At 37.6% G+C, this 72089-nt stretch overlaps 2 long non-coding RNA genes across 2 annotated transcripts; one reads left to right on the forward strand and one right to left on the reverse strand.

The window, feature by feature from the left end:
• Positions 1–4448: 4448 nt before the first annotated feature.
• On the forward strand, positions 4449–23786 carry LOC135363675 (uncharacterized). Its single transcript, XR_010409641.1, has 3 exons — positions 4449–5116; positions 9964–10200; positions 22403–23786. It is a non-coding gene; the product is annotated as an uncharacterized LOC135363675 (long non-coding RNA).
• LOC135363676 (uncharacterized) lies at positions 22718–29519 on the reverse strand. The gene is made up of 4 exons (XR_010409642.1): positions 29384–29519; positions 28820–28978; positions 23540–23723; positions 22718–22856 (listed from the first exon to the last, which is right to left on the reverse strand). It is a non-coding gene; the product is annotated as an uncharacterized LOC135363676 (long non-coding RNA).
• Between the last annotated feature and the right edge of the window lie 42570 nt (positions 29520–72089).

A 72089-nucleotide genomic window follows, 5' to 3' on the forward strand; every position in this document is an offset into this window, starting at 1 on the left:
TTCTTATCTGAAAAATGACGGGGTTAGGCTAGAAAAATCTCTAAAAATTCCTTTCGACTTTAAAATGCTTTAATATGTCTTTTGGTTTATTGTAGAAATATCTGGGTGTGTGAAATATTTGAAAACTCCTCAGGCAAGGGATAATATGGAACAATATTACGTACACCTTAAAATGTTATTTTGATGAAAAGCCGCAGTAGGTAATTGTAACCCAATTCTCTTTTCAATGTGGAAAACTTAACAGTTTAAAAAGGAACAGGCAGATGGAATTTTGCTAACACGTCCAAGAAGGAACTATGATTTCACATGCATATTATATGCAAGTTTATGAATGCAGTCATAGCGTCTGGAACCTAAGTAGGAAACTATGATGAAAATCAGTGAAGTAAAATATCAAAATAAAACATTGCATGACAACTCCTAATGGGTAGCAATGCTGGCGCCTTTAATAAAACCACTTGGGAGTATTAACGTGAGACATAAGTGGCTGAAGGGTTCTGAATTTCCCTGGTGATATTCATGTATCAAAATGAATGTTAGTTGGCTATAAGTCAAGCAGTGACATGCTTAGCATGCCACGCTGTTGAGATGCCCAAGTTGTGATCACGGACAGTAAATTGCGACATTTTACTTTGTGTCAAAATTAAGTAGACAGCTTTGCTCCTAATTTCCTAAGAACTTGTTTGGAGCAAAGATTTAGGATTATAATCTGAACTAAGGATGGGAGGTGCGATTTAGGTAACGAAATCCCCTTTGTCTATCTGAGAGGATAGAGACATTATCAGCATGTTTCCAGTGAAACTGTTTTCAGTGTCTTCTGGGCAGCCGACGGGTTACTCACATTGAATACGTTCTGGGCATTTTGGAACAATATTTTTAACTGAAGATTTTTAAAAATCCCTCTCAAATAATATGCTTTTTAAAAATGGCTTCAAACCAATATAAGTTCTTTTTTTTATTTTAAAGAGTTTATTTATTTAGAAAGAGAGAGCACATGCATGGGCAGGAGGAGGGGCAGAGGAAGAGGGAGAGAGAGAATCTCAAGCAGACTCCCTGCTGAGTGGGGACCCTGCCGCTGGCTCGACCCCAGGACCCTGAGATCGTGACCTGAGCCAAAATCAATGGTCAGACGCTTAATCTACTGAGCCACCTAAGTGCCCCAAACCAATGTAAGTTCTAATCATACAATTAATATTCAAATAACTTCAGTTTTTCTGTCAAATTAATTTGGTAGTTGGCAAGTGTCAAGTACCTTTATTTAATGCAATATATTTAAATTCTAGCTGATGCGCTTTCTTCTACTTCTCCACCAAAAAAAAAAAATTTTTTTTAAATGGCATGGTCTTTACTAATTAAATAATATATCTTTGATAAGTGTGACTTTTGAAAAAAGATCATTTTCTTTTTTCAGGGGTTGCTTGGGTATCCTGTATAACTATAGTTTTAATTCTCCACTTGTATCTATCATTCTTTTTAGTAGCATTGTTTTCCAGACAGTATCTGATGGGTTCTTTCTGGACAATTGTTTTTCTGTTTGGTTAAAAAGAGATTTTCCTTACCTGTTGGAACTTCATGTATGTTTCCTCTTTCCAAAGTGTATGTTTTGAAATTATTTCTTTAAAGATTATGGCACGAATGGGATGTTATGATTCTTGATTTTCAAAAAGAGTCTAAGCATAAGAACGATTTCTAATGACGCAATTTATACATATGACAAATTGCTTCCAATAATGTGTTTATTTTATTGACTAACAACTCAGAATAGGGGACAAGAATTAGTAAGGAGCAGAGCTGGATCGTTCAAAAAGTGAAAGACAAATGTCAAGTACTCTGGAGCAGGTGGTTTAATGAAATAAAGAGTAAAGCCCCAGATTTTTTTTCTTTATTGCAAAATTATAAAGTGTAATGAAGTTTCTAAACATATAGCATAAACTAAAGCTATATTATTTGACTTCTAATAAATTATGTTGCTGACTTGTTACAAATGAATAAGAAGTAGTAAAAATGAAAGTATAAGTAAGTCGACATGTATTTAAAAAACTCTAATAATATCCAGGGTGTAATGATTATGGAGATTCCAGGAAAGGGGATGTCTGTCTGAATAGTGAGATTTCATTTGCTGCTTATTTTGAGAACAGTCACTTGGACCTCTTGTGAAATAGTCTCTTGTGATTTCTCTACCTATTAATAGCTTGCTTTGGGCCTGATGGCTTCTAATCAGTGAATAATGATTACTGACCGGGCCACGGTTATCAACAGCAACAACAGCAGCATTTATGGGCTTTTAGTCCTCATAACAACCCAGTGAAGTAAGGCTTATAATTACCTTCATTTTTACCCATACGCAAACCAACACTCAGAGAATTTAGGTATTGCCAGAGACCATCAAACAATGCAAATATAACTGATATGTATTGTGCTCCTGCTATGTTCTAGGTGCTGTGCTGGTCTCAACAGAATGGAAGACAGCCTGTGTTCTCAATTCCTGTTCTGGGGGAAACAGATGAATTTCCAGGCAACGACAATATAGACAGCTAAGAGCTAGTATAGGAAATACTGCACCGGAGCGCTAGGAGATTCACACATTCACATTCACAGGGTGTGAGGGAAGACTTCTGCAGGCAGAAAGTACACTCTTTCTTGTGTGTGCCTTGCTGGTGAACACAGATCGTGTTCATTATTCTTTTAGCTTTCCAAGGCTTTAGTTCTCGGCAAGCATATTCCAGCTCACCACAATACCACACGGGCAATGACTCCTCCTTTGCATATGTAATACCAGAATAGACCTTACATTTATTTTCAGGGCTGCGTTTAGGAGACTACTTATGTATTTTGCCAAAGAAAATACATACTTGAAAAAAACACTGAATAATTCTCGAGACACATGGAATCCACAGCCAATTGTTTCTAAGATCTGGTTACTATTTATAAACTCTCAATTTTAATATAAGATGTTCTAGCTGCTGAAAAGTTTTTTTTTTTTTTCATCTTAGAAGTTCAGCATTGCGTGTACTTTCTAGGTGGAATGATGGTATGAATTTGTAGCATCGGAGAGTCATCTGTAGATCTGACTAGGTTTAAGAATGAACAGGACATACTTGGTCAGTCATGGAAGCTTTGAGCAGTGGGAGCAGTGGGAGCGCCAGGAAATTGCCTGCCAAACGTATCTTTTTTAGGAACCACCGCTCCCCTCTAAATTCACATGTTGCCATAGATGTCACCAGGTTTATAAATGTCACCATTGATTGGTTCAGGGTGGGAAGAAGATCCAAGCTGGGCTAAGCATATTATCCCACTATTCTGACCTCATTAATTAGGCTTTGCTGGTCAGAGCCCATTGTTTCCATCCCAAGTGTGTTGACTACAACTCAATTCTGGCAATAACTACCTGGAATTAGCACCAGACTCCACAGCTGAAGAGCTCAGTCCTCCACAAAACTGCCCTGATCTTAGAAACCAGATTCAAGTGGGGTCCCCAGGTCAGCCACACATCTGACTGACCTGCTTTAAATTTGGGGATTTCTATGGCTCCTTCAGTTTCCATAATTTAATAGAACTCTCAGAACTCAACGAAGTGTTACATTCACGATTACAAGTTTCTTATACAGGACACGACTCAGAAATAGCCAAATGAAAAAACTGCATAGGCCAAGGTCTGGGAGTGTCTCAGACACATAACTTCCATGCTTTCCCGATGGAGTCAGGGCACCTCACTCCCCTGGCACATCTCTGTCCTCACCAACCAGAAAGAGCCTTGGTGTTGAATTTTTATTGGGGTTTCATTAAGAGGTATGATTGATGAAATCTTTGGCCATGTGATTGACTCAGTCTCTAGTACCCATCCCTCTCCTTGGAAGTTCCAACTGTCTAGTCACATGGCAGGTCTTTCTGGTGACCAGCCTTCATTGTCCTGAAGCTATCTTCAATGCCCACCAGGGATCTCTTCATTAACATAACAAAGACACTTATTCAGGAAATTCTTTTTTTTTAAATTTTTATTTATTTATTTATTTTTACTTTTTTTAAAATTTTATTCTTATGTTAATCCCCATACATTACATCATTAGTTTTAGATGAAGTGTTCCATGATTCATTGTTTGTGCACAACACCCAGTGCTCCATGCAGAATGTGCCCTCCTCAATACCCACCACCAGGCTAACCCATCCTCCCACCCCCCTCCCCTCTAGAACCCTCAGTTTGTTTTTCAGAGTCTATTGTCTCTCATGGTTCGTCTACCCCTCCAATTTCCCCCACTTCATTCTTCCCCTCCCGCTACCTTCTTCTTCTTTTTTTTTTTTTTCTTAACATATATTGCATTATTTGTTTCAGAGGTACAGATCTGAGATTCAACAGTCTTGCACAATTCACAGCGCTTACCAGAGCACACACCCTCCCCAGTGTCCATCACCCAGTCACCCCATCCCTCCCACCCCACCCCCCACTCCAGCAACCCTCAGTTTGTTTCCTGCGATTAAGAATTCCTCATATCAGTGAGATCATATGATACATGTCTTTCTCTGTTTGACTTATTTCACTCAACATAATACCCTCCAGTTCCATCCACGTCGTTGCAAATGGCAAGATCTCATTCCTTTTGATGGCTGCATAATATTCCATTCATTCAGGAAATTCTAATGGTTTTTAAAGCTCTGTGCCAGGAACCAGGGACAAAGCCCAGATAATATTCTTTATTATACCACAGAGTTCATGCTTGGAAATTCTGTTATTGGAACTAAGAGAATCCAATCTCTTTAGACTCCTGTACTGTGTTATGTAAACCTTAGGGCTGTTGGCTGCCGTGTTTCCCCCCAGGAAAACAGAGGCCAAGGTGTAGAAAGGAAAAGAGAAATGAAACAGATGCACAGAGAGAAGAGAGGAATGGGGGAGAGAGGGAGCCCACACAGATTTGAATCTCTTTTCCACCATTTTCCTGTCCTTGGTTTCTAGGAGGCTTCACATCACCTCTACTAAATATCCTTTCCCTCTTCTGACTTCATCCAACTCTGGCTGAGTTTCTCAAACCCCTGACTGGGCATCTACTGATAGAGTGAGCCAGTGAACATATGTATGGAAACGGAAGTGTGCGGACTTAAATCACACGAAGCTGCAGGCAGGGTTGGTATCTCCTTACTCCACATGGCACAGAAGGTCATGTGCTGCCTTGTGCAAATGCTGATCTTGTTACTCTGCAGAATGAGTCGACATCAGTATGCGGGGGGTGTTGTCCACGCACTGTCAGGTGTTTCCTTCCACACACAGGTGTCTGGCAGCAAGGACCTCTCTTTATAAGGTGCTACCGTAGCAGCTGCAACAGAATCGGAACGAGTGGCTCAGCTCCAGGGTTTGTCCTGGCTGACCCGGGATCCGGGGCTGCGTGCAGACACATTGTTCGTACCACGGTGCAGCAGCTCTGCTTGCTCCTGTTGGCCTCCTTCGGTGGTCTGGGACCTCTGCGAGTTCCTTGTGGGGCCCCATGGTTGTGACTTGGGGATTTTAAGTGTGGACAAATGATGAAGTTCTGAGGAATACTAGATAACTTATGATTTCACTCAGGGCTTTGCACCTTCTCCTAAGGGGTCCATGAGCGTTATTACGGTGTGTAGAACATTCTTGCCTCACATCATGGCTTTTGCATGTGCTCGTCTCTCTGCCTGGAGGGCCTATCCCCGAGGAGTCTGCATGACTTATTTCCTTAAGTGTCCTGTGGATGGCTCAAGGGCAATCTCCTTAGTGATGTCTCCCTGACTCCCCTGTCCGGATGGCTCCCACTTGTTCTTTGCTCCTCTATCCTGCTTATTTTACTTTTTCCCACTTATTCAACGTCTGACATACTGAACGTTTATTTGTTTACTTGTTTATTGTCTGTCTGCTTCCCTAGAACGTAAAATCTTATGAAAGAGGGCCTTTCTCTATTTTGTTTATTGTTTCATCCTAGCTGGGGCACAGAGCAGATGTACCCCCCAATACTCTGAATCAGAAGACAGCAACCTCTGGAAGTATGTACTAGGAGGAACACGTGTGTGTGTGTGTGTGTGTGTGTGTTGTGTAACGGCACCTGTGGTGGATGTTCTAGTGGCCAAAGCCCAGTGGCCGTGGTGTGAGTGGCAGCTTCTCTGTCTGGTGGAGTTGGCAGTGGATTTTTCTGTGGAACAGTCTGTATGCATTCGGGGGTTGTACCTGGCTGCATAGCCTCCAGGTTTTACTCCCTCCCCTTCCCACAGAGTTTGTAAGCGATGTAAGTTACTTTTGAAAATAAATCTCTTTTTTTTTTCCTCCTTAAACTAGAGTTTAAGTGAGTTCTGTTGTCGGCAACTGGGAATCCTAACTGATTCACAGCTGGTTTGAATCTGAATAATATATCCGAAAATCTACAGTTTTTATAAGCAATTTTGTGGTTTATAAGCAGAACATTCTTTTGATTAGACCTTAGTGTTCATCTGGTCGAGTAATCTTCAATCTTTTTTTTTTTTGCATAGAATTATTTCTTCAAGTGAAATTTTACAAGAAGGTGGGCATCCAATATGAAAAACATAAAACTGAGGCTGCTCGAGGTGAAGGGTGGGAGATGTAAGAATCCTTCACCCCCCTTCCCTCACAGTGTCTGAGGCCTCTTCTTGAGTCCTTAAGGCACTCCAAAACATGAGAATTCACTGACAATGTACCTCATTTTCTGAGGAAGAAATGGGTACATGGAAAATATAAAAGAAGCACATTTAGTGAGAGAACAGTCATTGGGACCCATTATCTCTACACTAGCCCAGAGTTTTTGTATCACACTGCAGTGCCCATACAAAATAAGAAAGAAAAGTAATCGTTCTCTTTTAAAGTTTTCTTTTGGTCATAGTTTGAGTAGCAAAAGCAATAGTCTGTTGAAATTGAGGTTCTCAGATAAAAAAGTTTAACAAATTTAATTTAAAAACTTACTTCCAATAGGGTATTTGAGAGCACTTTACAAGTTAACACTGTGTGGCTTTTAATTTAAAAATGTATATCATCCAATAAATCTTTTCCTTAGGATAAAACCCTGTTTCGAGATTTCTTACCAGTATATGGTAATCTAGCTGCTGTATGTTATACTTTTAAAATTCAAATGCATTGAAAAAAGGAATCAAAACAATATCAAAACATATGTTAAGCCCATCTAAGTATATTTATCCTTTGACAAGTCTAATAAGATCCAATCAGTGAAACAGACAAATGTTCCCTTGTCTAATGTGGGCATGCGCACATGTGTGTTTTTTATGGCCATGCAGATATAGCAAACAAGCTCCTTCAATTAGTCAGTGAAATGAGTCCCTTTATTGAAAAGGCAAATTCAATTAGAATCAATAAAAAGTAGAGGATCCATTTGAATTTCGACCTAAATTTTCTGAACTTAAATAACCAAACCATTATATAGAAAATATGATTAAAGCCCCCGTTCTCTCAGTGCCAATTTGAGACATTTGTAATTTTAGTTGCTGTGATTACCTGTCTCAGTGTAAGCTCTCTTGGATGGAGAAACCAAAAGTCACAACAACTTATTGGCAACATCATTGATTCTCTCTTTTATTTCTCTTTTGCAAAGGATAATAATTTGTGTCTGGTGATTTGGAAGGCTGTTTTTTATGACTCATCTCCCAAAGGGCTATAATTTCCCATTAAATTGCTGTCCATACTTGTACCACAAAAAACTCCTCTCTTCTATCATGATTTTTTTTCTCAACTATTCCCTTTATAATCATTAAAAAAAAATTTAAGCTATATCCTATTTGAGAGTCTTTACCCTTAAATTTTGGAGGGACTATAGGTAAGTCAATAGAGAAATTTCTCCTCAAATAAATTTATATTTTACTTAGATAAAAAAAGAAATGAGGCATTCATCAGGAATTTAAGACAGTTTCATGATTGATACATTGCTTTCTTTTTAAAAAATTCTTTTAAATTTGAGTATAGTTGACACATAACATTACATTAGTTTCAGGTGTACAACATAGTGATTCCACTTTTTTATGTTATGCTAGGCTTAGCATAATTGTAGCCACCATCTGTTACAATACAACATTGTTATAATATCATTGACTATATTCCCTATGCTGTGCCTTTCAGTGCCATGACTTATTCCATAACTGAAAGCCTGTATCTCCCACTCCTCTTCACCCCTTTGACTCAACTCCCACTCCCCTTCCCCTCTGGCAACCATCAGTTTGTTCTCTGTATGTATAGGTCTATTCTGCTTTTTGTTTGTTTATTCGTTTGTTTTTTTTAGAGTCTACATATGACCAAACTCATAAGGTATTTGCCTTTCTCAATCTGACTTATTTCATTTAACGTAAACCCCCCTAGGTCCATCTATGTTGTTGCAAATGGTGCAATCTCATCCTTTTCTAAGGCTGCATAATATTCCATGGTATGCATATACATGACATCTTCCTTATCCATTTGTCTTATCAATGGACACTTAGATTGCTTCCATATCTTGGCTATTATAAATAATGTCGCAATAAACGTAGGGGTGCATATATCTTTTTGAATTAGTGTTTTCATTTTCTTTGTTTAAATACCCAGTAGTAGAATTATTAGATCATATGGAATTTCTATCTTTAATTTTTTGAGCACCTCCATACTGTTTTCCACAGTTGCTATACCAATTTACATTCCCCATCATCAACTTTCTTGATGTTAGTGATAGGAGAATCATATAAGTGACAAAATAGGCTCAATACATGGCATCCAAAAGTGGTTCTGGTGCTCACAGTTCAAGATACCTTCCATGGCACCATCCCTGTCCACACCTGGAGGCTGCCACCACTGGGCGCTAGGACAGTGGAAGGCATCAGATAGTTAGATTCTTAATTACCAAAGCTATGCTGTGTTTCACAACTCTTCAAGTCTATTCAGAATTCTCCCTCTTGTCTGAAGGTCTAATTTTTTTAAAAAAATTAGATCTGATAGGGAATAATTGACAGGATAAAGTCTTTCCCAAGAGGATTTTCAATCCCTCATGTTAAGAGACTGATCTTTCTTGGGTTAATAATTTTGACATCTAAGACAAAACAACAAAGGGTCATTATATAAAAACAGTAGTTATGTGATATTTGTATTTAATTGATAACTATAAAGTCCTCCTCTGGGCCAGAATTGACCTTTCTGGGTTTAGTTTATTCAACTTTTATAAAATGGCTCCTACTCTACAATGTTTTCATATTTATGAGTTTTAAGACTATATAAGCATTCATTCACCCATTTTTTCAACAATGTGATTCAAACCTCTATCTTTGACCAATGTATTTAATATTGATCTGTATAAAGAATTGGTACCCTGCTGTGAGTGATAAATATAGTTTTAAAAATGTGACCTAGCCCTAGTCCTGACTCAGACGGTTTTCAGGGTTAAACAAGTAGCTGATCTCTTTCCATTCATCTATGCAATGCTTGTAGAGATGATTGCCTTAGACAAGGCCAATCAGGAAACTGATCTGGGCCACCCTTTAGAGGGTCCTGTATATCATAAATACCATTCAGTTCCAAGGAAATGCGTCTCTACTTTTCTTGTCCGGTATCCATGAAACAAAGTTTCCAGTGTCCTAATTCCATGAAGACTTGGGGATTGTGTCACTGACAATGTCAGAACAGACTTATTTTGAAATGTGGGATAAAAATACTTAGGTAGAGCAAAAATAAATTAATTTGCCAAATGCTTTCTGTCAAATAACAGTAACACAATATTTTCTTGAACAGTAAAGTAGTGCTGTCTATATTCCTGCTTTTCCTTGTTGCCAAAGACTGAATTGTTTCCCCAAATTCATATGTTGAAGCCTTAACCCCCAGTGTGAGTATTTAGGGATAGGCCCTTTAAGGAGGTAGTTAAGTTTCAATGAGGTCGAATAGGTGGGCCCCTAATCGAATAGGATTAGTGTTCTTTTAAGAAGAGATACCAGATCTATCCCCCTCTTTCTCTTTCTTCCTCTGTGTGGGCTCAGAGGAAAGGCCATGAGGATTGCAGCACGAAAGCAGCTGTCTGCAAGCCAGGAAGAGAGTCCTCAACTGAAACCAAACCTTGCTGGATGTTGATCTGGAACTTCTAGCTTACAGAAATGGGATCAATGCATCTCTATTGTTTAAGCCACCCAGCCTATGTTTCTTTTTATGGCAGCCCAAGCCGACCGATATGCTTGCGTTCTAATTCCTGGATCTGGAGGTCGTCATAAATGAGTGAGGTATGCACAACAATTGTATTCAGTGTCTGAATAGCCTTTTACAATGTTAAATAGTTCACAGTACTTGAAAAAAAAAGTCTAGCTGAAATAGGTGAAGCATAACATTGATTCTTTTTTTGCCAGTTTTATTGAGGTGTAATTGAGACATCAAATTGTATACATTTAAAGTGTACAATGTGATGATTAGATATATGTATACATTATGAAATGATTATCACAACCAAGTTAATTAACACATTCATCACCTCTCATAGTTTTCTTATTTACTTGCTTATTTGTTGGGGATGCTTAAGATTTACCGTCTTAGCAAATTTCACGTATATAACACCGTATTATTAACTGTAATCCCCCCATGTTATATACTAGATCCTCAGAACATAGTCATCTTCTAACTGAAGGTTTGTACCCTTTAACCAGTGTCTGCTCATTTCCCCTACATCCCAGCCCCTGGCAACCACCATTCTACTCTCTGTTTCTATGAATTCAACTTTTTGTTTTTTTATTCCACATGTAAGTGATACCATATTGTCTTTCTCACGACATTGATTCTTTACATTGGCTGCCAGATGGACATTGAACATTCAATTGTGAATAGTTTTCTTTTTATAAAAATATTTAATAAGATATAATTACATTTTTGAAAATTAAATTAAAATTTCAGTTTTTATTTATATCTTCTGGTTTAAATTTTATTGCTGATTGTAAGTTTTATTTTACCTTTAATTTTAATATATTATTTTGATTATTTTAGAGATAAAAAGAAACATGATAAATCATTTTACCTTAATTACCTTTAAAGTTTTTTATACTTTGAAAACAATATTTTATTTTTTAATTCTTTAGATCAGGGGTCAGCAAACTAAGACCTGTGGGTCAAATCTGGTCTGCCATTTGTTTTTATATAAAGTTTTACTGGGCTACATTCATGCCCATATTTTTATATATCGCCTATGGTTATTTTCATGGTACAGCATCAGAGTTGAGTTATTGCACAGACACTGTATGATCTGAAAAGCCAAAAATAATTACTATCTGGCCTTTTACAGATAAAGTTTGCTAACTCTTGCTTTAGATCACTGAGAATGTGTACAATTTGAATCGTGATAAAAGTGGAAATTAAAATAGGATAAAAACTAAAAAGCAATAAGAGAGCGAAAATTTTCAAATTAATGCTCCAAATTTAAATAACCAGAAGCTAGGAAAGTGAGTAGACTTCTGCACAGCATTGCTTACATAAAATTTGTAAGCAAGACATTATGAATTATTTAAAGAAGACTGAATGAAAATGAGCAAGGGATATTATTCACATGAAATCCCCACTGAAACTGGTCAGATAAAGCTTCTATAATGACAAAGTCTCATTAAATGAAGCCGTCGTCACTGATCAAAACAGTGAAAATGAAAGACAAAATTATCCATATCAAATTTGTACTCCAGAGACAGCAAATACAATTCTGGCATGCTTGTTAGAAGCTGAAGAAAAATACATTCATAAAATCTGCAAACTGGATAAAAAAGTTGAAAACTTTGGAACTTTACTCTGTTTATTGGAGGATGATTCTGGAAAATGGCTGTCATATCCTGACACAAATGAGAATGTTTCTAGCAAAGCACAATCTGATTTAAATCAATGATTACAGTTTTCCACTGGATAAATGTGAAATTTATATTTCATTTTTTCATAGACTTTATTTTTTAAAGCAGCTTTAGGTTCATAGCAAAATTGAGAAGAAAGTGCAGAGATTTCCCATTTCCTCCTTGTCCCCACACAGCCTCTCCCATTATCAACATTCCCCACCAGAGTGCTGCATTTGTTATAATTGATGAACCCACACTGACACCCCATTATCATTCAGAGTCCATAGCTTACATCTGGGTTCACTGTTAGTGTTGTACATTCTATAGGTTTGGACAAGGGTATGATGGCATGTATCCATTCTTATTATACCATACATTATAGTTTCACTGACCCAAAATTCCTCTGTGCTTCATATATTTCATTTTAAACCCTAAATCTTTCAAATTGGGAAAGAAGCTGTTATATTCTAAGTTCAAAAACAAAATATCTTGTTATTACCCTTATATATTTCTCAACCAATGTTCATAAATAGTTTTGGGCAATGAAGATATTTGTGATTAGAAACATATGCTAGATTAAAAGAAAATGAAATGATAAAGTGGCAAAAAAATGAAATGTAACCAGGATGAATGCCAACCAAATGGAAAAAGGTTAAACAAATTATGCATGGAATATTATGCAATATGAGCAACTATTATTAAAGAATAACCAAAAAAAAGAACATGAAATGCCACAAGCTCATAAAATTAGCAGATACTAAACAAATGAAAAAAAGGACTAAATGAGTGACAAACAATTGATATTTTTCAACAAAGACGTAAATGTAGAACAGAATACACAACATTGTTATAATGTACTTAAAAGGATATTAAAGACGGTATCATGTGTCCAATTTTTAGCAAAGCACAATGATGCTTATTGCAGCAGTAAGTTTTTGTTCGGGTTTATTGAGGTACAATTGATAAAATTGTAAGATATTTAAAGGGTCCATTGTGATGATTTGATAAATGTCTACCTTATTAAGGAATTCCTCCCATCTAGTTAATGAACACATCTATCAACTCACATATTTACATATATATGCTATACATACATATATATTTTTTGGTGAGAACAAATAAGTTCTACTCTCTTAGCAAATTCCAATGACATAACACAATGTTATCAATTATAGTCACCATGTTATATATCAGATCCTCAGACCTTATTCATCTTATAACTAGAAGTTTGTACCTTTTTATCAACTTCTGCCTAATTTTTATATAAACATGAAAAATTTGGGGGTTTGGTAGAAATGATCTATCTCTAAGTTTGTAAATAGAATGGCTAACGGTGTATTAAAAACGGATAAAAATAATGAAAATAATAAAAAATGCGACTCCCCCTTTGGATGGAGAATCCTAATTAGATTGTTCATTTGTTGGATAAGAAAGTGGGAGAAGAAAACATATAAAAAAATAAATATTACTCAGTTTAACTAGATTTCAAAGGTTATGTTGAGAAGCTCCTCAAATAAAAATCAAATAGTGATTTTTTGTAGAAAATCTAGAATTTGAGTTTGAGTGTCCATATGGCTTGCTATTAATAATGTTAGGAAAAGATAATGACCACCAACAACACAAAAATGATGTGCTTGGCTACTTCATTTTTAAAAGGCTTAAAAACTTAAAAAAAAAGCCCCGAACTCTGGAGAAAACTTTGGAAAAGTTGCAAGAAGCTGCATGCTAAATATGCAATAAATATGACATTTCATTAAAATAGAGAGAAATTACAACTAGAAATAAAAATATTTCCTGCCTATGCAGAAAAAGATTCATGTACAAATATTTCCAAAACTAATTTCTATAAAGAGTATTTTCTAGTCATGAGAAAGCAAGCTATGACTTCAATTGAAGAGAGATTGGAATAAACTGAGAGGCACACTGCTCTTTTCAGATCTCTTTATAATATTCCAGCACTGCCAATTTTAAAAGAAGACGAACCTAAGAAGTGTTGTATGGCTCTAGATACTGCTTTAAAATACTTTGAAAATCTTATAAAAGCAATAGAGATTTATATCTTGGAATTAAATTATTTTGTAATGTTTCTGTATTAATAATTTATCATCAGCCTTCTTATTATAAGGTTCAAACATGATTTGTTAATTTCATATTCCATTTTGAATCTCAGGATTGCCTTAAATTTTTCTTAACAACTGCAGCTGCCACTGCCTCTGCAGAACAAAGTTTCTTCATATTAATATGAATAAAAGACTATCTAAGAACCACCAGGACTCAAGAAAGGTTATCCAATTTGGCTGCTGACAGAAACCGAGTATGTAGAAACTTTGATTACACCAAATAATTAGTGAGTTTGCAGAAATTTTATGAGATAAATATAGAATTTTAAAATGAATTATGTCATTTCTGTGTTTTATTATTCACCCGAACATTGTTGGCCCATGGACAGAACACCTAGATGGGCACAATAAAAATTAAATTCCCTTTTCTTTGATATTTTGCCAACTTTCAGTTGTATGCACATATTTCTCAATTTTATTAGGTAGATCTATTTGTTAAAAAAAGGGGAATAGAACATATTAAGTATTTTATTAACAGCTTGTTAGCTTGCTGTAAAACTTCAATTTTTAGACATGTGGTATGTGGACCTCCATTTGTCCCCTGCTTTCATGGAGAAGGGCCATCCCACTGGCCTCATCTTCTTTATGGGCTAATCCAAGGACCACTGGTTGAGATGAAATATGAAAGCATGTTGACAAGGGACGAGGTGATGTGCTGGTATCTTTCTCTTTCACTTAGCCTTCTCCCTGCTGTTGCTACATTTCAAACGGATCTTTCATCGCTGTTCCTAGGAAGCGAGGATATGGCTGCATGCTCCAAACCGCCCAGTATTTTCTTCCTAATTCGATGCTTTTTGCTTTCTTGACCGAAAAAGAGGTTTTGGTTTTGAACAAACCCACCTAAGCAGGCTGGCTCTGTCCAAAAGCCAAAGAAATTTGCTTTTGGATTTTTCCTACGCGCTTCCAAGGAGGATAAATGTCTTCCCATCTAGGAGAATCAGCAGTCTGTCACAACCCAGACCCATTAAATTTAATGATTTATTGTAACAAAGTCTACGCTATTATATTAAAGCAGTTATTACACATCTTATATGCCAAAGCTGTTAAAAATAACAAAGGAGTATTATCTCGAGTGTGGGAAACAAAATCATTTTTTAAAATGTGATTAATTCTGTGAGCTTGGATCTTTCATGTACATGTGGTAAGCAGTATTCCATGGGAACTTTCTCAGCATGTGTCCAACAATGTAAACAAAAAGTTAAAATACGGCTTACACTCTCCCTGGCATTCATTAGCATATCCAAGAAAGCAGGAACTAACCACATTTTACATAAAAAGACTTTAGAAATCTGTGTCTACTTACATTAGCATTATTCAATCTGTGGGTGCCAACTAGATGCATAGAAACGATTTATTTATAGGCCTATCACCAAAATGTGTTCTTCATTAATTCATATTTTTCCCAGCTCACATTACTTGAACCTATCCAGGTGGTTTTAAATGTGGAGGGTAATTTAAAACTGAGCAAATTCACGCGCACTCTGTTTTTTAGTGCTTAAGAACAATCGAATGGAAATGTCCTTATGGCTCATTTGATACTTGGTCAATTTGTTTGCCTTTAATTAACCTGAAGAATAACATCAATGTGAACTTGGCTGGGCCTTTGGAGTTCAGATCCACATTGGGAAGGAAATAAACCTTGAACGCCTTGCCAAAGGTATTTAGAAATACATTTCTCACAAGATTAAAGCTGAAAATCCAAAGTAACTGCAGTTTATTCCGACAACACAGTTCAGTGAAACTGTGTTGTATTGAACATTTCCTTATATATGACATTCGTTAAAATAGAAAAGGCCTCATCTAAAGGCTTGTAAAGTGACGTTTCCTCCATATAATATTTTCCTGTACGTAACGTTCAAAAAGTGTAGTGCCTTGGAGAACATTACAAAGGACTTTCCTTGTAGATCTGTGCTTGTTGTTAAATTTATTTCGGGCTGTCTTTCTGGTTACCATTTCATAGCTCTTCACAGATTCAGTCAATATGTAACAGAAAAAAAGCCCGCAGAGTTTGCCTTTTACTACTGTGAAACCGCAGGAGAAAAGTATACGTTCCTGGCCGACGGTCCTTGAGCACATACTTCGGTTCTGATAAAGCTTCAGTCACGCTCTTCTTTTTTTTTTTTTTTTTAAAGATTTTATTTATTTATTTGACAGAGAGAGATACAGCAAGAGAGGCAACACAAGCAGGGGGAGCGGGAGAGGGAGAAGCAGGCTCCCCGCGGAGCAGGGAGCCCTATGCAGGGCTCGATCCCAGGACTCTGGGATCATGACCTGAGCCGAAGGCAGTCGCTTCACCGACTGAGCCACCCGGGCGCCCCAGACACGCTCTTCTGTTCTTTCCGGGGAGTTGTGTCACCTGTGCTGTCCTTAGCAACAGATGGGATGCTTGGAAGTGACCTGATCACGAGAACATCTTGTTCGTAAATTAAAGCGACTCCTTTCCATTCTGGGGAGCAACTTTACCTATATGTTGTATTTCTATATTGCATTATATAGCCAAAGACTCCATTGAGAGACACGTAACTGATTCGTGTCCCTAGGGTGTAATTTCTCAATATCCTTGATTCTTCAGCCTAGCAGATGACTCCATTAGATGATGAAAGCATTTTTTGACATCACGCTTTGAATTTTCCAGTAACAGACTCCAAGTGTATGGTACGTAGGTACATATGTACAATGAAATTTATGCAGAGATGATCTGTCCTCTGTTGCTGTATTATTTTGTGGTGTATTTTAAGCAAATATTAATCCAAAAGGCCTTCTTGGGGCGCCTGGGTGGCTCAGTCGGTTAAGCGTCAGCCTTTGGCTCAGGTCATGATCTCATGGTCCTGGGATCAAGCCCTGCATCGGGCTCCTTGCTCATCAGGGAGCCTGCTTCCCCCTCTGACCACCCCCCCCGCCCCCTGCCCGCTGCTTGTGCTGGCTTTCTCTGTCAAATAAATAAATAAAATAGTAAAAAAAAAAAAAAAAGAGCAAAACAAAACAAAAATAAAAAACAGAAGTGCCTTCTTGCACATTCACTCTTTCATTTATTCAAAACCATTTTGGAGTGCCTACTGTGTGCTATGCGAGACACTAGGCCTAGAAGTGGCCCTGTCTTCATCTGCCTGAGTGTTCAGACAATTAATGGGGGCTTGCAATAGAATGTGAAGAAGGTTGACAACCGTGGAGGTACAGACAGCAGGGTGGTCTGAACTACTTTATGGAGCCCAGGGGAGGCCTTACTGGGGGCGGGGCAGAGGGAGAGTGGTGGAGTGTGGGTGGGTGTGGTGGGTGGCGTTTAATCTGACACCTGAAAGATGATCAGGACAAGCTAAGGGAGGGGGTGCATTGAAGGTTGAGAAGATTCTCCACAGAGTGAACGGCATTTGCAAAGTCTCAGAGGCCAGAGACCATGTGCTGTGTTCAGGGAACCAAAAGTTTGAGGCCCAGGCCAAGGATGAGCGGGCAAGGAGCGAGCATGATGCCAGATTGCATGTCTCTTCTTGGCACAATTCAGTCAGAGCAAATGTTAACCAAGGTCGACCATCATAAAAAGCTACATCTGCTAAAAAAATTATGGAACAGATTTTAAATTTAACTGCACTACTTCATATCCAGACTGATTGTATATGCAACCTTGCCGGGCCTGAAATCTAGACGTTCTCAGGGCAGAAGAGATTTAAAAATGACTTTTGATTGATAAGCTGGATGCCAGAAGGATTTTGCCCCTGCTGGAAGTCTGTGTCAGTGAGTCTAAGTGGGGGATGCAGACATGGACACACATTTGGAAACTGAAAAGGTGCCTTCAGGGAAATAACTCCAAGTCTGCTGCAGTGGGCTTGGGTTGTTCTCCATGCTTCTGGGCTGACCTCAGCCCGTCCTGCCTACTGACAGAGCTCCCACTGGGCTCCACTGTGTGGAGGGAAAGGGGGTTACTCAGAGATCCTGGCCTTCCTTGGCTCCCCCAGCTGGGAAGCGATGAAAGAAAGAACAGGATCCAGGTTTACTTTTCTCCCCTTTTATTTATGTATTCATTATTTTCTTCAAAGTTGGTTATTTTGATTAGGAATATTTTTTTTTTCTTTCAAAAATGAGCTATGATCCAACTGCCCAGATGACCCCTGTTGACGTTAAAAAAAAAAGTTAATGGTGATAAAAACAAAAAGCTGTGTTTTTGCCCTAAACATTCCCAGTTTGTCTTTCCATAGGCACCACCATTCACAGCTTTTTTTGTAATATACTTCTAGAACTTGTTCCTTTCTATGCCTAGGTAGCTCTGTGGCAGGCACTGTGATGTGCCAGACGCCTGCTTCAGGACTGAAGGACTTATTCCCTCACCTGCAAGGAGGGCTCCCGGCAGATAGCACATGACGGTCGCCAGAGGTGGGGCTGGGGTGGAGACTGGAGAAAGTGGGGGGAGGTGGTCAAAGGTAGAAACTTCCTGGGGCACCTGGGTGGCTCAGCTGGTGAAGTGTCTGACTCTTGATCTCAGCTCAGATCTCAATCTCAGGGTCATGAGTCAAGCCCTGCTTGGGCTCCACGTTGGGCATGGAGCTTACTAAAAAAAAAAAAAAAAGGCAGAAACTTCCTGTTCTATGATGAATAAGTCATAGAGATGTAATGTGCAGCATGGACTAAAGTTAACGATATTGTAATTGTCTATTTGAAAGTTGCTAAGAGAGTAGATCTTAAAAGTTTTCATCATAAGAAAATAATTGTTACTATGTGAGGTGGTGGATGTTAACTAGACTTATTGTGGTGATCATTTTGCAATATGATAAAAATATCAAATCCTTACAGTGTACCCCTTAAACTAATACAATGTTATATGTCAATTATATCTCAATAAAATGAAAAAAAAAAAAAAGGAACAGTACAATGGGAGGAATCAGCAAGGAAATTTTCTAGGTTATATTTTTCCTTAAGTTAAATGTCTCAAAGTGGATATATAATCAATAATTACATAAACTGCAATTTGGAGGTCCTTGCAGGTTGGATTACCAGGAAAGCTGACTCTAAAACACAGAGTAGCGTGCAGAATACTTGTTCAAGTGTGCCTGTAAGAGCAGCACCTGTAGGAGAGTGGGGAAGGAAGCAGAACTGGGCTGAGGAAGAAGCTAGGCTGCCATGCAGTTTGGACAAAAGGGCTCAGGGGATCCTGTGGGAGTGCTGGAGCTGCCTGGTCTCGGCCAGCATCACCCCATGAGGCAGACCCCCTGGGAAGGAGCATCACCCTGGGCGAGCTGTCTCCCCTTTCTATCAAAAGCAGAAAAGGAAGAGCCCCAGAGATGGGATCCGTGCTGGTGGTGTCCACAGTGGGGGGTGTCGCTGAGGGCAGTGATATTGGAGACAGTTGGCAGAAAAAGCTGGCGAGGCTCCCTGGGGGTGGCTGCTTGGGACTGTGGCAAGGCTCTCCCGGTGGGCTCTCACCCATGGTGACCTCAGGGCCTTTCTCTGAGGCCAGGCCAGGCCAGGCGTGCCAGGAAGTTCTGCTGGCAAGATGGCAGCAGTGGACACAAGAGGCAATTAAAAACAGCAGGGACGCCTGGGGGGCTCAGTGGTTAAGCGCCTGCCTTCGGCTCAGGTCGTGATCCCAGGTCTTGGGATTGCGCTCCATGTCAGGCTCTCTGCTTCTCCCTCTCCCTCTGCCTGCCACTCTCCCTGCTTGTGCGCTCTCTCTCTGACAAATAAATAGTAAATAAATAAATAAAAATCTTAACAACAAACACAGATAGTTTCTGCTGAGGGTTTTCACGAGCTGGGCATTGATGGGCATGAACTCCATCCTTGCACCAAGTCTTGGTGGTTAGTACTATTATTATCACTGTATCACAGATTTGGAAACTGAGGCACAGAACTATTAAGAGACTCATCCAAAGTCATAAAGCAAATAAACAGCCATGTTGGGATTTGAACATTTAAGCCCCCAGTGGGTTTATGCAGAGAGTCACTTTGGGTACCACGTCTTGTGAATAGTTGCCTAAAGAGAAGAGGGTAAGAGAGACACCCAAAGATGACATTTTGATTGGACTGTCTAGCCTGGCCATGGGAAGTACCTTTATGGCATGAGGTTAGGAATTTTACAGTTTAAAGGAAGGAAAGGAATGGGTGGAGGGAGGGCTTTGTGAAAGCCTATGCTTTTCATTTTGCCCAGTCATTTGTGCTGCGTGGGTCTTAGAATGTATTCCAAGTAGTTTTGGACCTAGGGTTGACTTTGTCAATAGGAGTCATGTACATGGTCTGACATGAGGATCCAACTGCTTCCAAAGATCTTTACCACTGCCTGACAGTGCCTGAAATTGCAGGATTAGATATTCATTCCTTTGAATGTCAGAGTTTTTATTTTACAGAATTCTCTCTTAAAATATAAATGTCCCTTTTGAAGGATAAATGTCAAGTTCCTTGAAGTGATGGCAAATATATGTCACTGTATCCTGAGACTGTTTCCAGAGTATGGAAGTTTAAGGGGAACAGCAAGAGGTAAAGAAATGTGGAAAAGAATTTTACTGAGAAGATATTAGTGAAAAATTGCCTCTTGAGTCCCTGAATTTGTGTGGCATCCTGAAGACTCATTCTCATAAAGTTACAATCATTAACATATGTAAATTTTCTTATATGGATTCTTTTTTATACATGTTTTATTTTGTAGAACGTTGACTGGTTATTTAAAAAAGGCTAATTATTTAAAAAATCATTGTTAAGCATTACTAGTATATTTGTACTTTTCTGAAACTGTTCTATGTCCCAGATAATGGTGAAAAGAGAGATTTTTAAAAAATTTATCTGAATAGTGCTATTACATCACAGTGGAGGAAAGAATATAACATCATAAAATAAATTATTTATCTTTAAAACAATGAAACTTTCCTTTAGATGTGGTTGTGATGATTGTATACCCATAGCAAAGGCTGTTAATGTTTGAGACTGATGTTGCATTTTCAACAACATTCAATGGATCACTGAATTTATTATTTTCTTCTCCTGCTGTATCTATTACTTTGTCAAGTTACAGTTAAAACAAAATTAAGTTCCTACAGCACGGGTAAGTATAAACACAAAACACCCAATGTGTTAGGAGCTTCTATTCTAGGGTAACTGCTAAAGATGCACAAATAAAATAATTTATAAAAGAATCATGGCCTAATTAAAAATATTGCATAATAAAAATGTAAGGCCCAGCATATTTTTTATATTAGCCTGTGGGTTTTATAAGAGGTAGTGAGAAATCAGGGGTGTAATAACTGAGACCTTGAGTTTCCCCTTCTGTAAAAAATGTGGGCTAGAGGGGCGCCTGGGAGGCTCAGTCCATTAAGCTTTCAACTCTTGATTTCGGCTCAAGTCATGATCTCAGGGTTGTGAGATGGAGCGCTGGGTGTGGATCCTGCTTAAGGTTCTCTTTCTCCCTCTGCCCCTTCTGATGCTCCCACCCCCACACCCCCACACCCCCACTTGCACGTGCTCACAATCTCTCTCTCTCAAAAAAAAATGTAGGCTAGTGATACCTCTTGTATACCTGTGGGGCTGTTGGGAGAATCAAAACAGATTGTGTTGTGAAGGGCAATCTAAGCTAGCGTGGGTGAGATATTGCAAATTTTGTTCAGAAACATGGGGTAGGGATGACAAAAGTTCAGCATTATTGTCACTTCTGTTCATGTGTTGGGAGACTCGGAGGTTAAGTGGATGGAGTGTGGACTGTCTGGGGAGTCCATGAAGCCTTTGGAATGTGATTTCATTACAGTGTAGATGTGGTTTTCTGAGTGTGTCCGTATCTTTATCCAGATTCTCGGTCCTCTGCAATGGTGAAGTGTTAGGACAGCTGTCAGGGAGGAGGTATTTTCTGTATACTTTCCCAAATGATCTGAGTTGAAGAAACAGCTTCACAGACTGTCCTGCTTTATGGAAATTTAATCAAATCTTAGAGATGATGGAGCACAGCTGAAGGACCAAAGCATGTGCCTCTATTCGGAACACTGGTTCCTCGTCAGAGTCTCGCCTATCAAGGCTGGATTGATACACTTTAGATTTGACTTGCAATTCCAAATAATGTGCCAATTCCATGTCATGGCATGAAATATCACAAACATAATTTGCATGGCATTTGGGGGTATGCTGCATGGAATTTGGGGTTGTCTATAAGGATCTTGGTAAAAAAAATTTCATTTTCTTTGCATAATTATGATAGAGTAAGTAAAATACAATGAATTAAAAGGGTAAATACTGAATATATAAGGCCTTTCCAAATAAAATATCTTCAAATAATCTTAATGAGAAACTCAAGTTTGCTTTTATCAGTTTTAATGCTTGAAATGACTACAGGAAGTGTTTAATCAAAACCTGTAAATGCTGATCTCTTCAATTTTTTAAATATTTTTCATTAATGAGAAACTTAATTCAAAATAATTCTTTAAATGACTTACCAACTAATCAAAAATTCATAAGAGTTGAAATTATATTTTAAAGTAACTAGTAAAAAAATAAGGTACTTACTAGATTTTCCTTTTCTTTCCCTGAAAATTTCTTAGGCTAATGTGCTTGGATCCCAAATCCAATGGAACATTTCCATATCAAGTATTTCAAACTAACAAAGTTCTAACTTTGGGAATATGTATGCATTGCGGTAGTAGTCATCTTGCAACCAGCAAAGACAACGCTAAATGGACCATCAGCCACCAATGGGCAAAGAAACTCAACATGTGTGAAGACTCAGAGTCAGGGCTATCACATGCTGTTGGGCCTGCCAGGGGTCCCTGCCCTGTTGTCCTGGCCTGACTTCTCTAGTCTCCACCCCCTGACTGGCTTCTGAGCTCTGTGCCCTGTGTCCTTCTACTTGGGAGCATGGGGTATGATCTTCTTCAGTAGCTCCATGGCCCTTGGGCGGATGGTTGCCAGTGGGGAAGTAGACAGGCAGACGGAGTTCAGAGGAGGACTAGGAGGGGCTGAATGATGCACATCCCGCTTGCTGCCTCTGGGGACAATCTGGGAACACAGAAGGCATCAAACTCTGATTAGGTGGCTGGAGGCTAGAGACTGTGGCTTGGGGGCTTTGACCACTCCAGTCAGTCCTGCCCCTGAGGGCTGAGGAGATCAATATTTCTACTTAGAGCAAGCTAGCAGGAGAGTTCCCTACCAGGGTTTTTCAAACTTTGGGGTGTGTCAGGATGACCAAAAAGGCTTGTTGAAATACAGATGTTGGACTCCATGCTCACTTTCTGATTCAGTGGATCTGGGGTGCAGCTCCAGAATTTGCATTTCTAAGAAGTGTCCAGGTGATGTGAATGTTGCTGGTGGGGACCGAAAGGTTGAGAACTCCTGCTTTCAAGCATGGGGTTTCTCACAGGATTTAAGGTAATTTTCCACAGTAAGTTTCTAAAAATCAATCTTTTAAAGTATCTCTGTGTCTTTAAGAATTTTTATAGCATGCAAAAGGTTATTGCCATTCACAGATATAAGATACGTGGTTCGAAAATATGACAGCAGTCCAAATAAAATCATTTTTAATTTTGCTGAAACACAAATGTGAATGTCATGTTATACAACCACTGTGTGTCTCGGCTGCAGTCAGCGGCTGGTGAGTGAATCTACCCAAAGCCCAGCGTCAACGATTCGAACAGTCTTGGTTTGCTACTCATGGTTCTAGTGAGTTTTAAGTGAATACTTACATATTCGTATGCCAGGGTCATGAACTCAAACGCCGAACTGGTCCAGGGAAGCAATTTCAAATGAGTGGAAAGAGCTGGGGGGAGAGTGTGGCGAACTGGCAGGCTTGTGTCCATCCAAGGGCAGACACCTTCCAGAGCTCCAGCTGACAGATGCAGGTAGGAATGTGGGGCTGTTTTGCCATGTCTTCCAATTTTCAAGAGAATCAGAAATCCAAAGTTTTTACATGAATCCTTTTTTTTTTTTTTAAATGTCAGTTCTCTGGAGGCCCAACAAAACACATTTGCAAGCCAATTCTAAATTTACTTTCACCATCAGAAAATACCCCACAATTTGAACATCAGTGAAGATTTTGGAACCATAGTTTTTGTGAGTATCAAGTGCTCACTAGTCAATATTTCAAAAGGGTTCAATTTGGTTTAAATATGTGACTGCCCTTTAACAGCAGTTTTATTATAATGAAGGAAAGGAAATAAGTGTACTACTGAGTTTCATTCTCAGGGTCAGGAGATGGAATAGGAGTTTCTTCACAGAATCACTAAGACAAACTTTACGAAGTAGGCCTTCAATGCCACGAGTACATAATCCTGTGCCAAACAGAAATTGTTTTTTCTGTGTTGCACCTTATCATTATTCACATTCTTTTACTAGCCTGAAAATCATTTTGGGAAACAACCCTCCAGTTGTTGAGAGTAGATACAATTTTCCTAATGTGAAACAATTTGCCATGAAAATACTTTTACCCAAGGGCCAAAGTTGCCGTATGACAGCTGAGGTGTTTACGGTCCACTCCTAATTATCTAGAACCAGGCTGTTGGATTTTCATATGAATTCTCTGTTCCCTTCCATACCCTTTGACTATTTTATTGCTCGTACCCCTGCCATCATAAGCCTGGCAGATAGAATGATAGGATGTGGTTTTAAAAGCAATTCTTTTAGGAGTCAAGTTGAGAGATTCTTGGAATCTAAACCTTAATTTGAAGTTAGGGTTTTGGCATTTTCATTTATATGTTTTCGTGCCAATCCTGCTTTCATTTAAGTAGCTGAGGATGACTAGGATTTGTGTTTCTTCTCTTTCCAAAGCTCCCAAGATTTTTGGTGTTTTACCTTGAGAGGAAAAAAACACCAATCTTTTTATAAGGGAAGCAACAGGATAAAGGATGGATATCAATGAGAGTTAAGCAAAGGGTGGGTAGATGGAGGAGCCAGTGATGTCTTTGATAAAACACTTTGCATCTCTAGACCTTAGTTTCTTCCCATAGAGAATGAATAAAATTGACAAAATTAATGGTTTTCCCCACTATGAGCTGTTCCAGACTCTCCCTTGGTGTGCTGTTAGTAGATTCTTCTATGGATTGTAAAGGATAGAGCAGTGACTTTACCAGTCAAATCTTGCCCAAATGAAGTCGAACCTGTTTTAAAAAACTCCTAGAGTTCAGGAGTTTTAGGTAGATATTAGTCATGAAAGGGGGAAAAAGTTAAGAAAAGAGTAAAAAAAAAAACCAGCAAAACCAAACACCAAACTCTGATGAGCTGGAATATTATCCCTTTGAATTAACTATAGCTAATGGAGCAAAAGAATTAGTGTTTTCTCCCTCCATAGTCTGGAAAAACATGGCATGGAATAGCATCTTTCCAATGTCGTGTTATTCTCTTAAAGTAAAAGTGAAAGATATTATACTCTAGGTAAAAACAACCACAAATAGATTTCCCAGCTCTTCTTTTTATCACTGAATAATTGCAACCCGTGAGGTCAAACGCAGTTGAAAGTTAGCCACAGGCTTTTGGGATTGTAGTGATTACTTTGTAAAAGGAGTTAAATAACATGCTTCTCAGCTGAAGCCAGGGGATTGGACCACATGATCATTCGTGACCCCCCCCCCCCTTTTATACTAATGGTCAGCACTTCATTGTCAAATACTGTGATTAAATCTTTTGGAGGAAAGTTAAGAGACACATGGAATGTAATAGAAAATAACACGACCCACTTACTATAGATCAGCATAATTCTAGTATTGGTTGCAAGATTAATGGGGGGGAGGGGAAACAAATTTTTATTGAGTGTATACTATTGTTCCTTGAGCTGGAAATATGGGTGAACAAAATAAAGAAATCTTGCCTTTATGGATTCTACATATTACACACACACACACACACACACACACTCAGTGCTGCAAAGAGGAATAAGTCAGAATAAAAGAGTAGAGAGCGATGGCAAGAGTCCTGTTTCAGGCATCAGGGTGTTCTCTCTGGGGATGTGGCTTTATGGCAGAGACTTAAATGAACTGGAGGGAGAAACCATGCCAAGTTCTAGGAGAAGAATGTTACAGGCCAGAGAGCTGAGAGTATACAAACACCCTGAGTAAGAGGATGAGCCTGATGTTCTCGAGGAGCAGCTAGAAGGTGCATGTGACTGGAGTGACAAGTGTGGGTGGCAGGCGATCAGATCCGAGAGGAAACAAGTGATTTGGGGCCTTGTGGTAAGCAGATCAAGCAGTTGGCATTTCATCCCGAGTGTGTTGGGAAACCTTTGGAAGGTTGAGTAAAGGCTGGTGATGTGATTTAATTTACATCTAAAGAGCTCGCTTAGCTGCTATGTGTGAAGAGTAAAATCTGAGGCGGGCAAGAGCAGAAATAGGGACATCAGCCAGGAGCTGCCCGCAGTAGTAGATGGTGGCTCAGGCCAGGACAGCCGCGCAAATGGGTAAGAAAGAGGTGGTCAGATTTGTGGCATATTTTGAAGTTGGAGCCAAGGGGCCTTTTTGATGAATGGGAAGGGGATGTGAGGGAAAGAGATCTACCAAGATGACCCACCAGTCTTTGGCCTGATCAAATAGTTGGAACCATGTATGCGGAGGGGAAGAACTTGAAGAGGAGGCGAGACCAAGGAATCCCGAGTTCAGTTTGAGTTAAGTTTGCCTGTGAGGTATCCAAGCAAAGACATCGAAGAGGCAGTTGGATATCTGAGTTTGGTATTTTGAGGAAAGGCTGAGGCTGGAGATGAAAATCAGGGCATCATTAATGTGTAGATCATACTTGAAGCCTCTGGCTTAGATGGCTTCTTGAGAGAGAGTGTGGAAGGAAAACAGAAGAGACTCTGCGACTGAGTCCTGTGGAGCGCCAACATTTGGAGGTGGAGAGATCAGTGTGTGGAGAAGAGACACGGCTGAACGCTCTGGTTCCTGCCGCTTTATCCTGTTTTTAGGTAGTATGTCTATATAATCCAGAGGAAATAGCTGCAGTTTAGTAAGATTAAATTCACTGTAGTGAATGAAAAATCTCAGAAGTCCAGGGTGCCTGGGGTGCTCAGTCAGTTGAGCATCGGATTCTTGATTTCCACTCAGGTCATGATCTCAGGGTGGTGAAATGGAGCCCCGCATCAGCTCTTTGTTCAGCAGGGAGTCTGCTTGAGATTCTCTCTCTCCCTCTTCCTCTGGCCCTCCCCCCACTTGTGTGCTCTCTCTCTCTCTCTCAAATAAATAAATCTTAAAAAAATCTCAGAAGTTCTTAACAGAGATCACTTTACAAATATGTCAATCAAATGATAACCTCATTTATATATAAATATATATATGGCCCACTGAACTAGTATGATATGACGTTCAGCTATCTTAGCAATAGAAAGAATGTAGCAGTAGTCTATGGAGTTGCAGGACATCATCAAGATAACTAGCTGGATGATCATTAAACAAATACTATTTATTTGAATATTCCACGATTAAGGTATAAATACAAGTGATAAAGCTGGGATTGACAATTTCCCTTATTACACAGATGAGTTAAGGCCTTGATTGTGCTTGGTCTCAAGGTTTAGGAGACTTTTAAATTAAAGAGCAATTTAAAAGAAATGCAATTTAATGGCAAAAAATCAAACAATCCAATTAAAAAATGGACAGAGGGCCTGAATAGATATTTTCCCAAAGAAGACATACAGATGGCCAATAGACATCAATATCCCTAATATCACTAATCTTCAGGGAAATGCAAGTCAAAACCACAATGAAATATTACCTCATAAATGGCCACTATCAAAAACATAAGAAATGATAAGGTGGTAAGAATGTGGAGAAAATGGAACCCTGGTGCACTGTTGGTGGGAATGCGAACTGGTGCAGCCCCTCTGGAAAACAGTATGGAGAGTCCTCAGAAAGTTAAAAAAAGAACTACCATCTGATCCCGCAGTTTCACTTCTGGTATTCATCTGAAGAAAATGAAAACGTTAACTTGAAAAGATATATGCACCCCCATGATCACTGCAGCATTGTTTATAATAGCCAACATGTGGAAACAACCTAAGTGTTTGTATATTTTGCAAAGTGATCACCACAGTATGTCTGGTTAACATCCAACTTGATACATAGTTACAGAATTTGGGGGCTGAATGGACAAAGAAATGTGCTATTTATGTACACAATGAAATATTATTCAGCCATAAAAAAAGGATGAAATTTTTGTCATTTGCAACAACATGGATGGACCTTGAGAGCATTATACTAAGTGAAATAAGTCAGATGGAGAAAGACAAATACCATAATACTATATGATCTCATATGCGGAATCTAAAACCAAACCAAACCAAACCAAACCAAACAAAGCAAGCTCATAGATACAACGAACAGTTTGGTGCTTGCCAGAGGCGGGGGTAGGTGAAATGGGTGAATGGGATCAAAAGATACAGACTTCCAGTCATAATTTAGATAAGTTATGGAACATACAGCTTGGAGACTGTAGTTAATAATCCTGTACTTCATATTTGAAAGTTGCTAAGAGAGTAGATCTTAAAAGTTCTCATCACAAGAAAAAAAACTCTGTAACTATGTATGGTGATGGATGTTGACTAGATTTGTTATGGTGATCATTTTGCAATCTATACAAATATTGAGTCATTATGTCGTATATCTGAACCTAATATAGTGTTGTATGTCAATTATGCCTCAATTTTTTAAAAAGCAGTTCACATTAAAAAAATAGATTTTTTGCCCCAGTAGAAACATGGCAAATGATTTATACAGGCTAGTTAAAGGGAAGTACATTAGGATATATGCTGACATTTGTAATCGAGTAAACAGTTAAATGAAATATCAATTTTAATATTTTGGAGTGGCAATATTTTAAAAAGATGAGTATATATGTATTCACATACATTATTGGTGGGAATGTAAATTAGAAGAATTTTTCTAGACTAAAATTTCACAATCTGTAAATAACCTTAAAATATTTAGATTCTTTTTGAGAGCAAATCTGCTTCTAGGAATTGATCTTAAGAAAACATTCAGGGTCACCTGGGTGGCTCAGTCGGTTAAGTGTCCAACTCTTGATTTCAGCTCAGGTCTTGATCTCAGGGTCATGAGATTGAGCCCCACTTTGGGCGCCTGCTGGGTCTCTCCCTCCCCCTCTGCGCCATCTCCCTCACGCATGTATGTACACTTCTCTCTTTCTGTCTAAAAAAAGAAAAGAAAACATTCTGAGTTAGGTACTAAAATATTTGTAAATGTGAGAAATAAGAAACATCTTAAGAAAACAGTGGTGGGGATTGGTTAAATACATTATGGTATATGTATATGATGTGATTTCTCCACATGTTTTTGAAGACTTTCATGACCCAGATACACGTTCATTGTGTACCATGAGAAAAAGCAGATTATCACTGCACGCATTGCGATAGTAACTATATATACACACACATGCCTATATACACATAGAGGATGTGGAAAACCATCCGAAAAGACTTCTACCAAAGCATTCACGATCATTTTCTCTGGGTAGTTAGTTGAGGTGATTTTTAAATTCTCCTAATATCTTTTACATTTTCTAACATTTCTATAATATCCACGTCTTACTCTTACATTTAGAATTTTAAAAATGCATGGCGATTTAAAAGGGAGATAACACTCTCTCGGACACTTTTGTTTTCCTGATAACACCGTATTATTATAAAGTTTGTTCTCTTATTTACTATTATTGGACATTTGTGGCTTAGAACCGAAGAACTTTTATGAGTGGAAGAATTTTGTGACTCATATGCAACGGGTTCTTTCTTCTCGCAACTCGATCTTGTGACGGTGATGTCACCTGCTGCTTAAAGACGGCTGTCCTTGTACTATGCTGTATTGCACGCAAGATGCCATAAGGACAGAGGGAAATCTGGAAAGAGCCGGTAGTTAGCAGAGCTGAATTAGGTAATTCTGAATTCTTGGCATTGTATTACATGCTAAATAGTAAAAGGCTGAGTAACTATGTTGAATCAGTTATTTTCCTTTTGTGATGCAGGTTTTAATCCGATAGAGCCAAAAGATTTCTTAGGCCAGACATTTCAATTCTCTGAACTCTCAGGTTTAATCTGGAAATTGTTGAGGTAGGGAGAACTAGGAATTTAGATGGCAAGAAGGTCCTTTTCTTTAATCAATTAATACAATCCATTTGAGGAAGTAATGTGAAAAATACTGTAAAATTCATTATAGATAATGATGAGGGTAAAGATCCATATAGAAAAGCTCAAACTTTATATATATATACACACATATATATGTACACATATATATGTATACATATATGTGTGTATGTATATATATATGTACACACATATATGTATGTATATATATAAAGTTTGAGCTTTTCTATATCTATAATATATGTGTGTATATATATATATATGTATCTGTTTATGTGTGTCTGCTTAAAGTATTTAATTGGCTAAAATTATTTTTTTAAGTTTATACATGGCATGGATGTGAAACGACATGAAGTATGCTTTTCAAGACAGGATATCTCTGGCCTTAGGATAATTGTACAGTGACTCAGAAGAAAATAATATGAGTAAGTGGTAAAGTAATTGAGGCAACCCCATATGTGATTCAAGCAAAAAGAAAACAACTTTTCTCAACTCACCTCTAACACATGGGTTTCCCCTGAATGACCCAGATAATCGCTGTGATACTTAATTTCATTTGGACTATGGAGACCTGATTTTTAGCTTTTGGTTTCTATGTAGAACACAAGGAGGAAAAAAAAAGCATAAGCCCCTTCCTTTATGGAAATTCCCAATGAAATTGAAAAAGGAATAGCCTTGGGGTGCCTGGGTGGCTCAGTTGGTTAAGCCTCTGACTCTTGATTTTGGCTCAGGTCACGATCTCAGGGTTGTGAAATCGAGCCCCAAGGCTGGCTCTATGCTCCACAGGGAATCTGCTTGAAGAGTTGCTCCCTCTGCCCTCCCCACTCTCTCTCTAAAATGAATAAATAAATCTTAAAAAAAAAAAAAAGAAAAGGGAGTAACCAAAAGATTGTAGGGTAAACCAAAGACTTTAACTTGTTTCAGAAATCTTCTGAAAGAGATATTTAAATTCATTGAAGACAGGCTTTACGTTTTCCTTATTTAGTGCCAAACTATTTCCATCAGTTTCGGTGAAAGTAATCTGATGAAAGCATTATTTCTAATTAGAAAAAGGCAAAATGTCTTTACAAGATTATAAATTAGTTTTAACACTTATCTATTTTTAGAAGTTGCACTGCCAGGAAACCTGGGTATTTTCGAATTTACTTCTCAAATGTAAAAACAGAATTTGAACCGTGCCATCGGTATGATTTCAGAATGTTTTAGTGACTGAGGCTAAGAAAGACTTAACAAAACTGACAAACACTTTAAACAGAGCATGAACATTGATAGCCTACGTCTTTTGAGATGGGCTTGGTGGTGTGCACCTAATAATGTTTATTACACATGTGGAGTCTTTTAGGAGACACACAAGACTTTTTTGGCTGTTGTCAGAGTGAAATACTTGAATTACCCCTATCTAGTCTCTGATTGTTTACAATCTCCTCTCGAGGTGTCAGTGCGCTTGAATTGTACTTAAAACACATAAATCTTCCTTCAAAGGTAGCTTGAGAGCCTGAAGTGCAGCCAAGGAATTTTAAATGGAAAGGGTAAGCCAGGCCTACTTGGTCTTCTCAAAAGTAGAGATTTCAGTTTGTTTAAATTATAGCACAATCTAGACCAAAGAATAAAATCTCTATACTTTAGCTAAAGGAAAAAGTATAGCTGCTGTTGAGAAAAAAAAAAAAAAATTGTCATTACCGAAGACTCTTATTTATTTAAGACACCTTGAGGATGTATTTGGGGGTGGGTGTGTCAGTGGTTTGCAATTCTACCACAGTCTCCAGAAACCAACCAACCAACCAACCAAGTCACTCAGATACCTTAGTCGTTAATCACGCTGGCTTACTGGAATTTCTTATGTGGCCCCAACTTGGAGAAAAGTAAAATTTGTGAGGTTCATGAAAGACTACCGGCATTGATTCATCCTTTAAATTCTTGAATTCTAACAAGTATCCTCAAGTATTCATTCATGCTCCCCTTATTTCCCTAATGTATCATTTATATCACAAAAGTGCACATTTGGCATTTTTTAAATCACAAATTATAATTCTGCACTAAAAGCTGCAATATATCAAACTGAGTTGAGTCCCATGTATCTTTTGTTTGGCAGGAACTATTCTGGTGCTTAATGAAGGCTGCTTTGGCTGATCCCTCTGTGCCTTAATTTGTCTGGCCACAGTAGTTGGTTTCTGTATTCTCCAGAAAATGGTTCTGTAGCCAGTGTTTTTTATTTATATTGCTTCATAGCCATTGCATGCTTCATTTTAGTTGGAAGCTTATTTTCTTTTGGCTTTCCTTGCCAGCAAATTATTCTCCACTTTCTGACTTTATCGTTTTTATTATGACAATCTGGGAGGGGAGAAGTACAAATCCGCGTGCCACGATCCAAACACTTCTTTTGACATTTGGGTGAATGCCAAGACTTTGGTATCTGAAAACAAAGCTAATACTTGAAAGAGCCTTTCACACAGTTGATACCTTTCCCACCAACATTACACTGGATGATACAGTTTAATGAACATTTGTATGTTCATGTCAAAAGCTCTCTCCCCCATTGCTAATCTAAACCTTTTGTTAGTCATTATTTTCTGAGAATCAGTGGCACCCTGGCACCCAGGGAATAATTGAAGTAACAATTATTTCTGGCTTATTTTTTTTTTTAAGATTTTATTTACTTATTTGAGAGAGAGAGAGAGAGACGGAGAGAAAAGGAGGAGGGGCAGAGGGAGAAGGAGAGAGAGAATCTAAAGCAGACTGGGTGCTGAGCGTGGAGCTGGGGCTCAATCTCACGACCCCGAGATCATGACCTGAGCCAAAATCAAGAGTCGGGCCCTTAACCGGCTGAGCCACCCAGGTGCCCCAATTCTGTCTTGTTTTTTGCTATGATTGGTAGAATAGAGACTGTGTTGAGGCTTCTATTCTCAGCTTGTTGGCTCATGTATTTGGCCAATGGTAGTTGCTCTTCAAGAGAAATGTGAGAGAATGGCAACTGGCTGTTGAATTTAAGTGAGGATTAGAATATAAAAACAGAAAACTGGTATAGCAATTCTCTTTTTTCCCCTGCTAACTTTATTATTATTATTACTATTTTTGTCTCTTCACCATCTTGATTTATGTTTCCTGGAGAGTCCTAGATGGAAAGAAGCAGAGCCCATGAACAGTTCCCTATCTAGTTACTTTCAATTTGGTCATACTGCTTCATTTTCTTCACAAGCCTTGTTATTATCTGAAATTATCTTCTTAGTGCATTTGTTTGCTTGCTGATTCCCCTGTCCCATGCTCACAAGAATAGAAGCTGCAAAGCGTGGGGTCTCCTCTGTCTTACTCAGTATTGGTATCACCAGCACCTGTAACAGTCTGTAACAGTGCCTGGCCCATAAAGGGGCTTCCACATGATCTGTTCAGTGCATGAGCAGTAGGCTATGTCATTAGAGTGTGACGGATCAAATTGTGAAACTGTAAGTTCTGTGGGTGGTGAAGAGACACTTTCCTCTTAACTTTAAAAAACACCTCATCCGATTTATTTGGAATATAATTTAAGAATGAAAGCTATAAGAATTACTAGAGAAATGCATGCTCAGGTAAGGGGAAACTTGAAGAGGATACGTGTAAGAACAATGTATGCAGGGACAGGAGAGAAAAATTCGACAAAATTTATAAAGAAAATAAACTGCTGTTAGGGATATGGGTTTTCTCATGCTGAGTTCTCTTTTTTTGTGGAGGGCACTCAGATAGCATAACTTTCCTGGCTTCTCTCTGCCCCCTCATTCACTCTGCAATGGGGGAGTTGGAGTTACCTCTGCTTGATGAGGGGGGCAGGAGAAGTTCAGTGCGTTCCCTTCTCTCTTCCTCTTATGAGTGGGCTTCCCAGAGAGAACCTTCTTCTTTGCATTTCCATGTCATAAATATAACAGAAGCAGGTCCCCGGGAAGTGCACATGTCTAGAATGGAGAAGTCTTTCTAATTTTTTGAGGTTTAATATTATGAAGTTCACTTGTCCACTTTCTCTAATAACGCCTTTATAAGGAATAAAGGTAATATTTTGGCAGCTGTAAGATAATAGTTCCATGGTTGAAGGGGAGAAGGGCAATTACATTATTTAAAGTTCTCATACTATACTTGAAGTGATATAATATTATGAAGGTAGACTGTGACTAGTTAAAATGCATATTATAAACCCTAGAGCAATCACTAAAAAAAGAGATATGTCAGTTAATAGAGGAGATAAAATGGAACACAAGAAAATATTATACCAAAACCCAAAAAGGGAAAAAATAACAAAGAAAAATGAAAACAGATGAGAAAAATAGAAAACAAATAGCAAGATGATAGACTCAAGCCCAGCCATATCAATAATAAAATTAAACGTAAAATGTCCATAAACATTCCATTAAAAGGGAGAGGTTGTCAAAATGGATAAAAAAAGATCAAGACCCAAATGTACGTTACCTAGAAGAAAGGCACTGTAAGTATAAGGATAGATAAGTTGGAAGTAAAAGATGTACCCTGCAAATACTAATCAAGAGAGAGATGGACTGCCTATTTTAGTATTATACAAAGAAGCCTACGGGACAAGGAATACCAGCAGAGATAATCATGAAAGAGTCAATTCATCTAGAAGGCAAAATAAACCTAACATGTATGTTCTTAATAACTGAGCTTTAAGATACAGTAAGCAAAAAGTGGCAGAACTGAAAGCAGAAATGGATAAATTCAATATTTATATTTGGAGATTTCAACACTTCTCAGTAACTGATAGAACAAACAGAGAGGAAATCAGTAAGAATGTAGAAGACTTGAACATTTATCATCAACCTACTTGACCTACTTCACATTTATAGAAGACAACATCCAATAATGACAGAATATATATTCCTTTGGAATGCACATAGAAGTTCATGAAGTTAGGCATATACTGGGTCATAAAACAAATATCAATAAACTTTAAAAGAGAAATCATACAGAGTGTATGATCATAACAGAACTAAATTAGAAATCAATTACAGAAAAATATCTATCTAGAAAATATATAAATATATGGAAATTAAACAGTGTAATTCTAAATAATCCATGGGTCAAAGAGGAAGTCTCAAAGGAAATCAGAAAATTTTTTGAATTGAATGACAATGAAAACATTGCATATCAAAATTTGTGAAATGCAGATAAAACAGTAGAAGGAAATTTATAACAATAAATTTTAGGATTAGAAAAAAACTTTAATCAATAAGTTTCATCTTAAGAAACTAGATAAAGAAGAGAAAATTAAATCTATAACATTTTGCATACAATTTCAGGTCATCCTGGAACATTTTGAAACCCATCATAAATTCAGGTTAAGAATCCCTGATCTTTAAAGATTAAACCTAAAATCATATCCCCATAGCAGACCTCTTTCTTGACCCCCCCCAGAATGTCATATTTAAGTGATTTCAGGGCATCTACAATTAAGTATTTCACAGTCACCTAAAAATCAAAACCTGAAAGAAGTAGTGCTTTAACTCTGCCTCCTTCCTCCTTTCTTCCCTCCCCTTTTCCTTTTCTAAATCTAAAGAACAGTGCCACTATTCACTCACCTGCAAAATCCTGGGCATCCTCTCCTTCATTCACTCATTTAATCAATTACTACATCCTGCTTATCCTACCACCTAAAATCCCTCAAATCCACCCATTTTTCTCCATCCCTCTTTCCACTGTCCTGGAGTGGGTCACCAACATATCCTTAAGTAGACCAAATAATAGCTTCCTAACTTATTCATTGTCTCCTGCATAGTCTGTCCTCTGACATTTTCACCTTTATAGGTAGTCAGGGTGAGATTTCAAAAAGAGTAATGTGATCTGATCACACCCCTGTTTATAACTTTTCTCTAGCTTTGCTGTGTTCTTGGGGTTAATTCTTGGCCTTGGCTTATAAGACCTTTCATGATTGGGATCCTGCTTATCTCATGGACCTCGCTCTCTCCTCATGTTGTGCTGTTAACTTTATAATGTTAACTCTATAATGAACTTCTTCCTGTTTCCTTCAGTTTCATGGTTTCTTTTTCTTCCAGGCCTTCCAGATGCTACTCATTTTGTCTGGAATATTTTTCCTAACTCATTTCCCTTTGTTCTTCTCCCTCCACATTTTATTGGATCATTCCTACTCATCCTTTAGACCTAGTTTAGCTGTCATTTCTCTCTCAGGACCTCCCAGATCTTTCTTCTACTGTCTGCTTGTCTTCACCTCCAAAGGATCCAATGTCCCTGCTAAGAATCTCATTGCATTTGATAAATGATCATTTCAAATTGTAATTTTGTGAATCTCCCCTATGAGGCTAAATATAATGTTTGTTCTTGTGGATAAAAGCATGGTGTGTTGTTTTTGACAATCTATGGTAATATACGAAGGATTCTGGAATTCTTAATCACCTGGGAAAATATATGGTAAATATAATGTAAGCATAAAGTAAGAGTAATAGACATTCAGTGAATATTTGTATAATTAATGCACTTTATCTGTGATTACATGTTGTTATATGTCATTATCATAACCTAGCTCTTATAGATTTTTTTCTCTGTTCCATTGACAAGGAAAATATAATTGTTTTGTTAGTAAGTGTTGGTGGTATGTTGGATAGATTATGAAGAGAAATTAAATGTTACAGTTTTCCCTCAATATCCTGTGTATTTAATTATATTTTCTCTTCACTGAGCAGAATTCTGATCATAGGGTTATAGATATTTGGTTAAGAATCTATGATATAAAGACCTCAGCATCCCAGTTGAATGCAAAATTGATGGGCTTTTGACTATGCTAAGTCATTTTGCCTGCCTTTCATTTTTGTATTATTTAGTTGTAATTGCCCATTTTCTCCTGCCCCTTTACTAAGAACATTCAAGTGGTTAGTACTAAAATTACACTATGCCATCACCAAATGTCCAGCACCAGATCCTTATTAGGCTAATAACAGATTCATTAGAGATTAGAAGGGGTCAGTATGCCCTTTTGGCGTGGCTTTCGTACACTGTACTCTACTTTGGTGGAAAAACAAAATCATTAAAATAACGTTATGCACGAATAGTCATTAAACCATGTTATAAACATTTGGCTCATTTAACTATGTCTGGGGTTGGGCGTATTTGTTCCTCAAGTTATCCTGATAAAAGTGGCAAAGAATTTTGGGATATTTTAAAAATAACCTACAATCGGGTGCTCCTAATTTTTGTTTTCTTTATAACATTGTAGGAAGGAAATCAAAGGTAAAGTAAACATGGCTAAGCATAGTCGAGCAATATTATTGTGTCACCTCTAACCATAAATATAACACATTTAGATGTGTTTCGCTTTCCCATCACCCTCAAGTTATAAGAAGGAAAAGAATTATCAGTCATACAGAAGTTGAATTGGATCCAGATTTTATAGGTATTTATTTTCCCATAAATATATTATTCTAATAAAAGACTATTACCAACAGATTAAAGCTTTTATTTTTCCTCAGAGTCCATAGTCTCTCAGAGTCCATAGTCTCATACAAACTGAGGGTTCTAGAGGTGAGGGAGGTAGGGGTATGGTTTAGCCTGGTGATGGGTATTAAAGAGGGCACGTACTGAATGGAGCACTGGATGTTATACGCAAACAATGAATCATGGAACACTACATCAAAAACTAATGATGTAATGTATGGTGATTAACATAATATAATAAAATAAAATAAAATAAATAAAAAATGTATTTCTTCTAAAAAAAAGCTTTTATTTTTAATAGGTCTGAGCATTTTAATCTGATGTTGACTTTTTTTATTGTTAGTTTTTGGTTATTCCAGTCAATGATCAATTTATTGATGTTACTTACTCATTCATTCATTCATCAAACTTTTATTCATTTAGTATATGTCAGGTACTGTGTTGTTGAGGTTCCAGAGATGAATAACATACAATCTATGATGTCAAAGGGTAGAGCTATGGGTAGGGGCTCTGGGTGCCCTATGCATCTTTGTGTATCTACTGGGCTTGCTTCTCTGGAGGAAACTTAGGTCATTTGAGGAGAACCTTTGTCATGGTGCCTCTCTCTGGAACCCTGTGGACTTGGTAGGGGAATGTCTAAGGCAACTCTGGCTGCTCCAGGTTGGATGTTCTCCCTTTAAAATATTCAGAGGACTCGACATCTGGCACTGGGTCATCATTTCCCTCAAATAAATACTTTAATTACATTTAGCTTTCTATTGATCTTTTACTTAATTTAGAAAGAAGCTTCACTGATGCATTACATTTGTTGCTCTGCAATGTCAAAGAATACTATCATTATGATTGGTACCATTTGTAATAAACGAAGAGGAAGAAGCATACAACAGGACTGAAGATTCGTAGTCTCTCTCCCCACTGACATGGGCTGGTATTGGGACACCACCTCGAGATTGGTACAACACACATGCCAATAGGATAGATAAATTTCTTTGGACTCTTAAAATTTTGTTACATTTTGTGACTTAAAGGTTTTTTTTTTTTTTTCCCCTTTTTTCCTCTTGGGAATAGAAATATGTTTTTCCCCCATTTTATAGGCAAACCACTTCAATCGAACATGGCTGGCAGCCATATGGTCCTATATGAATCCAACAACTAATTTAGCAAAGAAAACTGCTTGTAACAAGTTTTGTATATGCCATCCCAGGTATTACTTTGATGATAAATGAGGAGATGATTGCCAAGAAAATGATAGTAACATTTATAAAAAGGTATGTTCCTTTTAGTCATTTAATGATGGTCAAATTATTAGTTACCATCTATTTGAAGTGAAGTCCATGGCACTTGTAGGAGGTACTTAACACTTTTTATATATAATTTTATAGCAAAAATATGGTGTTAATTTTCAAGCAGCTTACAATCTAGTAAACTTTTGAATGAGTGCTTGTATTACCCTTATCTGGAACTTCTAAGTCTAGACTTTTGGCTGGCATGGCTTCCAGAACTGGCTTTATGATTATATTTCAGAACCAGTGTTTCTAGCCAAAACTAATAAGTGTGGAGTGTCTCAAAGATGGAAAAACAAAACAAAACAAAAACTGAATTAACTCAACACATTAGAATCTCATAAAGAGTTATTAGGAATTTTGGGGAAATGGTTCATCTCAGTTTTTGTTTTATGTTACAGGCTATTGCTTCCCTGGATGGTTCCTTCTGCTCTGACACTTGGAGAATGAACGCTTTAGCCAGATGGCTATCACTCTTTCCATGCAGGGAGCACGCATGGTGTGTAGTTAGAATTCTTTTCCTTTAGAATTCCTTGGCATCAGGAGTGGATAAAAGGAAAAGCAAAAGTATTAGGGTATTTTGTGAATTTTTTTTACACTTTACTGAAAAGTGACTGCTTAACCTTTGTCTGGGGAAATTAAATACGCCATAGGCATTCATGGACATGAGAAGCGCACATTTGTAGCTACATGAACGTGATAAGGAATATTTCCTCTGACCAAATCTATAGTAGTTTGTTTTTATCTAATTTTATCAGCTATTTTCAGTAATGTTACCAGTTAAATATTTAGATAATTTATTGAATGTACTATAAAATAAACTTGGTTGCATTTCTGAACTGAACTTGTCATCAGGTGCCAAAATTACAATACAACTCAAATGAGTAGGATATTAAAACTATGATGACAGCTGAAGAACTATCCACAAAATACCGACAAGTCTGACTTCTGGAAGGAGATAGAAACACTTCCCTAAAATATTTTATAAGTTGTTATTTGAACAACAATGGAATTGACAAATAAGGTTTCTGGAAAATCATGAAAATGTATGCCATTATGTGTTCTATATATGAAACATGGCAGCCAACTGCAACAGGTAAGGTCACACAATCACGAGGTCAGAGGTCAAAGAACAATGAACTGAAATGTGTTCCAGTGCTGTTTCTTTTTGAGAAAGCTTTTATATGTGATATGTGATATATGTGATGCACAGGGGTAACAGTGCAGGGAAAAAGTGAAATGCTTAGACTACCATTCCTTCGAGCTATTCTCCATGAATCTCTTAACTTTCAAACAGTTCATCACGGTGTGACTCTTTCAATATGTAGAAGTCATGACGTGATCCAGGAAGGTTACCAAAACGGTTGTACCGTTTTTTTCAGCCTGGCACCTGGTATTTCGGGGGCATTCACAAAACAGTATGAATTCCTTAGAGAATACCCAAAATGCACTACTTACATCAGAGGAGAGAAGCTGAGGAAAATTTTAGAAAAGGATTAGAGTATGCAGTAAATACTAGTTTAATTTCTCTATAAAAACCTGTTTTATACTGGTTATTTCATCTAACTGTGAATTTGAATTTAGACCTAAGGGCAGATGGCCAGAATTTATACTTCAAAACACAATTACTTTTTATGGCTATAGGAGAATGAGTGTTATAATGGGGAGAATTTCTCATATGGAAAAAAAATTACCCACCACTGTATAGTCTTAGTTGAATTTAAGAGATACCCAAATTTAATTCTTAATCTCAGGAAACAAACAGAAGGTTGCTGGAGTGGTGGGGGCTGGGAGGGATGGGTTGGCTGGGTGATAGACATTGGGGAGGATATGTGTTATGGTAAGCCCTGTGAATTGTGTAAGACTGATGAATCACAGACCTGTACCTCTGAAACAAATAATACAATATATGTTAAAAAAAAGGAGAAGAAGAAGATAGCAGGAAGGGAAAAATGAAAAGGGGGAATCGGAGGGGGAGACAAACCATGAGAGACTATGGACTCTGAGAAACAAACTGAGTGTTCTAGAGGGGAGGCGGGTGGGGGGATGGGTTAGCCCGGTGATGGGTATTAAAGAGGGCACGTATAGAATGGAGCACTGGGTGTTATACACAAACAATGAATCATGGAATACTACATCAAAAACTAATGATGTAATGAATGGTGATTAACATAACATAATAAAATAAAATTAAAAAAAAGATACGCAAATTTAGGATTTGTTCTTGACTTGTATTTGGTTTGAACCCTTTAATTCTTTTATGGTTATTTTTTAATGTATAAAATGGAAACAAATAATCACAACCTGCCTTTTGAGGCTCCTCTGAAAAGTAATAAAATGGAAAAAATAGAAAAATCAATCTTGGTTAACATTTCTTTGAAGAGGCTGGCAGAACAAAGGGTGATAATGATGTGTCTAATTGCAGCACAAATTCTTCAGAAGGCAGTAGCTAATTTTCGGTGAGTCTTCTGGACTTGCCACATCTTAGTAGGAATTTATACTGAAATGGGTTAGAAGTCTAAACTTTAAAGGAATGGAGAAACATTGTCCTTTACATGCCATCATAGTGATCTCTCTAAAAAGCAAAATTTATCATTTTACCTCAGTGTTAAAAATTCCTCAGGGATTTCTCCATCATATTCAAGAAATGCATTGTACACACCATATTACATGATGCATTTTTTATTGTCCTTTTTCAGCTTTGGCTGCTGTCATCCCAATATATACCCCATACTTCACTTATGCCACACTTTGTAGAGCTCGCTGAATGTACCAGGTTCTCCCAAGCTTTCCTGCCTTCATAGATGTTGCTCCCCCTGCCTGATGTGCCATATCCTCACCACCTTCCATCACCAACCTAGTGAACTTTTATTCAACCTTCAAAACTCAGCTTATATCACCTCCTTTATGTATCTATTCCTAATCTTCCAATTCCGTAACAGAATGCTGTATTTGTTTTATGTCTGGTCCCCAAATACATTGTGAGTTCCTGAAGTGTAGGCTCTCTGTTCTAAATACCTTTGTATCTCTAGAGCCTAGCTCAGGGTTGCTGATTGGATAAATAAGTAAATAGATGAAACTCTGATATGAATTATTCAGTATCTCTCTGGAAGCATCTGGAGTTAGGTGCTAAAAATATACTGAAGCACTCCACCTTTCTAAGGTTTGGAACTAACTGAGAGATGGAGCCAGGAGTCAGGCACTTGAAGATTAAAGTGATGGCTTTGTTAATGACAGAGGCTGGGTTGGAGAACATGGCTTAGGTATGTGGTAGTGGTGGGTTTCCTGCTAGAACCCAAGAATTAGACATGATATTTTCTGAGTCAAGGCAGTTCTGGACAGCTACAGGCCTGGACAATGTACTTCCCAGTTTAGGTACAGAGTCTTGACCGCTAAATTTATGACATGATCCAGAATAGACCAGAACACATGCATATGGTCGGATCCCAAAAAGAAAGAGGGAAGAGCTGATCTAGGCTTGCCTACTTTTTGTTCCAAACTTATCAATCAGTTAAGTCAACATTTTTTCCTTAGGAAAAAATTAGTGTAGGTGTAGAGAGGCCAGAGGTGTTATTTAAATGGATGTCCTTCTACCTGGGAACATGAAATCAGGACAAAAGAAGATCCCCTTTTCTCCTTCTGGTACTAAGAACGTTGTCTTTCCATGTATCCTTTTCCTGTCAATGGCATGACTCTTCTCCCAGCTATCTAAGTGTAGTTAGGGAAACACTATCCTAGTTTATAGCTCATCTCTCACAAAAAGCAATTGGCAATGATCCTTCAGCCTATGTCTAGTCCCAGAACTAATTGTTGGTATCTTATCTTTTAATTGTTTAATATATAAAAGTAATAACAGGTTACTTTGAAAATTACAAGTGATTCAGGTACATAAAAATAAACCTGCCTAAAAGTATCCTGTCTGAAGATAACTATTGTTCAGGCATATATCTCCAGACTTTTTTCTAGGCATTTACACATGGTTAGACATAAAGAGTTTTGAAAACTGCAAATACTTAATAATAACTGACAGACGTTTTCCTATTTCTCATTTTATTTGTTTACCTCATTTTTTTTAGCATTCCATAGAATGAATGTTTCATAATGTCTTTCAGCATTCCCCTATTGCTGGATATTTAGGTTGTTTCCAATTTTTTACTACTACAAAGAGTAAAGATTCTATACACCTATGTCTCTTACTATTTCTGTAAGAGAGATTCCTATAAAGTAAAAAGGTGGAGTTGAGTTACCTATATGTTATAATTTTGATAGGCATTTTCACATATGCCTTTTTCTACTATATTTTATATAAGTTTATATACATTCACACACATTATATATATTGTTTATACTAACAATATATCAAGTTCCCATTTTCCAAAACTTATGGACTCTGGAAATTATAAATTGTTCCAGTTTTTACCAGTTGAGTGGATAAAACATATCTTATTATTTAATCCCATTTCCTTTATTACATGATTTTGCATGGTTATTATCTTTGGTACTTCCTCTTTTGCCAGTTCATAATTTTTGCTCATTTTTCTTTGATAGTTTAACATTTTCATATATTATAGATTTTAATTCTGTATCTGCTAAATATGTTGCAAATATTTCCTTACAGAGTGGCTTTCTTTTTAATTTGTTTAATAGTTAGCTTTTACTAACAGATTTTAATGCCAACATTTTCTTTTCTTTTTTTAAGGAAGATTTTATTTATTTATTTAGAGCATGCACGAGTGGGGGGAGGGGCAGAGGGAGAGGGAGACAGAATCTCAAGCAGACTCCGCGCTGAGGGTGCAGGCCAACATGGGGCTCAATCCCCCAACCCTGAGATCATGACTTGAGCTGCAATCACGAGTTGGTCGCTTAACTGACTGAGCCACCCAGGTGCCCCAATGCCAACATTTTCATAGACTGAATTCTATGAATTCATATAGGCATCACTCTCTTTTAGTAATTTCAATTCTGCTCCATTCATCTATTTATCTGTTCTTCATAGTGTTTTAATTCTATAACAACAGAATTTAATAACAATAATCTCTAATATTTATTGAAACTTTAACATGTGCCATTCTCTTAATCTTCACAAATACCTTATGTGGTAATCAACATTATTACCACCATTTTACATGTTAGGAAACTGAAGCCCAAACTGCTTAAGTAACTTGCCCAGGGTTACTAAGCTAGTAAACAGCTGAGCTGGGATGAACCCCAACATTCACAATCCAAGTCAAGAATGTTGGTAAACACTATACTATAAGAACTTTCCATAGGTTTATGGGATGCTTTGACATTTGGGATAGCAAGTTGTCTGTCAATGATGTTTTATTTTACAATTTTCTTATGCATTTTACTCTTAGGAATGAATTTTATAGTCATCCTGGCAGGTTTCATAAAAAGTTCTATTGCGTTTTTAATAATAATTGTCTTGAAGTTTTATATTATTTTGAAAAAGGAATGTCATTGTTATGGGTTGAGTTGTGTCTCCAGCCCCATGTTGAAATCCTAACCCCCAGTGTACTTCAGAATGTAACTATATTTGGAGATAGAGTCTTTAAAGAGATAATTAGGTTAAAATGAGATTATTAGGGGGACATTAATTCAATGTGACCGGTGTCATAAGAAGAAGAAATTTAGAACAGACAGATTCAGAGGGAAGATAGCCATCTACAAACCAAGGAGAGAGGCCTCAGGAGAAACTCACCCTACAGACACCTTGATCTTAGACTTCTAGCCTCCATATAACTTTCTGAGAAAATAACTTTCTGTTGTTTAAGTTGTCCAGTCTGCAGTACTTTGTTATGGTAGCCCTGGCAAACTAATACAGTCGTTGTCATTATTTACTGTCTTTTCATGCAGTATAATTCTATGAATTTTAATTTATTTAGTCCTTTTCTACATTCATCAGTTAAGTGTATGTGTTTTCTTTGAGTATATATTATTTCTTGCTAGTCTTGTTCTTATTCATTTTACTGCTTTCTGTTATTCTTGTGAATAGGATTTTTTCCATTATATTTATAAATTTCCTATTGATTTTTCTATATTCATATTTTATCTGGCTACCTTACTGGACTCTTATTAGTTTTAAATTTTTTCAGTTGTCTTAGAGTTTTTAGGCAGGCAAACCTATAATATGCAAATAAGGACAGCTTTATTTCTTTATTTCTTGTATACACACACACGCATATCTCATGTTTCTTTTCTTATTGCATTGGCTGGAATGTTTCAAAATAAGCTTGAATAATAGTGGTGATAGCACACATTTCTTGCCTAACATTTGACTTTATTTGGCAATCCTTAATTATGGTATTTATCATAGGTTTATTTTTTATTTTTTTAAAGATTTATTTATTTATTTTAGAGAGAGAGAGAGAGCGCATGGATGGTGGGAGGAGCAGAGGAGAGAGGGAGAGAATCTCAAGCACACTTCCTACTGAGCATGGAGCCCAACGCAGGGCTTGATACCATGACCCTGAGATCATAACCTGAGCCAAAATCAAGAGTGGGACACTTAACTGATTAAGCCACCCAGGTGCCCCTATTCATCATAGGTTTTGATATAATTTTTAATTTATTACAAGTTTTGTAGGAGTCTTTATTCTCTCTATCAGCCAAAGAAATTATAGGAAGTGCTTTACCAGAAACTTTCAAAATAATCTTATAGGTTTCTCTTTTCATATGCTAATATAGTGAATTGCTTGAATAGATTCCTAAATTTAAAGCATTTTTTGATGTTAAGAATAAGCCTGTTTATTTTCCATTCTTGTTATAATTCACTGCTGGATATGAATTATTAATATTTTATTCATGAATTTTTCAGGAAGTGTATTGTGTGGTAAATTTCCCAAGTCATTGTATGACTGAAGATTAATTTCACCTGTAGATTTGAATAATGATTTAGTTTGGCATAGAATTCCAGATTCAAAATAACTTGGAAAACATTGGTCCATTATACTCTGGAATCCAGTATTGTAGGTAAGGAATTAGAGGCCAGGCTAATCCTCTTAGGTCAGTAATATTAAGAAAAAACTCAGGAAACAAAAACAAAAACGGAAAATTAGGATTTCATCAGGATAAAAAGCTTTTGCACAGCAAAGGAAACAGTCAACAAAACTAAAAGGCAACCTACAGAATGGGAGAAGCTATTCATAAATGGCATGTCAGATAAAGGGCTAGTATCCAAAATCTATAAAGAAATTATCAATCTCAATACCCCAAACCCAAAAAATCCAGTCAAGAAATGGGCAGAAGACATGAACAGACATTTCTCCAAAGAAGACATACAAATGGTTAGCAAACACATGAAAAAATGCTCAACATCACTTGGCATACTTGAAAATCCAAATCAAAACCACAATGAGTTATCACCTCACACCGGTCAGAATGGCTAAAAATTAACAACTCAGGAAACAAGAGATGTTGGTGAGGATGCAGAGAAAAGGAACCCTCTTACTGTTGGTGGGAGTGCAAACTGGTGGAAAACAGTATGGAGTTTCCTCAAAAAGTTAAAAATAGAAAAACCCTATGTCCCAGCAATTGCACTACGAGGTATTTATCCAAAGGATAAGAACACAGTGATTCGAAAGGGCACATGCACCCCAATGTTTATAGCAGCAATGTCCACAATAGCCAAAATATAGAAAGAGCCCAGATGTCCATCGACAGATGAGTGAATAAAGAAGAGGTGGTATAGCTATACAATGGAATATAACTCCGCCATAAAAACAAATGAAATCTTGGGGTGCCTGGGTGGCTCAGTCAGTTGACCATCTGCGTTCAGTTCAGGTCACGATCCCAGGGTCCTGGGATTGAGCCCCACGTCAGGCTCCATGCTCAGCAGGGAGCCTGTTTCTCCCTCTGCCCCTTCCCCTACTTGTGTTCTCTCTCAAATAAGTAAATAAAATCTTAAAAAAAAAAAGAAGAATGAAATCCTGCCATTGGCAACAGCATGGATGAAACTAGAGGATATTATGCTAAGCAAAATAAGTCAGTTAGAGAAAAACAAATACCATATGATTTCACTCATACGTGGAATTTAAGAAACAAAACAGATGAACGTAGGGGAAGGGAGGGGAAAATAAATAAGATAAAAACCTAGAGGGAAGCAAACCGTAAGAGACTCTTAACTATAGGAAACAAACTGAGGAGGGGAGATGGGTGGGGGGATAGGGTAATTGGGTGTTGGGCATTAAAGAGGGCACATGATGACATGAGCACTGGGTGTTCTATGCAACTGATGAATCACTAATTCTACCCCTGAAACTAATAATACACTATATGTTAACTAAATTGAATTTGAATAAAAAATTCAAAAAAAGGGAAAAAATACTCATGATTTGATGTGAATCTCAGCAAAAATGGATCAGAGGGGAAGTTTTTAGATTCTATTTGAACTATTTTGTTGTGCCTTAATTTTATGTTTTTATTCTCTATAGTTTTCAGTAATATATCTCTACTAGGTAGAATGAAGTAAGAAAATTAACATGTGTCGTTTTTTCATTCCATCAGCATAATCTCATGAAAGAGCACTAAACTCAGAAAGAAGTTAAGAATAAGAAATTCTTGGGCGCCTGGGTGGCTCAGTTGGTTAAGCGACTGCCTTCGGCTCAGGTCATGATCCTGGAGTCCCTGGATCAAGTCCCACATCGGGCTCCCTGCTCGGCAGGGAGTCTGCTTCTCCCTCTGACCCTCCTCCCTCTCATGCTCTCTGTCTCTTATTCTCTGTCTCGCAAATAAATAAAATCTAAAAAAATAAAAAATAAAAAAAAAATAAGAAATTCTTAACTACTGAAGAAGAAGCAGATTAAAGATTGTACCACTCTGTCAATGCTGAAGTGAGACTGGAATCCAGGCCTCTTAATTAATTATGAAATGTGTGAGATTCCTGTTAGGAAAGGGTTTGCTGGAACAAGGAAAGATTAGAACTTTTGATGATAAATGATAGAGGGATTCTGGCAGTTGCTAACTGTCTCGGAACAAAGACAACCTGAAATGCATAGCATAGGTACTTGGCATTTGCTTGTTCTGACTATTGTTCTGTTAGACTTGGAACTTTCAACTCTTAAACATATTAACCCCCTTTTAATCATTATGTGCATGTGTTAAAATAGTATTTGCACATATAAAACTCTGGAACATCTATTAGTTCCTATGGGTATTAAAGGACTGATTTATAGTAGAAACTCAATTTTTCCACATTTATTTCATCAGTCTGGGAGTTGTCTGTTGGATATGAGTTTACTAAGTTTGAAATTGAGAGAACACTCAAACACAACTTTTATTTATGAATTAATTGGCTCCCAGATTTGTCAAATAAAACCTGAGTCTGATGGTCACATCACAAGTTGCCCTTCGTGAAAAAGAAATGTGATGATTTAAAGATTATTTATTTATTTATTTATTCGTAAGAGACAGAGAGAGAGAGAGAGAGAGAGAGAGAGGCAGAGGGAGAAGCAGGCTCCCCGCGGAGCAGGGAGCCCGATGCGGGACTCGATCCCAGGATCCTGGGATCACGACCTGAGCCGAAGGCAGACGCTTAACCATCTGAGCCACCCAGGCGCCCCTGAAATGTGATGATTTAAAGAAATAATGCCCATTTGATTAAATTGGTCATTTCAAAAGCATATCCTCATTTGTCACCTTATTTCAGTTGTTATCATTTTTTTAAAAAACGTGCACGTTTTTTTGAGAGCCTTGGGCAGCACGTCCACTTGAGAGCCTTGGGCAGCAAAAACAATCCCAATAAAGAATGTTCATCATCAGTTTCTTAAGAAAGCTGAAGTGACTAAATGATAGAAATGCATAATTATAGAGGAAACAGTCTTACTCTGAAACTTTAGTGTAATTATTAGCAGAATGTAGAGCATCAGATAAAAATATTAAAGACATAAAAATGGCATATAGGTTTCATGATGTATTAAATATATCTATTAAATAATCTTAGACCGGGGCGCCTGGGTGGCTCAGTTGGTTAAGCGACTGCCTTCGGCTCAGGTCATGATCCTGGAGTCCCGGGATCAAGTCCCGCATCGGGCTCCCTGCTCAGCGGGGAATCTGCTTCTCCCTCTGACCCTCCTCCCTCTCATGCTCTCTGTCTCTCATTCTCTCTCTCACAAATAAAAATCTTAAAAAAAGAAAAAGAAAGGGGCGCCTGGGTGGCTCAGCTGGTTGGGCGACTGCCTTCGGCTCAGGTCATGATCCTGGAGTCCCGGGATCGAGTCCCGCGTCGGGCTCCCTGCTCAGCAGGGGGTCTGCTTCTCCCTCTGACCCTCTTCCCTCTCGTGCTCTCTGTCTCTCATTCTCTCTGTCTCAAATAAATAAATAAAATCTTTAAAAAAAAATAATAATCTTAGACCTACATTCCAGTTGACTCACACGCACATTGAATGGGATGATTTAAGAATAAGGTGAGCTGTCTTTTTTTTTTTTTTTAAACCAGTTTCCACTGGGGGAGATATTTTTAGAATTCATTGAAGTACATTATAGTTCTGCTATTACTGGGCCATCAAATGCAATTTGGCACAGCATGATGTTTCAACAGTTGTTTGACGTTAACAGTGACTATAGAACGCTTTGTGATCAGCTAAGGTTATTTTTAAACTTAATTCTAGATAAGCCGGAGAAGTGCTCTTCTGTAGTCCACATGGTCACTGCAGCAACATTTGTCATCAAAGATGTTGCGTGCCTTTATGCAAGATTCCTCGTAAACCCCTCTCTCCATTAAACCACCAAAAACAGAACCACAGAGCAAAGCGAGAGTCATGCTAGTTCAATTAGAAAGATCACACCTTATTCATTTAGGAATTCTCTGTTGCCTGGTATAATTTGTTTGCTTACTCACCTGGGGAAGGAAACATCTTTGCCTACATGAAGCTTTCCTGTAATTAACCACCGCCATCTCATCTGTTGGGGTCTGTCCTCAAGGAAACCACCCTATGTGTGAGTTTCTGGGACATTCCTGGGAGAACTCTGTGTTCATTTAACTTGACGACAAAACAGCAACATGCTAAATAATGTGATTAAAGTTGTTAAAAGCCAAAATAAACACTTATAATTATCTCAAGAAAAATGGTGTCAGGCAAGTGCGGTCTCTATAAAGTGGGACTCCGCATGCGTCTTTCAGGCCCTGCTGCACAATAGATCATAGTTAAAGGTCTGTTAACAGACCTCTGACGGCTGAGCTGGGTAGCTTGTTGTTTCCTTCGAAACCTATTGGCATAATGTGAATTTATGTGTGAGGTGCAAATTGGAAGTTGCCTGCTATTGGTGCCCTTGGCAGAACAGAAATCATACTGTAGGGCTAGCAGCAGGAAGTACATTGCTTTGAAATTACCCAGCAGGGTTTCTACTTGCTGCCCTTGTTGCTTCTGAGACAGGGGCCTTGTATTGTCTGGCCATGATTAAAATCAAAGTGTAGCCTTCTTTGCTGGGTGCCAGTAAACTTAGGTGAAAAACAGAAACAATCTGGAGTTTTAATTATTTTAAAATGCAATGTAGGCAAGAAACAAAGATGAAAGCATTTTTGACTAATCTTTCCCAATTATTTCACATAAACGGATTTGCTAAAAAAGGAGCCCAGAGAGAGAGGGAGAGATTGCCTTTACAAGAGACTTCATAATGTATCTCACAGCCATAAACTATATCTATGCCATGTAATCCATTCTCAGGAAACTCAGAGAGAAAAAAAGTGTCCAAACATTATACTTTGGGGTGAGTAGAGAAAACCAGATGTGTCTTTACCTTACTCCAAATACAAGATGCTATGCATATGTGAAATAAACTTTCAAAGCATGGGATAGAATTTATTGGTTAATTACTAACCTAAAATAGTCCATCTGTAAGGGAGTATCTCCGTGCTATAATTAAGACTGGTCTAATGCCATAGTAGGCTGGACAGATAATTCCCATTACGCCTTCGATTCCCAGAGCTGGCAGGCTCTGGATTTCTTCTTTTTAGTTTCTTTTTCCACAAAGAGTATAAAAGCACAAGTCACAGGTTCAGAGTTTGCTGTCTCTACTAATCCACGGGGAGAAAATTTCACTCAGTGTTGAATAAAATATGGAGAATACAGACTTGTCGTCACATTGTACCAGCCAGCTCTCAAATAAACAGTGGTGGAAATCAAGAGTTAATGTGTAGGTTCTTTGGAGAACATCTGCACCCATGCACAGATACTGGGAGCTCATGAGTTAACAAACAGTTATTGAGCACCTGCTATGGGGTAGGCACTGTGATAAGGACTGGGGATAGGAATGGAACTTACAAGGGAAGCTAGAGAATTAAATGAGTATTTACATATGTTACTCTGGAACTCGAGTGCCCAGCTCAGTAAGTAGGAGTTACTACTTGCCATGGTAGGACATAGCAGGTAGCAGGGACTTCTAAACTGCAAGTGGTACTCTGCCCAGAAGAGAGATGCGGATAGCAAATTTTCACCTCGATGGTGAGATATTTTCAAATGATATATATGATGAGGAAAAACATATTATTTTGATCACAAGGTTAGAAATTGCTCTAGGAAAACTGGATTTGCAGGTCCATTCCCTTTCTTTAAATGTTTCCTTCATCCATCTCCAGTCTACTCTATGATACTTGCAAGCATTTAGACATAGCAAAGAGCAGGTGTCTAGAACTGCTACAAATCCAACGGCTCAAATGCTAAAGGGTTGTATCTTATCTGATAAAACTGCTCACGGTCAAGGCTCTTGGGCTCTCAGACCTGCCCAGGCAAGGGAGAAATCCACATTTTAGATCTTCTTCCACTCACATTTCAGTGTAAGGAAGAGAGAACGCATAATAAGATGGATAGATTAAAGAGCGTTTCTGGGTATCTTTTGCACCTTCCTAAATTTGGAACCTGCCAGTTACCGCTTTGTTTTGTTTGACACATATAAGCACAGAGGATTCAGGCTGCCCCAAACTTTCAGATGTTAATAAGGAATTTGGTCATTTTAAATTAAAATCTGCTTACGAAAATGAGCTCGCACTGGTGGAAACATCTTTCTCTTCAGTGCAAGAAGTTGTTTGAAGCTTTTGTCTCACTCCAATGCTCATCCTGATTAGAGTTTAATACTGCTCTCACACCTATGTTAAATTTCATATGCACAGTGATTTTGTTCAGGCAAAGCTTCCGTGACATGTGTTGAATCAAATGTCTATATTCAGTCTCCCATCCCAGCTGCACCACCTATTGTCTGGAGGCTCTGGAACTAAACCTCACAAATATCGAATTTGTTTATTTCTTTGGACATCTCTGTGAGGTATACAATATACTCTACATTTTACGGGCTGTAAGGGTTATGTATTAAGACAGTGGTGACTTTTCTAAAGTTATAAATCTGTTCTGTAAATAAAATGAATTTCTGTGGCACTTCAGACCTTCATTTTAATTGGTGAAAAGAAACTGAATGGAGAAGCTCTACGCTCATAAAAATATTTGTGGACAGCGGTGCCTGGGTGGCTCAGTCGTTCAGTGTCTGCCTTCGGCTCAGATCATGATCCCAGGGTCCTGGGATCGAGCCCCGCATCGGGCTCCCTGCTCGGCGGGAAGCCTGCTTCTCCCTCTCCCACTCCCCCTGCTTGTGTTCCCTCTCTCGCTGTGTCTCTCTCTGTCAAATAAATAAATAAAATCTTTAAAAAATATATTTGTGGACATAAAATAATGTTGGACAAATAGGATCCTAGTTGTATCTGTGTCTTTTGAAAGGCACTACTATGATATATTATTTATCAAATCTCAGTGGCATTCCCCCCCCATGAGGTTTAAAAACACTATATTGTAAAACACAAATATTATTACTTGCATTTATAGGTAGAAATTGAAGCTCAGGAAGTGTCAAATGGGAGCCACTATTGTATTATTCCCAGAAGAGAGACAGGTGGGACTAGAAATTTTACATAGTCTTTATTTGATATTTACATATACATATATGCATGCAAGTCATAAACTTTGTTTTCTGTAAGCCATGTGTACTTAAACCATGTAAACCATAAAAAGAACTTTAGGAGGAAAATAATACGTAACATATGGGATGTTTTCATACATATTGTACCATTGAATCTTCCCTACAACTGTCTGGCAAAGGTAAAGTGGCTTTGAGTCCTAAACCATTGCTTTTCCCACTATGTACACTCTTTCTGAGATTTCAACCACTCCTATAGATTTAATTATCGTCTCTGCATAGATAACTTCAAAATTTGTATTTATGTTCCTTATATCTTTCCTATACTCTAGAAAAAAGTGCATACATTTGGAAGTTCCACAAGTATCTAAAACTCCACACAAACTTATCGTCTTTCTTGACAAAGCTACTCATCTTCCTGTATTCCTTATCACAGCTAATGTCCTACCATCTATCTTGTTGCCCATGCCAGAAACCTGGACTTATACTCCTTTTTGTTCATCCTCTTCACTCAATCAGTCATTGACAATTACATTTCCTCAATATCTCTGAATTCCACTTTATTTAGTTCAAGCTCTTATCATTTTCCATGGTTCTTTACAATAATTCTACTGCTTCTAATTGACTTTTTTTTTTTCTGTTACCAGAGAGATTGTTCTAAAATTCAGGACTCTTAATGAAAAGCTTCACAAAAGGTTTCTCATTGCTTTTAGGATGAAGTCCAAATTCTTTGCACAAATACGAGGATGCCATTAAAAAAATATGACCCAGTGGGTGATCAGACATTTCTACCACATGAGATGTTTAGTACCCACAATGGGCCGGGCCTAACAGTGACTCCCTATTTGGAAATCCATTAATAGAATTCATCATATCATTAGAATTAAGGCTCAAACTCATATGATCATCTAGATAGGTGGTTAAATGACATTTGAAAAATTCAGGATTAGTGTTATTGTCAACACTATAATTTCTACTCTTTAATAGGGGAATTTGATAAAACAAAGTTTATGAAGGCCAAGGTATTCACAAGATAGATTATGAAAAGATGATTAGCAGTTTTAGAAACAATCATTTCTTATTAGTTTTTTTTTCTAATTAAGCCAGTTTTATTTTAATTTGGAAGTTAGGTGAGTTGCAAGTTTTCAAAGGGCACACATTTTTATTAGCTTTTCTATAACTCACACAGAGTTTTGTGGGTCTTTTCAAAAGTCCGAATTAAATTTTCTATAGTTACGTGTCTATATGTCACACATTAACTACATAAGGGCACTGAATTACCATACTGTATAATTACAAGACTGATCATATTAATGCATATCTCCAGTACAATAATTTTTGCATTTATTCATTCATCAAGGATAACCATGACTAATGCAATTATAGTTTCATTTTAAACTCATTATTCACAGTCATCAGTTTAGAGATAAGAATGGAATTATGTTGATAAGTTTATAAACTGATGGCAAGAAGCCAATCAGATTGCTTCATGCTCTCAAATTATTTTATGATGATGTTTCTTATGGTGAACATGTTGATTTGAAGAGAAAGTTTTGGGATTCAAGTCATGATTAAAGTGCTGTAAGTCATTTTTCATTTTGGGTCTCTCATATAGATACAGAATAGGTACATAAAAACCATTTTGTGAGTTTGATTAATACCATCATAAATATTACAAATACTTGTATACTTGCATACAGAGGGGAGTAATCTGCAGTAAGAACAACATAATTCTGATGCTTTGTGCAAAAAATATAGCATAATTGAATTTAACAAAGAAGAAGTGATAACTGGTAAGCTAGACTATTAGAAAAAGATTTTTGGAAACATGTATTTGTTTGGAGAACCAAAAAAAAGAAACATTTACTTATTTGAGGAACCAAAATAGTTGTAACTGGGCCAGATGACATATTTATAGGTTTCCATGAGAAACATAAACTAATCCTGAATAAATGTTGCAAATGGTCAATAAAATTAAAAAAGAGAAGTAGTGAAATCATCCAAGGACAAGGTAGGACTTGGTAGAGGAAAATAGTTTCTAATTCAGATATAAGTAGTATGCAAAGGAATAGATCATTTTCTTTTTTTTTTTTAAAGATTTTATTTATTTATTTGAGAGAGAGTGAGAGAGAGCATGAGAGGGGGAGGATCAGAGGGAGAAGCAGACTCCCCGCCGAGCAGGGAGCCTGATGCGGGACTTGATCCCGGGACTCCAGGATCATGACCTGAGCGGAAGGCAGTCGCCTAACCGACTGAGCCACCCAGGCGCCCGGAATAGATCGTTTTCAATTGAAAACTAAAATCAATTGAAAGTTGAAATAATTTTAATTGAAAACTCATCATGTGTTTGTATCCTTGTTTTTCTACCTATAGAATATAGTCAGAATCCACAATTTTTTTTCAACTTAGTAAATATTTATTGAGCATCTATTTAATGTAAAAAATGTGTTAAGCACCATAGTCAAAGTGAAGGTTTAGCAAGATATGGTCGAGGAGTTTTTCAGCTGGCAATGTGGATAAGAGAAATGCACACTCATTATGAAACGAAAGCATAAAGTGTCAGGTGGTGAAGAACCATACGAACACAATGTTTTCAAAGATTGATGGAGGGAAAGAGCACATCCAGTTGGAAGGATTGGGAAAATCTTAATGAAGGAGACAACATGTGGGATGAACCATGAAGAATAAAAAGAACTTTCACAGGCTGGATAACAGAGATATAAGTAAAAACAACACAAGCTATGTGCTAGGCGCTGTTTTAAGGATTTCATATATATTGTGTCATTTAATCCTCAAAACAGCGACAGAAACAGTACTCTTTTTATCGCCATGCCACAAATGAGGAGAATCAAAAGGTTAATTTGCCCCAGGTCTCATGGTTAAGTGGTGAACCCAGACTTCAGACTCAGATCTGCCTAGTTCCAGAACCTAAACCTCAGTCACTACATCATACTGCCTGGTCAAGAGGAGTTGTTTGTGAAGGCGAAAATTGAAAAACCTAGATCCCCAGAACGTTTGTATTTTAGTAAAAGGATGCTTAAAAAGTTAACATCGGTAGGGATGTGATAAAAATGTATATTATCATATTCAGTTCAAAAAGCACAATACAAAATTGTGCATGTGCTTTATAATAATGTCAACTTGGTAAATGCTTGTTGAATGAATTAATGAATAAGGTAAAAAACATGTATGCATATGAGCAGGGATCAGGAGATCAATATGTAAAAATGATTAGTTGTAATAGGATTGTGGCCTTTCCTCTTTCAAAGTCATCTTTAATTTGTATATTGTCAGATCTTCCAGGTTTGAGTAGAAGCCAGCTGTTTATTTCCTTTTCATTAACAAAAGACTAATGACTTCAATCCTAAGGGATAAATGCATCAATCTGTGCTATCGATAATCAATAGAGAATTTTTTTTGCCAAATATTTGTTAACATATGCAATCTTTCAGAGTAGTTCTTTTTTTGTTTTTTAATTTTTTTTTTTTTTGGGTAATGAGGAATATAAATCCAGATAAAATGATACATATATCATAACTTAGGCATGCACGATTGAGACCAGATGAGGCAATGATAGTTCTCATGCTGACTTATTTCTTTAATTTCCCCAAATTGAAGTCTTATTAATCATTTGCTAGTTTCGTGCAAAGGTATATTCTTCAAACAGTGCCTAATGATAGAAACAAGAGAAATGGCAAATGAAAACGGTCGAAGTACTCAATAACATGTTGCTGATGTATTAAGACTTTAGAACAGAACTTAGCATATCATGGGATTTTTGTCTTTAACTAGACTAAAATATATTTTGTTGACTTAGTTTGAAGCAACAATTAAATACCATATACAAATTGCTTTATACTTATTTGATTAGGAAACAGCAGTTATGTCAAACATGGACCCATGCATATATATTTACCAATGAAGTTGACTAACTCCTATGTCTGAAGGACCTTTTTTTTTTTCCCCACTAAAAAGGGAGGCTTCCGGTGACAACAAAAACTTCATCTGAATGCACTGCGTTAACTTACTTACTGCGAAGCTGTCAGTTTTAGGTGGGGCCCAGAGCAAAAATAGGCTCTGCAGCTGGTCCACGCTCAAGTATAAGACACTCTGCTACTTGGGCTTCATGATCAGGCAGATCCAATGACACCCAAAATGTCTGTGGCAAGTAGAAATGTTTTATGCAGCACCTGGCTGCCCCCAGTAGAACACACTCCATGTCAGTCAACTTCTCCTCACCAACTCCAGAGCTGCTGGCTCACGGGGGTCATGAACAAAATGGCAGCAATGAAATCTCCATGATTTTAGTAACATGGGCTTCCCTTCACCAAGAGTGATCTGATTACTGCCAATTTAGGTGTTCAACCAGGTTATCCTATTAAGATCAAATTAAGATCATTCTAAGAGAAAGAGGTATTGATGGAACTCTGGGGAGATGGTAAGGCCACTACTAAGCCCTCAGAAGAGTAGCTCTCCCCAGAGGGACTAATCAACCACCCACGAGGAAGTTTATTTTGGATGCCTTCCCTCATGGAAGGGGCAGTGATTTATCATCACTAGAACTGGCTCACTCCGTATGTGGGTTTACCTTTCTTGCCCACAGTCCTTCTGTAAACACTGCTGGCACCATACCTAGACTTTCTATGTTTTTTGTCATCAAGTATCCGATACAACATTCTTGATGATCAAGAATTTTTTGGCCAATGAAGTGTAGCGATGGGCTTGTGTCTATGCCATTCGCTGGTTTTACCCTGAATTCCCTCATCCTTGACCCAGTGAATGCCCCCCAAAAAGTGAGGGAAAGGTTTCTAGTGTTCTGATGCTCTTAGACTTACAGCTTTGTTGTCCAAAGCAGTAATGATGTAGGTACAAAATTATTAATTCAATTTTTATTATTTAGTGATATGACTGGTTAGTAAATAACTATTTCCATTTCCATTTGCCTTATTTTTCTCCTACAGTTATGCTCTAAAAGTGAGATATAAACAGCCAGCATTAACTTAGTGTTCATTATTATCTTAAGGATTGTCTTAATGCAGTGTTCAACATGAGAATATTATATAAACTCACATCAGGTGATTTTCACTGACATTTATGCATGAGGTTAGTACTTTAATCAAATAAGGACATGAAGAGCTGGACTTCAAATCCCATTTAGATTCTGATTTTTTTAGTTAATTTTTCAGGCCAAATAATTTCATGTATTTTTAAGAATTCTAAATCAACAGCCAGATATTAAAGTCAGAAACTGGTTCAAATGCCTTGTCAAAAGTCTTTGAGATTATTTTGGAAATATTTAGTGATATAATTTTAGGACCTTGGTAAATTTTATATTGCTTTGATTACATTAAAAAAAGACGTAGTGCCCAAAAATAACTAAAAATTTAAGTTAACATGTACTTTAAGAGAGATACTTTATATTACAATAACTGAAAATGTTTTTATGAGATGTCTTCTGTAAAAACACATAGATCACTTGAGGAAAATGTCAACAAGATAAAGGCATACTATTAATATAAACAGCTAAATGTTCTGATTTAAATGTGGTACACTCAGGATAAAATTAGAACCAAAAGTTAAACAAAATATAGCAAGTAACTTAAAAAATATGTAACCTAGGGGTTAACATAAGCTATTCTGAAATGAGCATATGAAATGTACAGAATGCATAGAGCTAAAGGTGAGTGTTACAGGCATTTAAAAAATTTACTTTGCTTCTCTCAAAGGGAGAGAAAAATGTAGTTCAGTATAATCTTTTCCATAATAGGAAATAAAGCTTTACGGGCAAACGTGTAGTGACTCTGATGCAGAAAACTTACACCTGTATCTTTTCATCATCTGAGTGAACAATCTATAGCCAAGCAAAAAAAAAAAAAAAAATAGCTTGAGCTTTGTCATTGACCAAATCAGGACAATCTTCCTGACCTGAAACGCATTCTAATGGTTGCTAAATGAAACTGGGAGCCAGGAGAATTTGATTCAAGCCTCTATTCTGCCAGTGATGATGTGACTCTGAGTAAATAGTTCACCCTCCTGGGCCTTAGTTCCCCTGTGTTTGAAGTGGGGGATGATAACTTCTGCCTTGTCGGAGATGCTGAGTTCTGAGAATCAAGTGAAAAATCTTGGTTAAAATATTTTGCTATGTTTGGATGCCAGTTGTTTTATCTATAAATGAGTGCAACAACAATGAGTTAGGTAGGTTGTCCCCTACCAGGTATCATTTGATGAGTATGTTAGTTTCTCTTTCCTAAAAAAATACTGTCTCATGACTAAAGCTTCAAGACAGGGTAGGCATTGCCATAGGTTAAAAAGTACCTATTTTAAACGGCACTTTGAAAAAAGATGAGACTAACTCTTTGGGAATCAATAAAGAAATAGTTTAGTTACAGAGATTGTCAGGGTGGTATTAAAAGTTGGTCATCTGTTAGGACATGAGCCTCACCATTAGGAGAGAAGTGTGGGAAGCTACACTAGAGTTCTGGAGGCACCCTGCTGTACCAAGCATTTACTCTTTAATTGACAATAATGGGGAAATGGGGACAATAATGGGGAAATGATAGGGCAACCAGAATGGCATTCAGAGGGCTTGGGATGGTTGGTGGCTGTTACCTTTAAGAACTACTTTTATCATACTGGTGTTTATTGGCTAAATATCAGCCATGGAGGTAGCAACTCAAAAGCCTATAGGAGTTGGGGCACCTAGGTGACTCAGTCGGTTAAGCGTCCAACTCTTGATTTTGACTCAGGTCATGATCTCAGGGTTGTGAGACTGAGCCCCACGTGGGGCTCCACACTGGGCGTGGAGCCTGCTTAGGATTCTGTCTCTCCCTCTCCCTCTGCCCGCCCCTCCTTCAAAAAAGGCCTATAGGAGTTAAGACCTCAAGTACCTGAGAAGTAAATGTGGTGAATTTTGTGGTAAACTGGAGATATATGCAGTGTGGAGAGATAGCTGCTTATCTTCTCTAGCCAAATGTCAGGAGGAAATGCAAGTTTGTATTTTCAACATCAAGAGATTTTACTATGAAATCTCCTGTATTTGAGACGTTGGCAACACATTCAATTTTTTTTTTTTAACAGCTCCTGAATGGGTCAAACAAAACATGAATGTGAGCTGTGTTTAACCCAAAGAAGCAAACAGTTCTTTAAAAGGGAGGACAAGGAGAGGTGGGCGTCCATAGACAAAATTTCCTAGTTCATAATTTTGCCTCAGTCCGATCCCTGTACAATCAGAGTAAAAGGAGAAAACTATATCTTCTAAAGATCAGGGAAGTGATTTGGAATGGTGACTATCACCTCTATCAACAGAGGTGTTTAGAGACCACTGGGCAGGGTCCAGACCTGGAGACAGCAGGTGTTGAGTGACGTCAGGCAGGGTGTTCTCTGTGTTGTAGTGATTATTGTGAAGTAATTAATCGCTACAGTCCTGTCTTGCAAGGAGAAGGTTACTCTACCAATTCTCTTCACAAACACATAGAAATGTTCTTTTAGAAATCCATCTTTTGCCATCTCCAGTAAATATTTTCAGAGTGTGTCACAAAATCATTAGAAAATTCCTAAAGGGGAGAAAACTTATTAAATCTCAAAAAAACAACATAAAATGATTTGCTATCCCTTTATATTTAAGAAATTTGCATTTGATTCTTTTGGTAGGAAATTACTTTATACTCTAATATGATGAGATACTGTTTGGAATTTGGTGGGTGCATTTCTGATGGAATTAAAATGGACTGTTATAGGATAGAAATCAGATCCGACTCAGATCTGACTTCAAATACATGCTTAGCTGTGGACTAGTTTGTTGATCCAGTTTAAAGTGGGGAACAAATGTCATTCTTCAATGTTGGGTGTCATGCACAGATTCACATATCTTTGAGGAGGAAAAAAGAAAAAGGAAAAAGAAAAAAAAAAACTATCTTTCACACTAAGCAACGATGCATCCAAATGTGATTGCATATATCTGAATAGAGCAGGAGCCTGGGTTGATCCTGGAAAAGTCCAGGAGAACATGCTGGTAGCATGTGATGAGCCAGTTCTGTCTTAGTTTTGGCCAGCTCTCTACAATCCTCATTCTTTCATTTCCCTGGGTCTGATTTTAATGTGTGCCTAGCAAATTAACAGTGTTAACAATATTGCAGGATAAAATTAGTTGGACTTTAGAGTAGAAATAATGTGGAATTGGATTGCTTCTATTTGAGTTAATGTTATTTTTATTTTTTAAAAGTTTTTAAAGATTTTATTTATTTATCAAAAGAGACAGAGCATGGAGGGATGGGGTAGAGGAAGAAGGACAGAAAGAATCTCCAGCAGACTCCACCCTGAGCATGGAGCCCAACCTGGGGCTCAATCCCGCAATCTTGAGATCATAACCTGAGCCAAAATCAAGAACCGGACACTTAACTGACTGAGCCACCCAGATACCCCTTGAGTTAATGTTATTTTTAATAAGAGGATATTTGAGAAAAATAACATTCTATCATATATATTGGAAGATAATAAAACTGAATTTCTTTTAAAAAGATTTTTGGGGGGTGTCACATGATCCAGACCTCAATTCAGATTAAAGTAGTGAAGTGATAAAGTGGAAGTGAAAGATTCTAATTTTTTGTATCAGCTTTTCTGTTGACTAGATACGTGGTCTTGAATGAGCCACCTCAATGCACTGGATTTTAGTTCCCTTCTTGGTAAAATAAGGGCATAATATAAAACCTGTCCTTCCCATCTCATAGCTATCGAATATAGGGGCTTTTGAAGAAAGAAAGGATCACACAGAATTTGGGTAAACATGGAGGTAAAATCTACACAGGCTCTAGTATTTGGCAAGGGGAACTTAAGATAATTCAAGAGCAGAGATAGGTGGACAGGAAGTAACTTGCGGGTCACCAGTGTGTAAGTTGTAGTAAAGCATGGCCTTTATTGGAAACACTCAAGGTAGCAAATTTGAGGAGAGGCAAAGAGCAGAACTCTGGGAGAATATAAGCACCAATATTCAACTCATATTCCCAATAGGCAGAATGAAGAGTCATTTTTATCTCTTGCTGAATTATTCTGATAAAGTAAATCAGCTTCATCCCTTGGGAAAGAAGTATTTCAGGAGTTCAGTAAAATTAAATGAAGGTGGGGAAGAGTTAAGGAGGACCCATGCTCTTTTCTGGGCCCTAACCCTGAGGGAATAATCTCACAGTCCTGCCATCTCAGTTGAAGTATAAATGGGCCCAACAGTGAGAGAAATGCCCCAAATCCAGGGGTGGAGAAAGGGAGGCAACGTTCCCCTGTATGGGATACCCATTAGGACCAGACAGGAGGAGGGGGAGAAGGAAGAATTTCATAAGGCTTTCAATTATATACTGAAAGCGGGAGGGTTTGGTAGTCAGTATCAGAAACGACTCTAATTGTGCAAGGGTGGGTATGTGTTTCTAGGCTTCCCCTTTTAAAACTGGAAGGAGAGAAGATTTAATCCAGTTACAGGCAATATGCCTGTCAGCCAGCAAGCAAACACACAGAGACTAAGATGAAAATAAAACAGTCCTTTGGGCATTTGGATTTAGTTCCCTTTTCTGTTGGATTCCAACTCCTCAAGAGACTTGGGGCTTCTCAAGACCCCATGTAGTAATCTGTGATGTGCTCTGTAGGGAAACCTATTCACCTTGGACCCTCCCTCTCCTCATTCTCTTCTTTATTAAAGAGGCTTGGGTTCTTTAAAATTCCCCCCCCCCCCCCCCCCCGCTCATTTCATGGATCCCATGGTTTTGCTCAGCTGGCTTCAGGAATTGGTTTTAGCTAGTAGATTCCATTTGGTATCACTACCAGAGGGACAGGGGTCAGGTTTTCCCAGGCTTAAGGAGCTCCTGGATTGTGAGTGTTACAGTTTTAAAAACCAGGAAAGTCTCAAGCAAACCAAGACCAGTTGGTCATCCTAGGAGTGGGAGAAAGAGGAAATGGGGTATTCCAAACTCAGCGTGGAATATTTACACAAAAACCAACCCTTTTACACTAAAGAGATTAACCTTCTCTTAGCTTATTTCCTATGACCTTAAAAGAAACTTCGTCTCTTTGTTTGTCTTGAGAAATATGTCTTAAAACCCTGTAATAAATCCCTTTCAGCTTAAACTAGCTGGAGCAGATTTTATTCTCTGCATCTGCACCCTCCCGGACTCAGTGCCACATGTGATATTTACACTGAAGAGATTACACTAACAAAGCTAAAAACTATTTTTAGAGAACTTGTGTCTGGGAGTTTTGTGGATTTCTTTCTGGCCAGTAATTTCCTCCTCTTCTTTAGGTAGCGATATCTTGATTTTTCCTTTGGAGAATCACCCCTTCCCCGTTCTTAGTTCTGGGTAGGGCTGACGTTACACTCAGGCCTGGAGACAAAGAACTTTTTTTTTTCTAGCCACAGTGATGGTTCAGGCATTGGAGCATGACCCACTAGACTAATGAGGATTATCTCTTGGGGGTTTTGCCTGAGCTACTGAGAAAGGAGTTTGTTTGTGTTATGTATCCAACTGCAGGACAAATTAAACTTAATACCCGCCAGTGGACACAAATCTTGCTTGAGAATGCTAGCAAAGGAGGCAGAGTTGCAAGGGAGAGAAGGGGGCTGCAGGCTTATCATCTTGTTGGAACTTCTGGAGCTGGTCTTGCCTGAAGGGTCTTTGCAGCTGTAGGCATCAATATTACTCTCTGTTTTGTGTAAGTGGGTTGGAGTTGTGCTTCTGTCATTAGACAACTGAAGAGTACAGAACAACTCAACATGATACAATAAAATTTAAATTTATAAACAGATAAATTTGGGGGATTATTGCCAAAAACGATTCATTGGATTAAATAGCTAACTTGACTGCATTTAATGTACAAGTTAATTTTAAAAATTTGGTGGACGTGTGTGCTTTCAGAAACACACATAATGCCTCAAGGGAAGGAAATTTGGTAGCGCTCTTTCTCTTAGCTTGATTCTATTATTTACTAGCATGGTGCCTTGGACAAGGTATTTGACCTCTGTGAATTATTTGCCTCATCCGATAAATGTAGCTAAGAATAGTAACTACCTCATATAGTTATCGTGCATAGAGGGTGAGGCAGCTAGAACAGAGATCTGTTACCTGAATGCATGTTAGCTCTTATGGATAAGAAATGAATTGTTGGTAACTCCTTGTTTTTCCCATCACTTTAAAATTAACTTAATGCGATAGTTCTTAGGCAGTTTAAATAAGAACGGGGAGCATTACAGATATGTAAGCAAGTATATAAAAACACTTAAGTATAAAAAAGTTAAAAACGGTTATGTAAATAATAAGTAGACGTAGGCTACTTAAAGGCTGGAGAATTATAATATGCAAAAGAGCAAACTTTTTTTTACATGTTCAGGTTATGGCTAATTTTTGCTCATTTAAAATTGTATTTATTATATCTATTTTCCATAAAAAGACATGTAAATATACATAACACAGAAGTATGTTTCAGAGAGTCAATTTTTAAAAATCTTTGTTAGAGTAAACATTGCTGTTTGATAATAACAAACAATCTCATAATAAAGTCTTACACACAGGGTAACACTTTACTGCCTTTGCTTTGTAAGAAAGAAACAAAAGGCTAGCATTGGGTCATGTATCCAACGTGAAATATAGGGTATTTCAATTAAGATTCAAGTTGACTTTTTGAAGTGTTGTTCGAGTCAAATGCTACCCTATGTCAATTGCTTCCAGCTGCTGAATGAGTTTGTAAAGTTATAGGGCATTACAACAGCATTGTCTGCAACACTTCTTAATTTCACTCTTAGAACATAGAAGATAAATCATACAGTGCATAAAGCATATCAAAATAATACTAAGTGATAAATAAATAAAGAATAACAATAATAAATAATATGCATGCAATCCCTCTTCTCTTGAAGGCATGTGTGTGGAACAAAGGCTAAAATGTGTGTGTAAACTTCTAAAGGCAAATTACCAATTACTTCCAGTGTTACTCTTATCTTACACCTTTCCGTTTTTTTAGCAGACAATTTTGGAAATATTTAGTATGAGTGTTGACTGCTTTTTTTTTTTTTTTTAACTATAGCTCATTTTTTGGGAAAGAGAACAGGGACACTGTTGTATTTCAAAACCAAGGAAGGTTGTAACACTTTTAATTCATGCCATTGCCATTTCAGTGAAATCCATGGAGATGTAGTGGAATCTCATGTATATACACGAGGAAAAAAAAGATAGTAGAAACTTTCAGTGGTCCAACATGACCCATACTACCTCACTCTGTAAATTCTCCAGGTCAGAATGAAAACTAATGGTATTTTGAAACAAGTGTACACATCTGAAAGTATCTTCCAGAATCTAGTGGTCTCAGATTGAATTGGAAAGAGAAAAGGTTCATTGCTTTCCAGGGGCTTATTCCCCATTTTTCATTTCTGTTTGTAATTCCTGTCATCTTTGTTTCTTATGCTTTGGCTAAAAAGGGCGAGTCATATTTATTGGAACTGGGTTTCAATAAACATTATGCGTTATGGTGAACCAAAGAGTGATTTATTGATAATTTGTCACTTATATTTATGAAAATGTAGACCCCAGAGCTCCGGAGCTGGTAAATCATATTCTTGAACGTGTTGGCCCCCCACCCTCCACCACTTACTTGCCAAAAGCACACCATACAAGCTGCCGGCCCCTTACAACTCAGGTCCTGGTCATCGTGCACTTGCTAATACCAAATAAGAAAAAAAAAAAAGAACAACTGTTAGAGATTTCTTCTTTTGTTTCAATATGTTTTCAATTTCATCCTCAAGTTGCAGAAATAATACATTGATAAAATGTAATTTGATGTGAGATTACAATTTAACGAGGCCAGAGAAGGGGCAAGAATGTAAATGGAACAGTAGACCCTGCCGAATTTTTTTTTTTTTTTTTTTTTTAGTTTGTTTATTATGTTACAGCTGTAAAGAACTTTCACACAGATTCCAGATGCAGGCAGCTGTTCGTCCTTCACTCTTAAGGAAACAAAGGTTCAGAGTTCATTTTGATCCACTTGTTCTAGACTAGCAATGTTTAAGATGACACTTGACTAAGTCGCTGCCTTGGGTCATACGAAGGGTTGTCAAGATGGGCATCATGGGGTCACTGATCTCATCTGGCAACCTCTCCAACGACAGGCTGCCCCAGTCTCCGTAATATGTTTATCTGCCATGGTGATGTCGGCAGAACTCGGCAAATCTAATATTCATGCTCAAACAGATTTGCTGGTGCTCTTTCTTTGTAAGAATGGGCCCTATATCACTCTTGCAGCTGCTTCCTCTAGATATGTGGCCAGGCCTTTGTGTTTCATGTCCCCTTCAGACAGGGCTTGGGCAGTGAGCAGAGCACCTACCTATCTGACTGCAACCTATTTTTCTGGGGTTTTTTTGTTGGTTTGTTTTCTGTTCACAAAAATCTAATTCCACTGTGGTTTTTTCCACGGATGTGACTCTACCCCCATCTTTTTCCATTTGGGCCAAATCTCTGGGGCATAAAATATTCACAGCAGCAAAATACTGCATATTTTTGCTTTTCCAGAGGAATAATTGAGAGAAATAGATGGGATTTTAAAATACAATGGAGGCAAAAATAATTCTTACATGTAATGCTCTAGGTCTAAGGAGTTAAACTCATGGAAATGTGCATATGTTCCACATAGAGGTCTATAAAAATCATGTCAATATCTCTAGTTTTACTGATATAGTAACTGATCACTGTGTCTTAAACCTAAAGTGACTTTTATGATGTGGTGGCAACTATATAATGAAAAGATGGGGAAACAAACGTAATTAGCTGTTGCGGGGTTTTTTTACACTGTTTCTAGTGCAAATCTTTAATTTTTAATGTAGAAATATTGAGTTTAAAATCTGCATCTACTTGAGTCAAGATAAGTGGAAGTCTCCTGTGTGGAAGATATGGAACTTATTTTTCATCATGAATTTAAGGCAATTTTTTTCCCACTCTTGCTCATTTATATTTGAGCATGGACAGGTGAAATTGTTTCTAAAAGAATCTCAAGTACATTTATTTTTAAACATGATAGCATTGTAGCAACTTTAGGGGCTACCTTTGATATATAACTAATTTTATTTATTTTTTATAAATAATTTTGTATAATCAAGTTATATATAATTTTATATAGCTTTCTAATTTTAAACAGTGAAAGACCATATATCTGTGTTATATCACAGGATTGCTTGTTTTTTTATTTTTATCTCTTGGGAAGCATAATGCTAAATGTTGATATATAATGATTAAAGTGATACTTTTGCACCCAAACCACTCTATCTTTTTCAGTCATTCTCAACTATGCTTCATTTGCTAGATTTACAGTCAAAGCATGGCCTCGAAGTGTCTTGTTACTGGTAAGGTTATTTAAAGACAAGGTCCTTATAGTTTGTGTTAAGAACCTCATTAAAAATATGGTATAAATGTTATAAGCATTTGTTTTGTAGTAATTTGAATAAAAGCTTAATTGTATACTCACCTTACTTGCAAAGATCCCAAGGCATAAGTTCTATAACTTGACATCAGCCCTATACAATTCTGAGTGCCTTCACTTTATAAATTTTATAATTGATATTTGGAATTTAATATAAACTGACCCAGGTCCCCTTGCAGCCACAGATTTCAGTAGTTTTATGCCAATTATTATTATTATTATTTTTAAAGATCAGTAGTTTTATGCCAATTATTATTATTATTATTTTTAAAGATTTTATTTATTTATTTGAGAGAGAGAGAGGGAGAGGGTGTGAGCAGGGAGGAGCAGAGGGGGAGGGAGAAAGAATCTGAAGCGGACTCTGCACTGAGCGTGGAGCCCATTGCAGGGGTGGTGGGTGGGGGGATGGCAATCCCACGACCCTGAGATCATGACCTGAGCCGAAGCCAAGAGTCAGACATTTAACCGACTGAGTCAGCCAGGCGCCGCTACCAGTTATTTTTTGATACAAATTTATATGATATAAATAAAAACTTACATTTGAAGACTACCCACTCTAAAAAATTCCATGTTATAGGTAATAAATGAAACTATATTTAAAAATCTTCTGATTTTATATTCTATGTGATTAGAATTTACAAAAATATTAATTAACAAATACAGCCTCAACTACATACCTGTGGTTTCTTCTGATTCTGTATTTTATTAGCTTTCTTTTCAAATATGTTAATTGCCAAAATCTGGTTAAGATGTGGTAGCTCCTTTCCCTTGAGGAAGAATTCTCTGTTCCATTATTTGCAGACTGTTAAAGTGGATACTTTTTTCCTCCTTGAGACAATAAGAATGAAATGCATTATTTTTGCTTTGCAGTTACTATTTCCAGTTTTTTAAGTTCATGTATTTTTAAGAGATCTTATTTTTGAAAAATATTGTACTTGCTGGTTTTCTTACCTTTCTACGGTAAAGCAGATCTTTAATTACTGAGGACCAATCAAATGAACTCTATAATAGCACGACTAGATTATAGAAATCTAAAGATATAGGAGCTCTCATTTTCTTTCTTCCTTCCTAACCACTGAAGTCAGATATGGGTGTATATTCACATTTATACATCCTGTATTTGTACTTTTTCTGAGGGCTTGTAAGAGAGTTGTGTTCAGGGGCACCTGGGTGGCTCAGTCGGTTAAATGTCTGCCTTTCAGCTCAGGTCATGATCCCAGGGTCCTGGAATCGAGCCCCGCATCGGGCTTTCTGCTTAGTGGGCAGTCTACTTCTCCCTCTCCCTCTGTCTGCTGCTCTGCCTACTTGTGCTCTCTCTCTCTCGCTCTGCAAATAAATAAATAAAATCTTTATTTAAAAAAAAGAGAGTTGTGCTCATAACCATATTCTCTGATCAATTCTCTCAGAGGGGTACTGGATACCATTGGACTATGTAATTCATTCTCTGAAACCATCTTTCCACACTGTACTTCGGTCCAAATTGATATCTAGTGCAAATGTCCATCTAAATAAGTGTTGTGTTTTTGTTTTTTTTTTTCCAGTACACCCTGAAAACCACTTACTTCCTTATGTTCCACTGAAGTTTCAGGGCAGTCTTGGAGAATCTCTTGAGAAGGAGAGGGTCATAGTAATTACAACTGTTCTAAAACTTCTTCTTTGGCTCTGGGTTCAAGATTAATGATAGGCAAAATACCATGCAAAGCCAATTTGTTGAGCTTTGAGTTCCTGGTAGCAACCTAAGGGAGTAAGAGCAGGAGCCAGAACTTAAGCTAGTCCAGGCTGATATGGTGAGGAAGAGCAGGACTGGAGAATTCATGGTCGCATATGATGTATGTATAATGTTAAGATCAATGTTAACATCTTATGCTAAAGTCACTACATTTGTAGAATCCTTTGCAAACCATAGCTGGTATGAACCTCAGCTTTGGTTTGTCATTGAACACCATGTCAACTTTGTCACCCTGTGCTGCTTTACAAAATAGGTGATTAGTCAGATTTAATTTTATCTCTTTCTTACCAAATAAAAATTCCATAGGAAAGTAAGAGTTGGAATGTAAGCAAGAAAGTTGAGGTTCTGAAGCACTCCACCAAGACTCATTTGCGTGATGTCATGGGATAAAAATCCAGCAGAGGTTTAAGGATTCTGAGAGCAAAGGGGACCTGTCCTTTGCCTAGAGGGTGGTATAAGTAAGACAAGCGCTCTGGGCAACATGGCAGAGGGGCAGAAGAGCAGACATGGCTGTGTCAGGGTGTGCAGACAGAGGGGTCTGATGCACATTTCCACATGTCCCATTAAGATGTGAGAAGAAGCCTGTGTTCCTTATGTATCCGAGAAAAGCACAGATATCTCTGAGACAGACCTTGGGTGATATCCGGAGAATGATCTGTGTGAATCAGGAGCTGAGAACAGGATGACTGTGAGGTGTCTCCACAGGTATATGCATGGGCAGATGAAGTACAAACATGAGACACTCTGTACCCCACCCTCCAACCAAATGACACACTCTCTGACATTCTGGAGCTTAGGACACAATTCTAGGAATTGGATGACAGGAAAAGACCCTGAAATAACTATATGTACATATAGTTGTGATTATATCCTATCTATATTATAGCTTTATAATAATAACTATATTTTGGGGTTACATGTAATTATCTTTTTTTCCTCCATCCAGTGGGACAGGAGCTCAAAATAGAAACTGTTTTGTGGTACAATAATAAAGAAAATTATACTTCCTGGAAACCAAGGTTTGGGGCCTATATATGTGAAAATACCCAATTTCATTAATAACAATACACTGGTATTGGCATTGTCGTATTAATCACCATCAACACCATGGGTATTAGAAACAGACCCACAGAGACTATGGTCTGTCCAAGGTCACATAATAAATTAGTGGCTAACACCTCACTAGACTCTAGATTTTTAGCTAGTCTTTGGTATAGCTTGTGTTAGAAGAATATTTACCTCTAATATCCAGAAAGTTGAAGAATCAGCTTCATTTTAACTCAGGTTTGCAGAATAGCATTCGTGGTTTATACTTTTCCTGATGCCATTTAACCTAGGGAAACCAGTGGCTCAAGAACAATGGATGAACAATTGCAATCGCAAAGCCTTGAGTGGTGGTGTTCTGAGGATAAGTGTCTAAGATACAATGATTATGAAAATTGGTGACCGTAAGCAGTGTCCGGAAGAGTCTTAAACAAAGATGGCTGAAATATTGTTTAGCTTTAAATAGAATAGCCAATCTGCAAAAATATACTAGTTCCTGAAGTCTTAAGCATTTCATGACTGGCTGGGAGCAGACGTTCCAGCATCCCTCTCCTAGAGCCTGGGATGTTAAAATACCATTTCGATCCTTGAAGTAAGCTGATATTTTCACCTCATAAAAATACCTCTGCATGTTCACCTGAAGAGGAAAAAAAAAGTGACATTTTCTGGTGACTTTCATGAAGAATCCCAGTACTCCTTTTCAAAAGGAAGAAATGGAAAAGTCTTCGTTTCCAGATGCTTGGAGATGGGAGGAGGTAGGAAATTAGTATCTGTAATTCTTATAGCAGTGCATTGTTTTCAGGAAAGTAAAATGCTCTGTGTCTACATAGGCACATATGCTCAGACATGTCAACATTTTTCAGCAATAACTCTAACATCTTCTCCCCCCACGCCCCTCCCTTTGATTCCTGTTCTGCCTGCAGGATATCCGAATGCAAAGATTTCAGCAGGAGTTGGATTCGTTCTTGGATATCACTTAACTGACCCGAACCTCGCACATGTCAGTTCTCTGATTTTAAATCCAACGCAAGATGGCAGATTCGAAGAGGGTGGATGGGGACATCCCTACTTTGTCACTGCTGGACTTACACCAGCCCTGCGGCCTAATTTTCTGTTCTTTCTCCTCGACTGAAATCCATATTTGAGACTTGAAAGCCCAGCGTTAGCACTGAATATTTTAAGCATTTTATAGCCCTTCAGCTGTTCTGTCATGCCAGTTTGTTTTCCATTCCCCTTGACATCTCACGATGCTAAGTGCCCAGTGACAGCCTGTAGAGGTTTCTCCATAATCCACCTTTATCCATTAACAGACACTCAATCACTAAAGTGCTTACTAGACTAAACATATTTATCCAACCAAATCACACTTTACAATGCAAATCTGCCAATCAGACCGCAGCTATTAACAAGAAACTGCTTTAAGGGGATTTTGGTGTTTGTGCTGTGAAGAGCCTGCTTACCTCCAACAAACCACTAAACCAAATTAACATAGCTGTATCCTCATAAAAGAAACCAGATATCCTGTTGTGAAAATAGAGAGCTTGGTGGGACAGGCCTCCTTTGATGGCTAACAGCGTGGCAGACGGGGCTTCAGACTCCAAATCTGGCTACCACGAAGTCATTACGGACCTCCAGCATCAGGCTTTTGATAACGTTAAAAGCAAAATAAAAATGTAGCGTTGGAGTAACTTGGTAAGTCGTCAACGTACTCAGTTACTATTATAATTGCAATAAGTGCTGTAGTTGCTGGATAAAGCTCCTTAATTCTAATTGCTCCTTCAACCAAGATCATGTTGTAAAAGTGCTTGCATGAGCCAAAAATAAAATCCAAGAGACACAAATGTGGTAGTAATAATAATTCTTTTTATTGGCCTGGCAGAGAGGAAGAGAACAAAGCTTTAAAAACTTCAAAGTTCTGACCAAAAACATAAAATAAATAAATAAGTAAAATAAATAAATAAAAAAACAAATGCAGAATTGGAGAGACTCAACTCATATACTCTTTGCCCCTTTATTAGACCAATACTTACTAAGTGTCATCACCACAAGTTAAGTGTTTGACAGCCCTTTTTTTCCCTAGTCTGTGGGAAAGTCACTCCATGTTGCCATATTAATTTAAGATTTCTGTCACAAACTACATAGCACAGTCCTGTATATCCTCACTCAGAACTCTTAATCGCCTCAGACTTATTGGTATTATACCTCCTTTAAATACCAATATTTTAAAGCAGCTTTGACACTTGGTAGGGTTTGAGGTAATTTTTTTCCCCCACTTAGTTAGCAAGAGAAGAAAGGTGGAATTTACTCAGAGTAAGCTACAGACACAAAGTAAATAGTAATTCGTA

Source organism: Mirounga angustirostris, unplaced genomic scaffold (assembly GCF_029215605.1).
Source record: "Mirounga angustirostris isolate CCGP_5_RB_7025 unplaced genomic scaffold, mMirAng1.0.hap1 SCAF_2, whole genome shotgun sequence".
NCBI lineage: Eukaryota > Metazoa > Chordata > Mammalia > Carnivora > Phocidae > Mirounga > Mirounga angustirostris.